A 72,089-nucleotide genomic window follows, 5' to 3' on the forward strand; every position below is an offset into this window, starting at 1 on the left:
GTGGAGGTGACACACTTGAGTATATAATTTGGTTTTGTGTCGAGATGATTAAAATTATATATAATCCGACTATGAATAAAATCTATAATTTGTTTGGACTTTACAACGAGAGAGTAAGTTTTATACATAATTTAGAGATTTACTGACTGAAATTTTTCGAGTTTGTTCTTTGTGTAAAGTTGCTCTAAAACATCGTTTTACTCATTTGTTAGAATTTTTGCTTTGGGTAAAGTGACATAGCATTGGGCTCTGTTTAGTTTGCGATAGTAAAGCGTCATCAGAACTTGGTTTTGTATGCCTATCTAAGCATGATTAAAGAACAGATAAATACATAAACTTTGAAATGTTTTTTTATAATGCAAAATAAGGCTTTTTATTTTTATATCGAAGTACCTGACGAATATGAAGGAAAACATGTCAAAATGATATCATATGATCTTGTTGGTATACATTTCCGGTTACTGTAAATTCTTAACCATACCGGCGGACCTTCAATTTCCAAATTTCGATCTCTCAAAGTTTTATCAAGGTCCCTTGAACTTCGAGTTATCGAGAGTCACCTGTATATATTTTGTACATGTATCATATAAAATAAGTAGAAATTACTTTTGCTCCCTATAATTCAATTTTAATTATGAAAATGGATTTGATATACATCTAAGTTAATTGATAAACAGTCATAAAGACAAGAAGAATTTTTTATGAAAAGGAAGCAATATTGTTGTAGCAGCACAATGAAAATGGAGATCAGGTCTATATCATTTTGGTGTCAAATGTTAATTGCAAACCAACTCAGCTAATGCATCTTTCCACTGGCAAACAACTATTTGGCTGCCACATTCCTCCCCTTTGAAGTCTTCAAACCTTGGCGATAATGCCAGTCAGTATCCTCGGGGTTTGTAGACTCTGACCACCATAATGCCATTTGTAATTGATGAGAATCAGTCAGGTCAAGGAATGACACGGAATGGAACTCACATTGATCATAATGTGTAACAGGATGAAATATGATGGACCAGACCTGGATTCGAACCCAGTCTCCCTGAATTTATATACAGGTGCAAACTGCCCATTGGGCTTCTGTGTGGAGTCATTTAAATTCGTGCAGGCAATTTTTGTGGGTTGCCAAGATTTTACAGTGCCGTTGGGATATGATTAGTGGATATGGTTTTCATACATTGAAACATCGAATAAATTTTGAATTTTGTTGTGGTTTGAAATTCATAGGATAGGGGTCCCCACGAAATACACAAAAACTCAGCCCCCAAGAAATTTAATGATTCCAGTGTTTGGATACTGATGATTGAAACCCAACTTGCTGCCATAAATGTGATGGAGCAAATAATCACTCTACAAGTATAATGGACTCAGACACACCTGCTATACATGTAGAGGTCAATATAACAGATATCGACTCAGACTCATCTACATGTAGAGGTCAATAATCAGATATCGACTCAGACTCCCCATCTACATGTAGATGTCAATAATCAAATATCAATTCAGACTCCCCTTCTACATGTAGATGTCAATAATCAGATATCGACTCAGACTCACCTTCTACATGTAGAGGTCAATGATCAGATATCGACTCAGACTCGATCACCTTCTACATGTAGAGGTCAATGATCAGATATCGACTCAGACTCGATCACCTTCTACATGTACATGTAAGATATCAACTAGAAATATGTCTACAGGACATGAAACCTCCACCCGGTGTGACCCTTTCTTTCTTTCTTTTTGAAAAATTTTGCAAATCAAAACTTTATAGCTTTGTAACAGAAGGGGAGAAAATGCAACAAACCAGACCATGATTTGAACCCAGGTCCCCTGAATCTCTAGTCAGGTGCTCTACCAACTGAGTTATTTGACCATTGGCGATCAAATCCGGCTGACCATTACAACTTTTCAATGGAAAGAAAAAGATCTATGCTGCACACACCTTATCAATAGAAGTTTAACTACATGCAGTGCTTTCTCAATAGAGAACCTTTAAACCACTCTTCTCTGTTGTTATTTATTCTAAAAGTTTTAACATTTTTTTTATAAGTCATATCACACAAATAACAAAGAAGGCCCTTCAAATACTCTCCTAAAGTTATCAATCAATGCAATATTTCTATGGAAAAGTGAAGTGTCCACGTCTTTAATTTAAAAATGTCACCTTTTTACAAAATGTTTTACTTTTAAACTTTTTGACTCAAGTATTACCCATTCATTTCACTCCGAATATTATTCAATTACCAAATTTCTAAAAAAGAATGGCTAAATATTGCCTAGATACATGTACCTGTAATAGATAGAAAGGTTATCGTTACTCAAACTTACTTCTAACAAAAGAAAGAAAAACAATTTATATACTCATATGCAATGCAGATCCTCATTTACATACACGGATATCACAAACAGACATGACACACACTATATGCCCCGTCCACAGTCAGATTGGGGAAAAACAATTCTTCATTAATTAATTGCTTTGAAACTGAGCTAACCGTCAAATACAGAAAAGTGAGGTCAAGATCAAAGGAAATACCAAGGTAAAAAAATACTGATGCAGTTGAATAGATGTCACACCAATATGTATCAACATATATAAGGTCTGATAAAAATATCTTGAATAGTTTCTTTGAAATTGAGCTGAATGCAAAGTGTGACGGAAGGATGAACTTGGACAAAGACAGAGGACGGACATGACAAACACTATATGTCCCGTTCATGGCGGGACGTAAAGATATCGATTCAGACTTACCTTTCAAGACCTCTTTGAGGTACTCTATGAGGGTTACCTCTGTTGTCTGTATGTCTGTCAGAGATTGCTTTAGATCATCCATCTGTCTGTCTGTGGTCTGCTCCTCTGACATGATGGATTTAACAGTACGACATAAAACTGTCAATGACACGACATCAAACTGTCATCTAGACTAATCTGTAGACACCTGTCAAACAAGTAATTAAATTAATGCTGTATAGAAAGAAACAAGTGAAATGCATATAATGATCGAAACTAATACAACGGATTGCCACATTACTTAGACAAAAATCCCACAGAGGGAACATGTTTTGAAAAGCTATATTATTCACATACATTAATTCCTTTTAGAAAAGTGGAATGGCAGAGCCTGCATGTACAGACACATCCATATGTCCATATGGATGTAAGGTAACTATAATATTATAATAATGATAATGCCTGTACTCCATTTCTCTAAAGATAATGCATGTATAGCTCTGAATATATTAAATTTTCTTTTCTTTAGAATAAATAGGTATTGCTGTGCGAGTTTCAGTTCGTTTATGATGGTCTTACAGAGCTGACAATTTTGCTGAATTCCTCTGTCGCCTTGATTATTAACTGTCATGTGACAGGAAAAGTCCACATCAGATATTCAATTCTGCGTAACAAATGAATCCTTTAGAAGAAGGTATTATTATATCGTATGCAATAATAATTTAACATAAAATAAGAAAATATACCACTACATGACAACCCCAGACTGCATTCGATGTGGTACCCGCGTACCCGTTCGGATAGCAAAAGATAAACAAAACTCGGTGGGTTTTTCCTTTTACGTTCCGCTCCCTGTTTCCTACTTGCGTTTCAACTACTACTTGCCGTAATTTATTATTTCCAAGAGGTAATTAATTCTTAATGTTGTTTTTGATGGTTTATAAGGGAATGTGTGTAAAGTAATTAGTATGCTGAGTCTCTGCTGGGGATGAACCTCAGGAAATCGGGCACAAACTCGTGTAAAAGATAAACCCGCTAGCAAAGCTAGAAGGAAGGCCATACATGTATTATGTACATGTAAATATTTGTATTTGTATGTTTAACACTAACACATTGTATCCTTGCGGGAAGATAGGCGTCACCGACTATTTCAGATTTTAAACGCCTGTAGGACACTGAAGTTGTGAGGACAATCGTGATTTCACTCACCAGAAAGTTCCCGGTTTCTAACAATTACAAGGGTATCATATGCATAATTTCTGTGGATACAAGGGGATTATTCATATTTGGTTTTTCCTATCTCCAAGACTGAATATAAACAACCCCTGGTTTCCACAGATAATGAGATTACGTGTATGCTGGGAATCAAACCTCTGACCCGACAGCTGAGTGCTATACTGACCTAATATATTCTAATATGTCTTACGGTGTGACCGTGTTTGAGAGCGAAGCAAAAAGTATTGGCATTAGTATCTAGATCCGTAACAGGACAAAAAATATCCCGAAATAATATGTTTTATGGCGTGAGCGTGTTTGAGGGCGAAGCAAAAAAGTTTTAGCATTAGTATCTATATCCAAAACAGAACAAAAAACAACCCGAAGTTAGACAGAGCTGTATCAAAGCATCCTAATTTTGGACATTTGATCCGCCTATATATTGAACGCGGGAAATATAACGCGATCGATGTAAACAGTACATTGTGACGTCATATTCAGTGTCGTTATTTAGCAAATTTACAAACATATTGCGTTTGAACCACAACAAAAAAACATGGCGTTAATCGTGGAGTGATAATATATGATTAAGAAAATAAGATTTACATGCTTTTACGGATTTTATGTAACATCTCAGAACGACGTGAACTAGGGTAGACGAGATTCAAAATGGAGGAATACATGTCCACGCGCTAATATTCGAATCGACGCCATTGGTACCAAACTTTTCAAGTTCCATAGGTATGGTTTAGATTTTCATTGGTTTTCTATATTTTCCTTTTAAACATGTACATACGTGTTACCTATAGGGAGAGCTCCGCTCTCACGGCCCTTTGGGCCGTGAGAGGGCTTCAGCCTCTATTAGCACCTAACGTGTGAGGACAGAGCTCAATCAAAGTATTCTAAATTTAGACATTTTTGATCCGCCTATATTCATTGAATGCATGAAACTCAATGCAACTGATGTAAACAGTGCATTGTGACATCATATCCAGCGTCGGTGTTTAGCAAATTCACAAACATAGGAGACATGGTACAATCGCGTTAATTGAGGAGTGATTATATATCACCAAGAAAATAAGATTTACATGTTTTTACGGATTTTATGTAATATCTCAGAATGACATGAACTTGGGTACACAAGATTCAAAATGGAGAAGTACATGTCCACACGCTAATATTCAAATTGACACCATTGGGACCAAACTTTTTAAGTTCCATGGGTATGGTTTAGTTTTTCATTGGTTTTCTATATTTTCCTTTTAAACATGTATATACGTGTTACCTATAGAAAGAGCTCCGCTCTCACGGCCCAAAGGGCGAAGGGCCGTGAGAGGGCTTCACCCTCTATTACGTGTATTCTGGGAATCAAACCTCTGGCTCTACTGACCTAATATCTTGTAATTGTTATGTAATTCAGGAATTGCATGAAATCCGTAACTGTCAAAAAATTACAGGAAATCCTTAATTGCACTTATTTCCTATAATGTATTATGGTGTGATCATGTTTGAGGGCAAAGCCAAAATATTGCCATTTAATTACAGGACAAAAAATATCCCCAAATTAGCACCTAATGTGTTAATTAGGACAGAGTTCTATCAAAGCAGCCTAACACCTTGTTACACGACTTCAACAGACATCTGATCAACCTATTCATTGCACGTGGAAAGCATAATGCAGTTGATGTAAACAATGCATTATGACATCATATTCAGTGTCAATGTAGCAAATTTACGAACATAGGAGACATGGTACACTAATCAAGAAGTGATTATATGAGTTACATGCTTTAATCAGATTTTATGTAACATCTCAGAATAACGTGAGCTTGTGTAGATAAGATTCAAAATGGAGAAATAAATGTCCGTGCATTTACATTCGAATCTATGCCACATTGACCAAAATTTTCAAGTTCCATAGGTATGGTTTAAATTTTCATTAGTTTTCCATATTTTTGTTTTAAACATAACTGTATATACATGTAATTGATTGATTGATTGTATACTGTTTAACATCCCTCTTGAGAATATTTCACTCATATGGAGATGTCACCATTGCCGGTGGAGGGCTGCAAAATTTAGGCCTAATGCTTGGTGCTTACGGTCTTTGAGCAGGGAGGGATCTTTATACCGTGCCACGCCTACTGTGACACGGGACATTGTTTTTTGCAGTCTCATCTGAAGGACCACCCCATTTAGTTGCCTCTTACGACAACCAAGGGGTACTGAGGACTTATTCTAACTCGGATCATAACAGGACCTTATATACGTATTACCTATAGGGAAGGTTCAAAATAAAAGTAGAAAATTATTGAAAGTATTAGGGGATAAACTCTTCAATCATATAAGGGGTCGTGATTGTATTTTCATTGTAGTATTACGGTATTTGATTTATTTCAGGTAATGACGTAACACCTCTGATGACAGACACAACTTGCTGAAGTCATGGCAAAAACTTTAAGGAATCTGAAAACGTTGAGACGAATTTTACCCTGGGAACATGAATTTTCATTGTGTCACTCCAGAAGCAAGCATCTGTCAGCCACTCTTGGACAGAGGATATGTTGTCGAGTAATGTGTACCAAAACGGACTCGAAGGAGAAAGGGTATATCTACGTAGACAACAAAATGTCAACAGAGGCCATTGAAAACTCAGCATGGGTCAGTTTCATTGATAAATGTTGTATTCAATCCTTTTTTTTCCTTTTAAAGTAGGATGGTGTATAGCTGAAATTTAACTATGTTTAAAAAGAGAAATGCTTTCTTTCAGAGTTGCCGTCTTGCTAACGAAAATGGTATGTAGTTTTAAATTTGACGTTAAACAAAATTCTCTATATGTAGAAAAGTTCAGGCAGCTACCATTAGTGTTGCCAAACAGATTTTGACATCGCTTATATAGACATTTAGAATCTCAGAAGCATTTGCTTCAATACCTTTTGAATGATTAGCAATGCTGTTAACTGTAGAAGTTTGAGTTCCATATCTGTCCTGGCCTTGAAAATCCCAATATCTTGTGTATATGATGCCTTCATGCAGTGCACTAGCTGAACATCATATCAATACTTGTCTGAATTAAGAACAAAATAAAATATTTGACATTCGATGTGATTACATATAACAACATTTTTCTATCCATTCATCTAATCATTTTGAACATCAATATAATTTACATCCTATAGAATATGTGCATGGTGTGTGTATTGAAGTCTTAGTTGTGAACAACTAATACATTTGTCATATAGTTGTCTAAACTGCATTTGCATAGTTTAAAAAATGCATATGTTAGTTACAAGATGCATGCATGCAAGATAAGCAAGGTATTGTAAGAGGTCAATTCTGAACTTCATGCACCCCTAAGTTTAGTTTATGCTGTTCTTACCTGACAATTTAGGTACTGTATAGTGTTTTTTTTCCACTGGGTGATGAATTTGGCTGATAGCTTTCCACTAAGATTACACTCGCCAAATATGCACCCAAATGTGACTTCAGAATTTGCAAGAGAGATAACTCTTCTTTGTTCGCCAAAATTCATTCCACTAAAATTATTAGCATACCTTTGAGCAATCAAATCGCCAAATTTAGACCCATGAAAAAAACCCACTATACGGTATTTTATGTAGATGTTGTCTTTCTTTCTTTTAGGATACCTGTCCTGGTGCCGGAATGCGTGCCTGACAGTTTATATATTTTATGTAGGTTGCCTTTCTTTTCTTTAGGATACCTGTCCTGGTGCCGGAATGCGTACCTGATGACAGGTGTTGGGGTGGGAATGTTGTACAAAGGACAGACCGCTGTAGCTGAATTAGCAGGATATTGTAAGTTATGTAATTATTCATATATTCATACAGTAGGTACAGTTGCTACAGCTGACAAACCCATTGCATGATAATATGTCTGTAAGAATGGACATGTCTAGAATATTTATAATGGGCAGACAGATGTACATTTACACATGGAAGACAGGAAGTGAAGTAAAACCTCATTTTGAGGCAGAATACCCAAATGCTCTTGGGTTAAAATTCTCAAGGCTTTGAGTTTTAATCTAGAATTTAAAAGATTTAATACAAAAACACTTTTTTTCCCAATTGAACTGTTTGAGTGGTGAGATTGCACGTTATTTTTCTGAGTTGGGGTGGGATGACATATGATTATCTCCTGCAAAAGAAGTTGGGGGGGGGGGGGGGGGGGTCTGTCATTTCATAGGCATAATTTGTCCAGGGTAAGATTGCACTGATGCACAAATTTGATTAAAATTTTGTGTGTTATATGAATAATGAAGTTGTGCACCTGCTATTTAGATTGAGGTTTGTTTTAATATTCAAGGAAATTAATTTGGAATTTTTTTTCCATTTTGAGGGAGTGTGTGTGTTAAATTGTCATTGTGCAGAGTGTATCTTAAAAACTGTTTATTCTTCTATGAGCACAGTTAAGTCACTATTTCCCACCATCCAATGTGCCCTGCTGGGGGTGGGTGGTATTAGTTCCTTAAGGACAGTTTTAGTCTCTGAGTTTTGGAGGTGGGATTACACAACAATGTTTCTGAGTTTTGAGGGTGAGTGAGATTGGGATGACACAATTTTTCTGAGTTGGCTGAGTGAGTTGGAGGGGGGGGGGGGGGGGGGTAGGGGAGGGGACATAAATTTTGTCATGAGTTTAGGAAGTGGGATGACACAAATTTTTGTTTGGGGATGGGTGGGATGACATACACCCTCACACCTTGAACTGCCTATGTTCATCAGTTTTTAAATGACATGCAGCCATGTTTTGACACAAATGTTCTGCATGAAATGAAAATAACTGCTCTATTTTTGACCTGATGTGTTTTATTTCCAATGATTCTAAAAAATAAAATCATGGAAATACACTTTCTGACATTAACTCAACAGACTATTATTACATCTTCAAAGGATATCAATCCATTACATGTTTTTTCCCTGTGTTTTAAACAGCAGCCATGTTCTTGGCAGGAGTTAATGTTCTTTGGGGGACATATGTGTTCGTTTACAACCTACTGTACCTTAAGGACCGCGTCGGGATGACGGGAGGTTTCGTGGCGCTACAAACTCTCTCAGCCATTGCTCACGCCATTCTCTACGCCATGATTCTGATTGTCTTCTCTGCTGAAAGTGACAAATATTTTCAACAGCATTCAAAGGAAATCAGAAGTGACTAGGGGAACAAACTCTACCACTCTATATTGCCATGTCATGTGTAAAACGCTGTGTAATATGCTCTATTTTAAGGAACGTAAGTTTTGTGCATGATTTATTGACCTGTAAGGAGAAACCCTAATATACTGGATATGTTAGTTTTTAGAGCTATGTGTATAATTTTATGAATTTATTATCAACTTAATATCATGTTCTTTATTTCATCTAATAGTGCAATAAACTTTGAAGGAATGAAATTCATTTCAAATGTTTATTTAGTTTTTTGGTTTCATGATGCATTACAAGTGAAAGGCCATAAAAAGATTTGTTTCTTTTATGAAATCAATGAATATTTACTCTGTCTTTAAAGCTTTTAAATCTAAAGTTTTAAATTTACTTGCATTTTCACATAAATTATTTCTAACACTTGACATCATTCGAGTACATGACATAAAAAAATGAGACACAATTTGTAAATTTTACTCAAATTTATTAAAACTATCTAGCCAGATTTTTGCAATATATTTCAATTAACTTGAGTCAATGCAGATGAATACCCTTCCAATTTTTTTCAAATATAGTATGAAGCATCTTTGGTACCAGGGGGCGTTAATTTTAAATTGGAGGACCCCTGCACCCCTAGGACAATAAGGGGGACAACAACTGTCAAATATTGACATATTTTTTAAAACAATCTTCTTCACAATCACACATCTTTATGAAAAACTAAATGCATAATTATGTAGAGCAGGAAGGCTTCTTACGAAATTGTAAATTCCATAATCCCTGGACTATCTAGGTTCTGACTCTGGGACAGGGCCAAACTTGGCATATAGTGTTTATGTGTAACACTTTAGATCATATATAACATCTTTAATGTTATTGGTACTAAATTGAAACTAAATAGATATATCAGAAAAAGCATGTTGCCCTTTACCAATATTGTGAATTTCCTTACCTTATGGCAGGGGTTTTGAGATGGGAACAGGTCCAAAATGGTCATAGTAATGGTGTTACGTTGTACAATATGTAATTGTGTAATTTGTATAGTTTGAATTTTTTCTTCTTTACTTGTGCTGATGTTGGCTAGGAGCTGAATGCATTTCGCAAGCTAGAGCATGACAGTCTCTACCAAACTGTAAATTTCAGGAAAAGGGTTCTGACTCTAGGGTGGGTTCAAAATAGTCATGTATAGTGCTAATATATGTATGTATAATATATAAAGTCTTTCATCAGTGCAGACACTTTCAGTGGTATTTGTGTTGTACGAGCACATCTTGTTTTATGCTACTACTGAATATTAGACTTTAGCTTAGATCATGTATGCAGAATAGGAAAATCATTATAGATTTCATAGCCCTTGGGACCAGCAATACCTTTAACTAAATAATATTCAGGTGATCAATACTACCTGTGGGCTTCTTGTGTTGTTTTTTCTCTCTCATGCAACTTTGGACAAATTAAATGTACTGGAATAATATTTGTTATATTCATTTGAAGTTTGTATACTGACAATGGTAGGAACTCTTCTCTTTATTGATTTTGATGGATAAGTTTGGGCAGCAACAGGACTCTCATGCACAGCACACTCAGTTTTGAAGTAAACAAAATGTCACTCTTTGGAAAACAAATTGGGCTCTTTATGATTCTTCCTTGTTCTTTCCCCTCGGAGGGTGTTGCTGAACAAGGGAAACAATCTCATCAATATGCAATGAATCGTGTATATCAATTGAAGCTTTTGTTTTATTCCTGAAGAAATACTGTGTAACTTAGAAACCCAAGTCTTACAGATTTAAAAAAAACCCACCAAACAACTGTTGAATGCAGTAGAATTTTAATAATGGAATGGATTAGCTCAACCACTTGTTACCACTAGTAGTAACCACATGTTAGTTGACTTTAAATCTTTCTTTGACCAGAAGTGATTAATGTGAAATAAATCGTCTGTTCTTGAGACTTCCAGTAATGATTTTAACCCCCCCCCCCTCCCACAGCGTAGTTAGTTTATGTTCTCCAATCTCTATCATTATTCCACCATCACCACACCTCCACAGTGTAATGAACAGTGATCAATCTCATAACTCCTATAAGCAATACAAAATAGAAAGTTGGGCAAATATGGACCCCTGGGTATACTAGATGTGGGATCAGGTGCCTAGGAAGAGTAAGCATCCCCTTTTGACCGGTCACCCCCGCGGAGAGCTCTATATCTTTATCAGTTAAACGGAGTAATCCGTAGTCAAAATCAGTGTGACAAGAACGGCCTAACAATTGGTATGAAAAATGTCAGAAAACATTTAACCCAATGATAGGTTGTATTGGCAAAATAGATTATTATAACGACCATAGAATTTGCAAAATGCTGACTTAAAACGAGACTGTTGAAACCCCTGTAAAATCAACTTGTTTGTCAGTAGCCTGCCTCGATTTAAAAACTGATCATACGGAGAACAAGCTCTTGCATATTGATTCAGTTGAGAGATATAAACACCATGTGAAGGTATGGAATATTGCTACATAAATATGGAAAGTTGAAGGAGGAGAGGCTGAAATCATCCGTTTATCATAAAGTTGAGTTGTTAACTTACAAGTTTTGACTTATTTTCTTCTCTCCCTGTGGAGAATATGGCCGTGAACAATTCCTATCCATTCCGTCCTTCGTTCTACCACCCTACTTGCTTTCGTCAGGTCTTCAATCCAATTTTATTTCTCTTTCTCTGCGGTTCTCCTTCATGTTCTTTACGACCTAATGATTTGCGAAATACTGACTTTAAACGAGACTGTTGAACTCCTTGGAATATCGACTCGTTTGTCAGTAGCCTGCCTCGATTTAGAAATTGATGTATTTGAGTGACCAGTCAGTTGTCTGGAGTGACCAGTCAGTTGTTTGGATTGACCAGTCAGTTGTTTGGATTGACCAGTCACTTGTCCGGAGTAAACAATCAATCTTCACATTGACATGTTTTCTATCCAAGAGTAAACCGTTTACTATTCAATGGTTGAGTAGTGAATAATATTCAATGACTTTAAACAAGCTGTTAAGAAGTGAATAATCAAAGTATTCAATGACTAAATGTAGCAGTGTGTTTTAACTTGTATATATTATATGATACCGTATTTTAATAAACATGAATAGTGCATATGGAATTAAAAGCACATTTTATGATTTAAGTCAAATTCCCAGATCCACCCCTTTATTTACTTAGTGTAATAGGTGAGTGAAAAGGTTCACAGGTCTTGCTATTTCATTGGCTATAGAACTGAGTTTTATTCAGTTAGAATCTAGAGAGTTTTTGGTCAGGTTGGTCGTGGCTTGCTTTTTTGTTATCTTTGTGCTGATTTGGCATTTTGGTTTTGACAAAGACATTATTAAACCTTCAAATCCAGACCTGACAATTAGAAGCATCCAGGCAGCATTTTGATGTTTGCATGCATTGGGCCTTGTCCCATAGATAGGGCCATTCTTTTTATAATGGACATTTTGTAATCAACATTATGTGATCATCGTCATCATCCTTATTCGTTTTACCATGCAATAAATGATTGCATTGTGAACCCTAAGCCAGGAGTTGGTTATTTCTACATTACAAACCACCACCCCTGCAACATAAACACAATGGAAGACATCTACTGAAAAGTGTTAATGCGTCAGAAACGTTTTCTGTAATGATAAAAAAAAATCAATTCTGTATGGATAATTCTGTATATTTATTTAAGATTCCCGAGTGATTAAAAATAATTGACTTGTTCATGATTGTAACAGACTTCAATGACATCACTGGATAACACTGCAGGTCATAGATTAGTTCTAGATACATTTGTGCAAATTGTTAAATCTATCTAATCGATGAAATGATCGCACTTATAAACCGACTGTGATCCTAATCCTTTTAATTAGAGAGAGAGAGAAGGTCACTTGAAGTTCACAGGAGTAAATATACGTTTTCAACAGCTTTGCCTTTGATATATTTCCAAAGTTTGATAGAAGTCATTTCCTCATGAATGCGCTGCAGTGTCGCACAGCGCGTGTGTAAATCTCGCTAAACTTAGTTCGTGTAATCTTCTAACAGAAATGAAAGTAGAGTGTTAAATATAAGAAATAAATTTCATTTATGAAAATACGCCAGTGCATGAATTGCAATGCTTCATGCTGGCATATTTTCATGACGTTCGCCGTCGCTAAGCATTGCCGTTCATACCCTCATGCATTTTTAAAACTGAAATTATTTCTTTTAAAAACATCGACGGTGAATTTTGTGTATTTTAGCGGTTAAAAGTATTTTCAATCAGTCGATATTTCCTTGTGATCTAACTGTTCCACTTCATTAGAATTAACCGAAATTTAACCCATATCGCATTAATTGATAAAAAGTTTAAAGGGAATGTTGAGGTTTGTCCAGATAGCATTTCCACTCAATGCAAAGCCATTAATTAATTTTCATCAGTTGTACAAATAAGCACGGTTACTTCAATTTGTATAAGAAATAATATTTGATTATATCTCTATGCCGTAACAATAAAAAGTGTGAATTTAAGTTAATTGTGTTCTCAGGAAATGTCTGTACTAAATCAAAACGCTTAGCTTGTCGGGGTCAATTAATAGAAGACGTAAGCGTCACAAGCGCTTCAATGTTCCGCCCCAAGAACACGTAATCATGGTGTAGTTGTTGACAGCGTGTGGCGTGGAGAGGATTTCAATTCATTCAACAGTAAATCTGATATTGTGATATCTACCGCAGAATGACTTCTATGAAGGTTCACATGCGTCCACTGGATTTGTCCTTGAGGATCTTTGGACTGTCACATTTTGCTCAGACTAGCAGAGTGACGCCTGTTACTGAGAACATTCCCCCGGAGAAGCAGAGCACCAGACGACACGTTTTACCCAGGATCTTGAGAGTCTACTGTATCTGCATCTGCTGCCTGTTGGTTGTGAATGTTTTACGATACATTCCAAGTTTCTGGGTAGGGTATGACTTTGTTCCGAACATCACGGCGCTGAGGATTGTTTTTCTTCTGTGGTTTACCCAGAACGCCGTCACCGCCATCGTCCTGTTTGTTTTCTTCGATAAAAACGAACACTTTGAACGGTACGCAGAGCAGTATAATCGTGTCATTAATGACAGTATCTCTAAACAACTGAAAACCAATCCTGGCTGTAACAAAACTAAAAGATGTATGATAAGAGTTCTAGTGATAGGCTGGGTCGCCGTCATCTTCAACACAGTTTCGGTTGTCCTCCTTAACTTCATCGATATTTCCCCGGTTATTCCGGTATTGTTGTGCAATCCGTTTCCTTACAATTCCATAATAATGAGAATACTGGGGTGTCTGATACATTTCTTATCATCGGGAGTCTGGGCACTTCCGGTTGTGCTCCATTACAGTTTGACGTCGGCGTTACAGCTCCGATTTGAAGAACTCTACCGCGTTATGGAGACCACAGCGTTAGACCAATGTGAAGATAGGTTCGACATCCTGAAGAATGTTCGCCAGAAGCATTTACAGCTGTGTGAAATGGTTAATACAGTAGACCAAAGTTTGAGTTTCTACATTGGTAACGTGTTTACCGTGAGCATGGGCATTTCCTGTTTCGCGACATATGTAGTCATAAACGACATAGATTTCGCCTCCAACGTATCAGAGGCTGTGCTTTTTATATTCTGGATAGCCTCCTCCTTCTTCCAATTGTTTTTCATCTCCAAAAACTCGGCTACATTGAACGAAAAGGCAGGTTAAAACTACAGCTTCCCTCCGCTTTTTCTTTCTTTCTCTTTCCTTCTTTTAGATGCTTATGCTGTTTTATTTCTGTTTTAGGCGCACGATCTATCTTCAGTAGTATTCAATATTAATTTAGACGGCGCCACCATGCAGAACATTGCACAGGTGAGTACACGCTACTTGAGAGTAAAAAGAAAATACAAAATAATTAATGTCAACTTTAAATTGTCAAGGCAATCAAGAATCGAATAGATTATTTTCTTCGGGGTTGTTAATCTGGTTTATTTTCTTCAGCAACGATTCCATAAATATAAACTATTGAATGATGTACTATTTAAGATAGATAATCCAACGATCGTTTTCAATAATGAACATATACTGTTTCTATGTACAGTGTACATGTACATGTATTACCATCTTTCTCGAACTCAATATGTATTTCTATTTCTGGAAGTGCATTAAATCGAACATATCTGGTACCAGATATAGTGCTTTGATGTCACTTTTGCAGATGCAAGGTAATGCACTCTTAACAGTATACATTCCGTGTTTGTTCAACTCTTTGTTTTGTATTGCTTATATAGGAGTGATGAGATTGATCAATAATCGGTATCTTCACCTTTCATGATTGCATGGACTTTTTCTGCGCAATCTAATTTCACTTGTAAAACTCGGCTTTCTCATCATTTAACTGAGTTGACTTAGAGTCGTGACAAAACGTTCAGCTCCCATTTAAATTTTGTTGTTACTGCACCATATATAGCAACCACCACCCATTTTTTTTTTAAAATTACCCAAATCAATAAAAATCAGGTGTAATTACCAATTTTGAGTATGCTGATTTCAAATCTGGATTCCTTTTACTCCAATTTCTTATAGAAAATGAGATATAGTGTCTCAAACACCCCTACCGTCAGGTTGCCAAAAACGGAAAATGTTTCATTTCGCATCAAAAAGTGACCCAACTTTATTTCTTGAAACACCATTACCCAAAACAATAAAAAGCAGGTGTAATTACCAATTTTGAGTATGCTGAATCCAATTATGGATTCCTTTTACTCCACTTCCTTACAGAAAATGAGGAATAGGGCCTTGAACACCCCTACCGTCAGGTTGTCAAAAATTGAAAATGTTCCATTTCACATTAAAAAGTGACCTGAAAGTTATTTCTTGAAATAAGGCATACAACAGAAAAGGAAAACAATTAATACTAAATTGTTCCATGAACATTCTTAGTTGTTTTGGAAAGAATATATCTCACCTCTGGACTTCACAGATACAGGAAAGGAAGAGGAATACGGAGCGGATCAACGATCTTAAATTTAATCAGATTGGGCTATAGCCTAATGAACTGATGAACAGGAGCAAAAGTACAATTAATAGGAAAACTGATTTATTAAACAACAGCAAGTCTTTTCCGAGAACTTCTGGGGGGGGGGGGGGGGGGGGCCTGAGTTGCATCATTATCAGAATTTACCGAAACAGTGGACTCTCTGGCCAGTCTGGGGGCTGAGCTAGTTGCGTCAGAACTGACAGAAGCAGAACTATCTGGCCAGTCGGGGGGCTGAGTGGTATCAGAATGTATTATTTATTTATTTTTATTTTTTCAAAATTCAGAAATTTAAAAACTGCATGATCAGATTTTTTTGTAACACTAATAATTAATGTCCCTTTATTGCGATGACTCTACAAGTACAAACCATGATATTTAAAAAAAAAAAAGGAAATGAAATGATAGATAAATAAATAAATAAGATATTTGTAAGTTACTTTATTTATCTGTAAGTAAGTCACTTATTAAGTGTAACTTGTGGCAGTGCAACTTGCAAGTGAAAATTGCATCATCTGTAGCTTATGACCCCTTTTGCCTTGCCTTGTAATTAATATTGTTGAAAATTTGGCAAATAGCATTTTTAACCCCCCAGTCCATACCCCACTTTTCTTTAAACGTTAAAAATCCAGCTAATTCAGTGAGGAAGAAATGTCACTACCATATTTCGAATTTCCTCTAGACTATATCAAATTAAATACCGCACTGCTATCAGTCACAGATTGACACTGGTAGGGGAATGGGGACCTGGTCTGCGAGTATGATGGAAAAGATTCTGATGAAAATAAACATTCACTCATCATTCAGAAATGTATAAACATTGTATTATTGTATACCACCGGTACGTTGTGAGTACGTTAATAATGGGAGTTATCTTTCCTTGGATATCTAAATCAATCAAATACTATATGAACACGGGCAATTATCGTCCATGTTTGACCTCAGTATAATTTATTCATGCATAAAATGTATTAATATGTCACTCTTTGTTGCGTATTTCACCGTTAAGTAAATGTTTACATATACTCGCTCTGCTTAATCGCTTCAATCTCAAAGGGATTTTCTGGAATATGCCTAGTCACGTGAGATACGCTAAATATAGCTATTTTAGATCCGAACGATCAACTTCGCATCATTCGTAGGCTCTAGGTTTATCCATACTAGCCCGTAAAAAATAGGGTGGAACCTCGTCCCACTTTTCCTGTAGAAATAAAAATGGAACATGACGCGCCACCTAGCGAGCGTGGTTGTTGCTACCATATACATGTAACCGCGCGTCATATTTCATTTATTTTGTCTTTAAAATTATTCGTTGGATGACATTGAATGCGTCTTAGAATTAGATTATAAGGATTGGAAGTAATTCCTATTCATTATATAGGACATAGAGTAAGACAAGATCACTTTACACCTTTTCATAGAAAGCCGTCAACGTAATTCATATCGAATAAAATGAGTACAAGTTACTTTCATTTCTTTCTTTCATGTTGTTTGCCAACACAACTTTTCTTTAGGTCAAATGCTGTCTGAAGTGTTTGTTGGGCCATTCTTGGCACACTGATTTTGACTACGGATTACTACGTTTACCTGATCAATATATAGGTCTCTCTGCGGATGTGATCGATTGACAGGGAATACTTACTTCTCCTAGATTCCTGATCCCACCTCTGGTGTGTCCACGGGTCCATGTTTACCTAACTCCCTATTTTGTATTCCTTATAGGAATTATGAGATCGATCACTGATCGTTATTTTCACCTTTTCTTAAATAAAAGCCCAAATACCTTCAATACCATCTGTAGAAAAATATTAAAATAGATACTATTCAAGTATGATAGGATATTTGTAGTGCGTAATGTGTTAACGGGGTGTACGCAGCCAGTGTATACTTTTATGTATAAATTAAGTATGAGATATCAAATAATGTCTCTTTCATTTTAAGTTTGTTTGACATAATTGATTGTGAAGTGAGTAAAATTGGGGAATAAAATTATTACTATTATGAGGTCTTGTTTACAATGGATGATTGAATAGTTTGAGGTTTTTTCCCGAATGCATTGGTTGCAGATAACCCATTGTATCCAAATGGATTTTTTTTTAATTGACGCCATGAATGCCTACATTCCTTTACCTAATCATGTATGGTTGAAGGAAAAGTAATGACATCACCACCACACATATAGTCAATACCTATTTATTTCTGAATTATGAAACAATTGGTATAATATCGTTTTTCAATATTGTTTTAATAGTCTCGATTATCCAGAAGTTTGTGCATACTCTATATTTAACAAAATCCCAGTTAAATGGAGCTGATATATTAAACAAAAAATCAAAGAGGTCATTGAAAGAAAATGTGTTTGCAGCAGTGTTTGATAAAACAATGTGAGTTCCTTGTATGAACTCAAATAAACGATAATTTAGCAGGATTAATTGAAAATATTGTATTTTAAATCGGCGTCATCACAACTTGCATAATAGTTACACAATGTAGCTAAATGTTTAATGAAAAAGTTGATATGCAACATGTAGGTCTGGTGTTAACATGATTCCTAGCATTCATGAGTGCAAATACGAAACTACATGTGTAAGTGGTCAGTTGCTGAAGAAATCCATGTAAAAACATGCATGACCCAACAAAACGTCTGTGTCTGAGAGGGGTTCGAAGGTGGATGGCACCATATGAAAGGTAGAATTTTAAGAAGGGCAGACCGGGTTCTTGATTGTACACAGTGTATGAATCCCCTCGCTCGGTACTGTGATGGTGTGTGGGTGGTGCAGATTAGCCCAAATGAGAGAAAATCAAAGCGAGATAGGGGTAGCTGCTCAGAGCGTGTTTCGTGCACGAGCACCAGTATGTTTATATTACATGAAAGGCGTCAAACAGCATTTGGCCATAGAATTTGCGAAATGCTGACTTTAAACGAGACTGGTGAAACTCCCGTAACGTCAACCATGTAATGTATATATAATCTAGGGTCATGATTTACTAGCTATACCAGTAAGAAATACAAGAGTTGACTTAAAAAGGGAAATATAATTTTTCATTAGTCTGTCATTATCTGACTTTGATGTATACCCCCTACCTACATGTTTCGGAAACAAAAATAATTGTCGCCAGCCTGCTGCCTAATTCTTTACCCTGGAAATAGAAAGCAGTGGCGGATTTAAGGGGGGCGCCGCCGGCGCCCCCCCCCCCCCTAAAATTTTCAAACTTAAGGTAAATCGTGGTATCCTGTTTAGAAAAATGTACTAAACAATGTAAGAAGCAATAATATCTTCCACTCTCTGAGAAATAAATGACAAAATCTATTGATTTCTTGAATTACTTTATTGGGAGAACTTAATTTTTTCCAAAAACCCTTAAAATTTGCGTCATTTTATTAATTTCACCTCATAAAAAATGATAGAAAATAGTACAAAAGACTAAATAGGAGATATATTTCAAGCCCTATAAAATCTGCAAAATCCAGGAGCTTCCGGGGGCTTCGCCCCCTGGTCCCCCACCAGGGCTTCGCCCCCAGACTCCCTGTCTCATAAAGTGGCGTCCCCCATAACCACAATTCCTGGATCCGCCCCTGGAAAGTTAAGTTGATATTGAAATACTTATCGTTTTAGCACCACAGTCGGTAGCAGCTTGAAATCACCTGTATATACAGATATATTTATCATTGGGTCAAATTCAGTCTGACGTGTTTCATACCGATTGTTGAGCCGTTCTTGGCACACAAATTTTGACTACGGATTACTCTGTTTACCTGATCAAGATATAGGGCTCACGGCGGGTGTGACCGGTCGACAGGGGATGTTTACTCCTCCTAGGCACTTGATCCTATTTCTGGTATATCCAGCGATCCGTGTTTGTCCAACTCTTTATTTTGTATTCCTTATAGGAGTCATGAGGTTGATCACTGTTCGTTATATTCATCTTTCATTGAACAATGTGTAATTCTGTAATGTTATCTGCGTGTTTGAAAAGCCTAAATGCTCCGCTCTTCAGCGGCAAAATCTTGGTACGAGTTATGGAGATGCATTACGGTGACATCTTGCATAAGTCACGCGAGTCGAGCAAAAGAAAATTGGAGGTAAATAATGTAGCCCAAACTTTGGATTTTGAACAAATTCTCTCGTAAGCATGTGTTTTACGTGTATTAGTGTTCGCTGCGCTATCTATTGATATGACCCTTTTGTAAGTATTGTATGTATTAGTGTTCGCTTTTTGTAAGTTATATATGAGTATTATTTGACTGTAGGTCAACCTTCTAGTGACCAAACTTCATGGTCCGCCCATTGGTCTCTCTGTGTTGGGCATCATCACTATCACCAAGGAGATGATCCTGACGGTAAGTCCCAAATGGAACGTTAGTGATCAATAATTATTTGTGCTGAGAAAACATAATTTGTTAAAGTGTCATTTTCCTTCGAAATATAAATAGATATATGCGTGTAGAGATTTTTTCTTCTTTTATCAATTTTTAGCACGTGATACTGACAGATAATGTAATATTAGTTATATCAAATGTATGTCAGATATTTAATTGCGAAAGTGCAAGAGTCAATAATAGCTTTAGGTGTATGTGCATAATTTCTTGGGTAACGATAATATTGCATTTTGATATTCAAGACAAATCATCCCTAATCTCAATTGTTGACTTGGGGGTCTCGTGGATTCTCTTTGTGAAATTCTTTTAACACTACCTCAGCGCATTTTCATTCTCATTTTGTTTCGATGGTGGTTGACGAAGAATAACAAAACGTACGATGCTCGTATAAACATCAACGTAAAGTAATAAGTGCGTTATCCTTATTATGAATAGAATTCTACTATCACTGTGCTATTCATAGCATGTAAAGGAACCGTGGATACTGATACTTTGTAACAGACTACACATATTTCAGAAGCATTCGAGGTTGTTTTTTGTTATGAAAAATACACATTTGCCTAGCAATTCCAAATAATCAAAGGTACATATGTCCTAGTAGCTAAGTATTCTGTTACTAGCTTGAAAATACGGATGTATATTTAATTAATGTGATAAGATTTAGAAATTAATTTCAAAATGAAAACCTATCTCCCTCGTGCATAGCTCTGATCCTAAGACGAATTTGATTCCAGTCTTTGGCACTCTCTTTTTCTTTTTAGTTCTTACAAGTTTATTGTTATTTCGGATTTCCAATATTTCGGCTTGAGAATCACCGAAGACATTATTTGTCGAAATGCGCATCTGGTGCATCAATTGGTACCGCATAAGTTTTACATGTTCCAATTCTTATTTTAGATTCCAATAAAGGTGTCAATACTACTGTACTACTGTACATAGTCCATGAAAAACTACGGTTGTAAAGATATAAATGTAAATATTTTGAAAATACAGATGTCTTTTGTAAACACTTTCTAAAACGAGCCGGGTGCTCACCATGTGACTGCCTTATTAGCATATCACTTGCTATTTTTTCAGCTATTCCAAATCTGGATTATATCTCCCTCATGCATAGCTCTGATCCTTGGACGAATTTGGCTCCAGTTTTTGGCACTCTAGTTTTCCTTTTAGCTCTTACAAGTTTATTTTTATTTCGGATTTCCAAAATTTCGGCTTGAGCATCACTGAAGAGACATTATTTGTCGAAATGCGCATCTGGTGCATCAAAAATTGGTACCGTATAAGTTTTACATATCAAAGTACTCTTTAGTGTTTTATACACGATATAGTAGGATACGTCCTTAAACCTGTATTTATAGTCGATGAACGTATACGTTTTCTTTTAGACAACATGTGAAGAAATGAATACATCTTACTAATATTGGCAACCGAAGATATCTGAGAGTTAAATTAGTCAATAATGAACTTAAAATTTGACTTATACTTTTCATTTGAGGTGAAATTAAATAGTTTCATAAGTTACGATTATATATCTCTCATGACAGATATCGTTAACCGTGATAGTTTTGAAATAATCAGAAACAAAATGTCTTGATTATCAGTATGTATGTATCTTTACGTGAAAGTAAATCAAGTATTGTTATTTGATTATATTTGTGTTACGTTCTTGCTACTTCAAATTGCAGTTTATCGACTTCTTGTGATTGATCTGATGTCATTGATATTTTTGATTACAGCTAATCGGTGTCTTTCTGACGTACTTCTTTTTATTGTTCCAGTTTCGGATCTAGTCGAATCTAGGTAACTGTACTTTTTTCAGATTTTCATTTTAATTATAAGTGATAAAACGCTAGAACCCTAATGCTCTAAAATTTCATTGTTATTTCGGATTTCAAACATTTCGGTTGAGCATCACTGAAGAGACATTGTTTGTCGAAATGTGCATCTGGTGCATCAAAATTGGTACCGTATAAGTTTTACATAAGCAAAAAAAAAAACAAAAAAAAACCAACCATACCATGCGGATTTGGCAATTAATATGTAGTAACTTTATTGTCATTTATGCTTGTAAGCGTATGGTGTTTATATTTCTCAATGATTCGATACGCAAGAGCTTGTTCTGCGTATGTTAAGTTTTTACATCGAGGCAAGCTGTTAACAAACATGTTCATGGTGAAGTCTCGTTTAAAGTCAGCAGTTCGCAAATTTCATTGTCGTTATAACAATCAAGTTTGCCTATACAACCTATCATTCGGTCAAATGCTGTCTGACTTGTTTCATACCGATATTTAGGCCATTCTTGGCACACTAATTTTGACTATGGATAACTCCGTTTGCCTGATCAAGATATAGTGCTCACAGCGGGTGTGACCGGTCGACAGGGGATGCTTACTTCGCTTAGACACCTGACACCACCACCTCTGGTGTGTCCAGGGGTTCGTGTTTGCCCAATTCTCTATTTTGTTTTGCTTATAGGAGTTGTGAGATGGATCACTGTTCGCTATCTTCCCCTTTCATGTAGAAAAAGAAGTGAATTCATTAGAACTTCATATCTTTACTCTTTTCAAAATTTATCAAAGGTGTAAGATAAATGTTAAAATGCTTTTTAAAACACATAAAATAAAAAAGTGTGTACCATCTATCCGTCTGTGTTTAGTAAACCAAAAGTGATAAAAGAATTAGATATGTTCCATCAGAAATATGGATCGGTTCCAGCTGACAAAGCTAGTAACAACATTGTCTTTGTTTGTAAGGCTCATTATTACAACTCTATTTTAAACGAACTTTGCTTTAATTCCACATTTGGAAATCCTACTTATACTCCACGTTACCTGTTAAAAGGCAAAATTCTTCAACAATCACTATTCAGTGTAAAACACATTTAATATCCCAGTCAACATACGGTAGATATGAACGGTCTACAGGGGATACTTACTCCTCCTAGGCACCTGATCCCACTTCTGGTATGTCCATGGGTCTATGTTTGCTCAACTCTCTATTTTATATTCCTTATAGGAGTTATGAGTTTGATCACTGTCCGTTATCATCACCTTTCATAAGGGAATGGGTTTATGCAAGGTGAAGATAAGGAACAGTGATCAATCTCATAACTCCTATAAGCAATACAAAATATATAGTTGGGCAAACGCGGACCCCTGGATACACCAGAGGTGGGATCAGGTGCCTAGGAGGAGTAAGCATCCCCTGTTGACCGGTCACACCCGCCGTGAGCCCTATATCCTGATCAGGTAAACGGAGCTATCCGCAGTCAAAACCAATGTTAGGTAAAGCTGACATGCACAGTTAGTGATAAAGCATACATGTACTAGTAGTGAGTGCAGACACATAAAGTATAGATGTATATGAAAAATCTCATCAGCTCAATTTTTTCCACTGAAACACACATCTTCATAACTATTAAAGGAATATTTAGTATATGATTATATAATATGGCGTTGTTGGTATAATCATACATTGACTTGAATATATTAGAATTGGCCGTGGTTGAAATAGATGAATGAAGGACATTTTTTCTGATAACTGACAGTCTATCATCATTAAAACAAAACTCGCCATGTTACTTCTGCAAAATATGTGCTGTTTCGGGTGAAAAAAAAAAATCGTTCTCTTTCTCTCCCTCTCTATTACCTGTTTCAGCACTTCAATGTACATATCCATGTAAAAACAATATGCCATATATTTTCATTCTGTTTTATTCATTGTTATTGTTCATGTAATATATGTGAGCAAGTATTGCATCCATCAACAAATTCACGCTTTCTATCATTTATAAACACTCCTAAACACTTGTGAAATAGTTAAACATAGAGAAAACATAAATGAGCGAAGGAAACAGATTCTGTCTATAAACGATTTTTGTTTCTCATTTCTTGTTCCTACAAATCATTCAATGTAATACATGGATACATTTTATCTCAGGAAATATCACTTTCCATTGGATCAATCATTTCATTAAGTGTATTCTACAATGTCTTATTTTTTACTAGTGCCTTTGCTCTTTTGCTTTCAGAACTAGAGATGATTCTATGTAAGAATCAGTGAACTACGTCCAAGGGAATCACAGGAGTTTGTCCAGGCATTGTCCAGTGTGTCATGGAACTATATTGTATTTTTTAATTAAGAAATAAGAGAACCACTCATTTCTTGTTTTAATTTAATATTACCTGTTATACAACATATGCATAGCCATATTTGTAGTTTATATTTTCCAAGATTGAGATAAGACTGTGTATTAGGAACTGCAGTTCATACCTGCTGTGAGTGTTCTATCTTGATCAGGTAAACAGAGTAATCGTAGTCAACCTTAGTATGTAAAGAACGGCCTAACAATTGGTACGAAGCACTTCAGACAGCATTCAACTGAATGACAGATTGTATTTGTGATATATTTTGTAGTAGATCGTTATAACGATTGTGTCATCAAAATGCACGTCACTATGTAGATGTTAATTTGTATGACGACGTTTGGAATATCTCAGAAGTGACTCCGTCACATGATCTTAACAGTCATTTGACCCGATACACTCTGTACATGTACATTCTGAAATCCTATAAAACAAAATCACGTCGCAAACGTCAGATACTATGGCTATGAAATTTAAGGCAATTCAAAAGATGTTTTAGAGCGTGGTCTGATTTACTTGAAAGAATGCTGGGATAGTGAAATATATCATGATTTCATTAAAATGTGGACCACAATATCGACCATCCTTAAATTTGGAGGTATTTTCGCAAACGGCGATCAATTATAACAGAATAACAAAATCAAATGGACGTCAAATAATTAGAACGAAAACACTTGTTTTAGTTTCAATCACAGAATTCCTTGGCATTTCAGTCAATCGGAATTTTATGCGATATATTGTTTCATTTTGTTTCTTTGGTATAAATACATCAAAAAGATGTATCAATGTTCTGCACTACGTAGCATGTATAGATTTTATGAATGTGATTTGTTTACAAGTAAGCATGCATATAATTTATAAACCACTCTGTTTTTGCATCATCCTAGCGAAGGTTATGTTGAATATGATTACAAATTAGTGTGAAAGTATACAGTGTTGAAAATGCCGTCTCGTCTAGTTTCCTGATTCTGCAGAAAAGATTCACCCGAGTTATACCAGCCCCTCTCCAGCTCACGATGAAAAGCGGAGATAACGAATCAATCAATTTTTTTTATCAATCTGCATCCTGCATACCTCCACACTACTTGCATAGTCTGAAGTCAGGATCCAATTAAATACTAGCTTCATGTGTTTTGATACGACAGCAATAAAATGTTCAGGAAATGATCTCAAATATATAAGTATATGCTTCAATTCGTTTGTTTAATTAGGGTTTGAAGTCGAAACGGCGATATTCCATTTATTGCTTTATAAGGACATGTAGATACATTTTGTTGCGGAATATTTAATCCCGACGTATTTTGCAATGAATGATTACGGATCTTTTAAAAACGTATTGCTTCCGAGTTAGTGTTCTCAGTACCGCTAGCTTGTCGTAAGAGGCAACTAAATAGGGCAGTACTTGGGATGAGATCGGAAAAACTGAGGCCCCGGGCGTGTCACAGCATGTTTTGCAAGATAAAGAACTCTCCCTGCTCAGAGGTCATAAGCGCTGAACAATGGCCTAAAGTTTGCAGACGTTCACTGGCATTGGTGACACCTCCATATGCATGAGTGAAAAATGCTCGGGAGAGACGTTAAGCAACCTATTCAAACATGGATTCTGTTTAGTATAGTAACTAATTCTTTTGTATGTAGCTGTATATTTTGATACTTTTTGGAATTCAAGAAATTGATGAAAGTGAAGTTATCAATGTTAAATTTTCTTGACATTGATAAATCAGCTGCTTTTGGCTTTATCGGTCCAGGTCTTTTGAAAATGTTGTCTAGATATATATGTGCACCGGTAACTCACCTTATTGATACCAGCATCCTAAGTCGTGTGTTTCCAATAGTACTAAACAAACCAAAGTAACACCTATTGATGAAAAAAGTGCCAATGCAGACCCAAATAATTATCGACCAATTTCAATTTTACCACCTAAATCAAAATTGAAAGAAAAACATTTTGCAAAACGTATACGAAACTTTACAACAGTATTTGATCTATCAACACAATACCAATCATGATTTAGCGAACTTCACTCTTGTTAAAGTTCACTTGTAAAACTGACAGAAATTTGGCTAGATGTAATGGGTCATGGTGAACTTATTGGTATTGCATTTCTATATTTCAGTAAAGCATCTGCTTTATTGAATCATAATATTCTTCTACAGATATTAATTCATTACCAATTTGATCAGATGTGTATTAAGTGGTTTAAATCATATCTTGCATAATGTGTACTTGGAGCATAAAAGGCAAAGATAAACAACAGTAATCAATCTCATAACTTCTATAAGCAATACAAAATGTAGAGGTGGGCAAACACGGTCCCCTGGTCACACCATAGGTGGGATCAGGTGCCTAGGAGGAGCAAGTATCCCCTTTTTATAGGTCACACCCGTCGTAAACGAAGTTATGTGTATTCAAAATCTTTGTGCTGAGGCCGGCCTAACATGTGTTTCCGATATCTTACCTGTCACAGCAGGAGTTCTACAAGGTTCTATTTTGGGTCCTCTTTTATTTTTATTATAGACGTCATCAACATTCTTCATTATATAAAGTTAAGTCTTGTATACCGACATATTTCAAGTTCAACTTTACACCCTGTATTTCCTAGAAATATTCTTCTACTATTCCATCCAAACTTTTTAATTACAAACTTTACAGTGCCTATAGCTAGATACTTCATTCACCTACGTGTTCTTGTTCATCTTGTTTTCCCCAACTATAATCCAGCTGGACATGTCATTATTGGTGATATTGGTAAAGTTGAAAATCCTGAAATCAGGGGATGTTTACTCCTCCCAGACACCTGATTCCACCTCTGATACATCCATTGGTCCGTGTTTGCCCAACCCTCTATTTTGTATTCCTTATAGGATTTATGAGATTGATCACTGTTCGTTATCTTCACCTTCTATTCTTATCTCGTGATCAGTCATTAAAAAAATACTTTGTTAAACAACACTCAGATTCTACACATAATTACTCTGAAGTTTATATTAACAGGATGCTGGAATTTACCGTTGACGATATCTTTGTATCTATAATTCGCTGATTGTCAATATATTGTTGAATTAGAGTATGAAAGATGAAGATAACCAACAGTGATCAATCTCATAACTCCTACAAGCAATACAAAATAGATAGTAGGGCAAACACGGACCCCTGGACACACCAGAGGTGGGATCAGGTGCCTAGGAGGACTAAGCATCCCCTGTTGACCGGTAACACCCGCTGTGAGCCTTATATCCTGATCAGGTTAACGGAGTTATCCGCAGTCAAAATCCGTGTGCCAAGAACGGCTTAACAATCGGTATGAAACACGTCAGAAAGCATTTGACCCAATGATAGGTTGTCACAACGAACTATAGTTCGTTTAGCATGTATAGTTTAGTATGCACTTGCTCTCAGCAATTTTTATTTAAGGCATTCAATGTATAAGTGCTATCTGACGTGTTTTATACCGATTGTTAGACCGTTCTTGGCACACTGATTTTGACTACGGATAACTGAGTTTACCTGCTCAGGGTATAGGGCTCACGGCGGGTGTGACCGGTCGACAGGGGATTCTTACTCCTCCTAAGCACATGATCCCACCTCTGATGTGTCCAAGGGTCCGTGTTTACCCAGCTGTCTATTTTGCATTCCTTATAGGAGTTATGAGATTGATCCCTGTTCGTTATCTTCGCCTTTCATAACGATGAATAATTTTGAAGGAATTAAGTCAAATTAATGTCTATTGTTAAATGATGAAGTAAATAAAATTCACATGATTGATAAATGATAAGAAAGTGATCTTTTTGCACTCAATATTTTTTCAAGAGTTATCTGCCCTTTGTAAAAAAAAAACCCTCTAATCTTTAAAAACATAGGCAGTAGATGTTTAATTCCATTTCACATTTTCATGAAGAGAAAGTGTATGTAACTTTCTACCAATTAATTTGTCTGAAAATATAATTTAAAATATTTTATGAAACATGTTCTTCCTAGAGACTTCAATGTAAAGTTCTGGGTGAAATAGATTAAGCAATAAACAAACTTTTGAAAATTCCTATGTGGATTATTTATATTTGATTAACCCTTTAAAGTTATATCATGATTACAAAAATCGCAACATCCATTTATCAGATATGAAATATGGTAGGTATACATTGAATACATTAAAGGACTTATATATCCTCTTGAGTATATCGTTAAGAGTGCAGCTGGTAACTCACATAGACCTGAATTTTTCTTTATAAGTACAACATCAAAAAAGTCTTACATGATCATAAGCTGACGTCATGGAAAACCAAGTTGATGTCACGGAAAAGTACCATGGAGGAAATGAATAGTAACTCGATAACAGTCAACAAATGCACAGTCTAGCCGTAACAATTATATATACTTGTGAACTTCAGGTGTAATTTCACACCAAAGTTGTACTACATTTCGTTATAAAAGCCCTTAACCTAATTAAGATTAAATTGATTGAATATTGTTTAACGTCCCTCTCGAGAATATTTCACTCATATGGAGACGTCAACATTGCTGGTGAAGGGCTGCAAAATTTATGCATATGCTCGGCGCTTATGGCCATCGAGCAGGGAGGGACCTTTATTGTGCTACACCTGCCGTGACACGTAGCCTCGGTTTTTGCGAACTCATCCGAAGGACCGCCCCATTTAATCGTCTCTTACGACAAGTAAGGGGGTACTGATGACCTATTCTAACCCGGGTCCACACGGGATCCTAATCACGAAGATGCCTTCTACTTCCGAGAACTACATGTGTTTATCAATTAAATTAATTGTTCATGAACTAACAGCCATGCGATGGTCATTTGTTTCAGTTAAGTTTGTTTAAATTGGTGGGCGTGTTTTCGTTTTGTACTTGGTATGACTTTCATACATCAAGTTTTTTCTCTCCAATATATAACACGATATTTTAATATTCTTCTCACAGATATATTGCGGTCAATGTTTTAGTGAAAGAATACAACATTATGTAGATCTAAATAGAAACATATAAAAATGTGCGCATCAAAATATATCGAAATTCTATATATTCCCTCTATTTTGTAATTCTATGCAAGTAAATTATCTGTAAAATGCTTTTTCTACTACAAATATGGTTTATGGTGCAAAAAAAGTATAACTGATAAGAGCAAACAGAAATAGTATTTCATTTGTTACATCAACCAAGACGGATATGATTTAAGTAAAGAAATAGAAAAATTCTATTGGTCGGATGTGATTGAAGGGAAAATAGAAAGATTCTATCAGTTGGATATGATCAAGGAAAGAAATAGAAAGATTCTATTGGTCTACGTCGGATGGTATATATGTTTTCCAACAAAACAAATCATACCTAATAAACTATATAAGTAAGGGTCTCGATGACTAGGAATATTACGAAGTGAAATACGCAGACTATCAAGGTAGGTGTTACGTAACACTGCAGACAATGTTACAATGTGTTCAAATATGTTCAAAATGCTCCTTTTCTTTTTGCTATTCATTCACAATAACACTGTTATCAACGATCTTCCTAACGCACGATAGATTGATTTCTTTTATATTGAATACATCATTTATATTTTGAGTTTTTATTATTGGAATGAAATACATTGTTCAATCTATTTCAGACTATGAAGGTATTCATTTTCACGGTGGTCATTGTTTTTGTGCTGGGATGCTTTGGCCAAGGATTAGCAAAGGAAAATATAAGTAAGAAATTCATAACATAACATTCCGATCTCTCTCTCGCGCGCTCTCTCGCGCTCTCGCTCTCTCTCTCTCTCTCTCTCTCTCTCTCTCTCTAAGAATGTATCACTAAAATTGTTTGTTTTAGTTCCAGAAGAGCGGATGTTAAAACCTGCTGAACTGCGACCCATGTTTTTTTGGAGAAGACCCTGTTGCCCAAGACGAAATAACATGTTCATTGATCTCACGAAAGGAATTTCCAGAGGGAGCGTGCAAGGTGTATCTCGACCCATATTTAAATCATCACCGTCGCCAAAAGTAATAATAATAATAATACCATATTTATATAGCACCATTTTCATACACTATGTGCGCTCAAAGGTGCTTTACAATGCATATATACCTTACAACAGAATGTTATACACATAATACATAGAAAATAAATAAAACATTAAAAAGGAATGATATAAAAGGCGTTCTCATATGTAAACAGTCCGTAGCTGTTCCTATCCTGATTATACATATAAAACAGGAAAAACACAAGATACCATAAATATGCTAGATAAGAATAAACATCAGTTTCAGAGCGTATTAAAATAATAATAATGAAATACCCACATGCACACACAGCATATAATGTCTGAGTTATAATACATTAAAACACAGGATTTTTTTGTTTTTCAAAGTGTGGAGTGATGGCTGATCTCAGAGCTAACTTTCAAAGGTTTTCCAATTGCCTGTCTGACTGGCAATATCGTCAGTGTGTTTCATTCCCCATGTGTGGACAGCGCCTGTTGAGAATTGACATGTATTTGGGTAAACAACGAAAGGGTTTCATGTTCAACGTCGGGGATAGCCCAAGCAATGATGGTTGGGGTAAGGAGAGAATGATAAATATGTGTCTGTTGATATTCCTCTTTTTTTCAATAAATATGATTACAGGATTTAAACTTTTATTTTCGGTTTAATTGTCATAATTTCATCAATTAGGTGGCGATTCCGGACATACAAAACATGATGCTGAAATAATGGGATATTATCCGAAGATCTTGGGATACAAATCCGATTTTTGCAAAACTCAGAAATCTGAATGGTCAAACACTCTTCTGGCACCAGGCGTTAAACGAGTCACGATGTTTGCGGGCAACAAGTACGTCAGGATCAAGAATGATCAGGGATTTGAGATGAAAGAATGCCACAAATGCGGCTTTGCTCTCAATGGACAGGACCCCAACGATAGCGCCAACACTTTGTACATGGCTTTCAACAACATGATAAAGGGAACTCACCGAAAAGGGTATGGAGTGTGTTACGTCAGAATCCGCTGGGAATGTCCGGATTGCTAAGAGTCTATTACTATAATGGAGAATGTCTTCACTGAAGAGAAAGGAAGCTCTGTAACTACGCTTCTATATTTTGTTTTTAAATAAAATTCCTGTAATGATGATTCTGTTCTATCTGTATCATTTCACGAAATATCCACTTGTATTCCTGTAGATGGAGTTGAACACACAATTAAAAAAAACTAGAAATAATTTTAATCGTTTAATAGAGCAAAGAAGTTTTATTTTTTCGCTTTTTTTAATTTCCAACATTTACCATGTTCCTGGCTTACCTCCCTGTTTAATCATGGAAGACAATTGGCACTAGATCAATAAATAGACTAGGGGACATTTTGTCCCCAAGGATACCTGTCGCTCGATATATGTTCCTTTTTTTAGTTAGAGTTATGAGATTAATCACTGTTCGTTATCTTCACCTTCTATCAGAGAGAAATATTTCATGTATGAAGATGACTTCTCTATTTTCAAAGCACGAACATAGTGTATGTAACAAACGTGGAGATAGTAGCTCGTCTACTACATTTATTCTTCAACATGTGAATCAGAGACTTAAGGTGAACTCACTTAGATGAAAGGTGAAGATAACGAACACTGACCAATATCATAACTCCTATAAGGAATACAAAATAAAGAGTTGAGAAATCTCGGACCCCTGGATATACCAAAGGTAGGATAAGGATTCAAGAGGATTAAGAATCCCCTGTTGACCGGTCGCACCCGCCGTGAGCCATATGTCTTGATCAGGTAAACGAAGTAATCTTTAGTGAAAATCAGTGTAACAGGAACGTTCTAACAATCGGTATAAAACACATCAGACAGCATTTGAGACATATAGATATACGAATTTGAGCGAAAAAAAATGAAATTGAATGAAAGAGCAGAGAGAGGAAGACATGAGAGAGAAATAAGAAAGGCAATTTGAGTCAGAGACGTTAACATTGCAGGACGGATCTTAAATTTATCTGTCTGAGCTGAATTTGATGTCGCTAAAATATAACATTAGTTCCACAATTTCAAAACAAAATGGGAGATAATTTTTTTCCACGATTTGAGAAAGTTGCAGAAAATTTTAAATGGCCATGGCATGTTTGATTAACTTCGTTACAACGTGTATTGACTTGCACAACGGCTGATGTAAACTCAGTGCTAGTCATAGCAGAGATTTCCGATGATCACACGGTTAAGTCCACGATCTTAAAAACTTATGAAATAATACCGGAAGTGTACAGACGAAAGTTCAGAAAGTACACTCTGAAGTTGAAATAACGAATATACTGGAGATTCTAATTGACAATATCTTCTTAGTCTTTGGTGTTCAGGTCTTTCAGCAGTCTGCTGGAATTCCCATTGGCACGAATTATGCTCCTTTGTTAGCCGACCCATTTTATATTGTTATGAAGTAGAGTTTGTTCAAAAGGTACTACATGAGGAAAAAAAATTCTCGCTGTGCCCTTCAACTCGAGACAATTGCATATTGACGTTTTTTTTTAACAACAATAATCATTTACATTCATATGTCAATTCCATATATCCTTGTGATTTTGAAACAAAGACAACACAGAGTTGTCCACATCTGCTTCGTAGTTGAATATTTTATAGAAAATAAATATTAATGGCAAAGTAACAACTCAGATTTAAGACATTCTCCATTAGAACTTCCCATATTTATGTAGCAATATTCCATTATCACCTGAATATGGTGTTTATATTTCTCAACTGATTCGATACGCAAGAGCTTGTTCTGCGTATGGTCAGTTTTTAAATCGAGGCAAGCTACTGAGAAACAAGTTGATCTTACAGGGGTATCAACAGTCTCGTTTAAAATCAGCATATATCAAATTCTATTTTGCCAATACAGCCTGTCATTGGGTCAAATGCTGTCTGACTTGCTTGATACCATTTGCTAGAACGTTCTTGACTAACTGAATTTGGATTATTCCGTTCACCTGATCGAGATATAGAGTTCACAGCAGGTGCGACCAGTCGACAGATGATGATTATACCCCCTCGGCACTTGATTCCACCTCTGTCAGGTTTATGTTTTTATCCAGTTCTCTATTTTGTATTCCTTAAAGGAGTTATGAGATTGACGACCGTTCGTTATCTTCACCTTATCATTGGTTAACCTGACAGGCATAAATTTAATCGAAAAATGTGGTCAGGTATATAAAGATTCGTGGTGCATCAGCAAAATATTATGAAATTACATGTATAGGTATCAATGCTAAAACTTCATTTCAGGCAAACAATATGCTTCACATATTGACACGAATTCACGAATAGCTATAGTTATTTTTATACTCATCTGACTTATACTTAACACAGTACAGTTTTCTTTCATTCAGTAAGGAAAATATACGTTTCTAACAAAACTCAATTATAAGTTGCTTTACGTTTCTATAGGAATAAACTATATTCAAATAATCTCATCAGTCATCTGACCCGATACATGTACATTCTGAAATCCTATAAAACAAAATCGTGTTGCAAACGTTAGAGTAGACTTGCTGAAGTCTATGCGACGTTTTTATTATTTTACCATTTCCTCCAAATGTTACTGTGTTTTAGAAATCCAAATATCATACTTAAATGTCACCAAACATAGATTTTTGGCATCAAGATAGCACTGATTTAGCCTAGAGACTTGAGCAAGTCAGATACCATGGCATTGAAATTTATGGCAATTTAAAAGATAAAGCGTGGTTTAATTTACTTGCAAAACACTGGGACAGTAAAACTATGATGATATGATTGATTGATTGATTGAATATTGTTTAACGTTCCTCTCGAGAATATTTCACTCATATGGAGACGTCAGCACTGCCGGTGAAGGGCTGCACAATTTAAGCCTATGCTCGGAGCTTATGGCCATTGAGCGGGGAGGGATCTTTATCCTGCCACACCTGCTGTGACACGGGACCTCGCGTTTTGCGGTCTCATCCGAAGGACCACCCCATTTGGTCGCCTCTTACGACAAGCAAGGGGTACTGAGGACCAATTCTAACCCGGGACCCACGGGATTGATGATATGATTATCGTTAAAATTCGGATAACAAGATCGACTTTCCTTGAATTTAGAGGTATTTTCGCGATCAATCATAACAGGATAACAACGACATCAAATAATTCAAACAATAATCGGAAGTTCCCAAAAGCGCAATTTTTAGTTTTCAATATAATTATAGAAAATTTAATAATCGGAATTTCAATCAATCAGAATTTCATGCGGATTCTTTCTTTCAGTGTTATAAATACAGCAAAAGATGTATCAATGTTCTGCACTACATAGCACGTATAGATACTATCGAGGTGATTTGTTTACAAGTAAGCAAACATAATTTATAAAGCAGTATGGTTTTGCCTCGTCCGAGCGAGGTTCATTTTGAATATGGTTACAAATTAGTGTGGAAATAGTTTGGGAAATGTCGTCTCATCCAGCTTGTTAATTCCGCAAAAATGAAAGATTCACCCGAGTTATACCAGCCCCTCTCCAGCTCACGATGAAAAGTGGAGATAACGAATCAATCAATTTTTTTTATCAATCTGCATCCTGCATACCTCCACACTATTTGCATATCCAAATGCCAGGATCCAATTAAATACTAGCTTCATGTTTTTTTTTCCTGATAACGACAGCAATAAAATGTTCAGGAAATGATCTCAAAGATATAAGTATATGTTTCAATTCGTTTGTTTAATTAGGGTTTGAAGTCGAAGCGGCTACATTCCATTTATTTTTTTTATAAGTACATGTAGATACATTTTGTTGCGAAATATTTAATCCCGACGTATTTTACAGTAATGATTACAGAACTTTTAAAAAGATATTATGTATCCAAATATGAATTCAATTTAATGTTGCAATTAATTATTATGCATCTATTTTGTATTGCTAATAGGAGTTATGAGATGGATCACTGTTCGTTATCTTCACCTTTGATGTATATATAACAGTATTTTGATATGTTGTAGTACGCTAATAAAAAAGGCCAATTCGGTTATATACGACCTTTTGCAATACATGTACACTGTATATATTTCTGTGACTTGCCACGCCATTATTGAGAGGAACAAGTCATAATTGAAATACAATAAATGTATAAAGTTTCTTTTCTTTTTTTCGGAGTAAAATTAAAAACTAAAACAAATACTAAACATTTTATCGAAATATTTCGACCATGTTGCCCGTCTTGTTCTGTCGTATTTATATTTATCACATGTTTACTCCTTTATCCAGGGGATATCACCCATTACATAAATTATAATTATTACACTATGTTTTCCTACGCTGCTTGTGATGTCACAAAAATCGTCAATTTTATGTAGTTTGTTTACAAAATGTGAGGGAGCAAAATTCCAAACATTAATGAGAGGAACAAGTCACAATTCAAATACAATATATATATATATATATATATATATATATATATATATATATATATATATATAAAGTTTCTTTTTTTTTTAGTAAAATTAAAAAATAATACAAATACTAAACATTTTATCGAAATATTTCGACCGTGTTGCCCGTCTTGTTCTGTCGTATCTATATTTATCACATGTTTACTCCTTTATCCAGTGGATATCACCCATTACATAAATTATAATTATTACACTATGTTTTCCTACGCTGCTTGTGATGTCACCAAAAATCGTCAATTTTATGTAGTTTGTTGTCAAAATGTGAGGAAGCAAAATTCCAAACAACACAGTAACGTAAATGAATAACCGGAGGGGGGTTAACTTGATAAAAAGAATCTCCTATGGTTTATGATTTGATTTGATTTATATCCAACTCGCTGTGTGTTTCCATTCCACAACTCATTGAATATAAATCATATCAAACCATAAACCATGAGAGATCCCTTATACATGTATCTATCATATCAATACTGATCCCATTGGTGGAAACACATTACACATCTATTACTGATCCCTATCCAGTTAAAAAAAAATTCTGTCAATTCAAATTTTTAAACGGTTTTGCAGGGACTATATTTTGTGGCGGAAGGATTTATTAATCAAAAAATTATAAATCTTTGTGATATTACAGTTTCTGGTTCATCCAATATATCTTCTATTTTTATACTCCTATACGCGTATTTCAGTTTTATAATTTATGATACAAGTAGTAGAGACTTGGAACTAGATCAAATGTTGTAATTTATTAATTTGGTTGATAAATGTTTTCAAATAGAACACGGATTCTTGAAAAAAGTTTAAATTAATTTACTCGTAATTTAGTATAAAAATTCAATATTCAATTGACAATGTATCAAGGTCTTCATTTTCATATTTAGCCCATGTTAGCCCATATTTCATTCGCAGTTTTCTGGAATTGTTTGAGTTTTTCTGTACCCGTCCAGATGCCACAATATCATCCATATTACGTACATGAAATAGGGTACTTTTTGCAGATTTTTTGAAAATAATTTGCTCACCCTACGTCCACACAAGCGTAGGTTTGTCCAAGTTCCGATCCAATAGCGGTTCCTTCAGTCTGCATGTAGTGTTTGCTATTGAAACTAAAAAACAGTATCCAAAATGTTTAATATACTTTCCGTTTCTTCCTTTTCATGACGTTCTTGTAATGCTATTTCAATTATATACCGCGAGCTTCTATCCTTGGTATATTGGGATAAAGTGCTTTCACGTCCATACAAAATAGAATAGAGAAATCTTGTAATCGTTGCTTTACACTTGACTTTTTTTTTTAAAAATCTGTTGTATTCTTACATAACAAGGAATCTATCTGCATTCTCAAGTTACGACTCAGCGTACTTGGCTATCTTTCCTGTTGGATGTTGTCGACCATTTGCTATAGTTATAGAATAACGCCTTTGTAAGAGTAGATTGTTTTGTTTATTTCGTGAGACAAATGTCCAGACTTTCTGCGTCCGATATCATCGGTCGTGCAGATACATCTAGCTAAATCATATGGAATACCATTTCTGGTATGCTTAGGGTGGCACGAATAAAATGATTTGTTTGATATACGTTATTTTGTAGAAAACCATCGGTTATAAACTTATAATGTTAGTTCCTTTTTCATTACCATAACGTCAAGAAATGATAATTCATTTCTACCCGATTCCATTGTACATTTCAATGTCAGGCTCAGTTTTAAGAATACTGAATTTTTTTATTAATTGTCCTTCACCTTTAATAATAATAATAATTGGTTTTATATAGCGCTTTTTTCAGCGTATGCTGCTCAAAGCACTTTACAATGCATTATTACCCCGGCAGACCTTATATCAATCGAGAACTTTCTCAGCCTCCTAGGAAGCATACAGTGCAAACTGCCATTACAAGCGCTAGAGCACTAACATTCTAACAATATCTTTCACTGTCTATAGCCAGGTACCCCTTTTACACTTGGGTGGAGTGAGGAAATATATGTAAAGTGCCTTTCCCAAGGACACAACGTCGGCCCTGCCGCGGCCAGGACTCGAACCCATGACCTTTCGGTCGAGAGTCTGACAGCCTAACCGACTTATGTCCCCTACGATAAAGCAGTCGTCTACATAGCGTTTCCATGATGTTTTAAGTAAAGGCTATAAGCCAAAAACTGTCCATTACGTGAGAGAAAGAACTCATCGAAGTCGGTAGGGACGAGATCAGTTCTTTTTCTCACAAAAGGACAGTTTTGGGGCTTATATCTTACTTTTAAAACATTTTTGTTACGCAATCCTGTGTCTTTTTTGGCTTGTATGTAGACGGAAGTTCAGTTGTAGTGACAAAATTACCTGCAGGTGTCCAATAAGTTGACAATTGCTGTCCACTAATTTTTTTTATAAAGGACAGGTACTGTCCGTTCTTAAAAATGATCGACAGTAATTGTCAACTTATTGGATAATGCCAGGTAAACCCAATAACTTATTAGACATTTATAGGTAGGCTAAAACTAAGAGAAAAACAATACATTTGTTAAAGAGATACAAATTTGATTCTAAATTCCATAAAAGTAAGAATCAATTCAGATATAAGAAAAATCACTGAAACACTTAATACGATATATCCCCTTCGTAGAATAATCTCCTCCAACTTTAAGATTCCCAATTTTTTAAATTCCATTAGCCATTATCATATCGCATCAAAACTAAATTTGAAAGACAAATTTGAAAAAAAAGAAGACAGATTTCAATGCTGTATTTGAATTTCGCTGAATCCAGAGGTACATTCCGAAACTTCTTCATAACTTTTTTTTATATTTTCTTTATTAGCATATCCTAATTCTGAATTATTATTTTCGCTTTCATAAATAATTTTATTTCATTTCACGCGATGGTCGTATTGGGGTCTTTTGGCTGGCGTTAATTATTTCCTCATCCAAATATTCGAAAACTCAATGCTTTTCATATCAAAATCTGACTACGAACTTTCTCATCCTCCATACCCTGAATTTATTTTAAGGAAAAAATGGGCATTTTGGTACCCAATTGTAAAATTCTCAAATTCTCATTTTTCAAAAAACAAATGAAGAATCAGGTACGGAAACAATTTTTACTTTACTGGTCAAAACGATGTGAAGAGGGTCAGAAATCAGGAAAACTCACAACATATTTTTCGTATAAAGAAAACTTTACTATGGAAAGTTATATATTTTCAGAATCCCTAGAATTAAGAAAAACTCTATGTAGATTTCGAATTAGTGCACATGACCTTCGAATTGAAAGAGGAAGATATGAATTTACAAAAACCAATTCTGGCCAGAAGATTTCTTTAAAAAGAAACAAAAGAATTTGCGAATTATGTAACCTTAATTGTGCAGAAGATGAATTTCATTTCCTTACTGATTGTCCATTCTATGTTGAAGAGAGAAATATGTTTTTAATGGTATATACAAGCTCAACAAAATTTTTATCTATCTAACAAATAAGGACAAATTTACTTGGTTGATGATTAATATTAATGAAGACAAACCAGTAATTGTCAAATTGAGTGAATATTTAGTGCAAACTCTCAGAAAAAGAAGTGATGCTTTAAAACTGCAAAAATCATTATAGTTTATTATTCATATGTTGGTATAATACTGATACTGTCTATTCACTTTGTGTATACACATGATTAGCAATTCATATATGTATGTACTTGTTTCCCCAACATGCTGCATCCACATGCAGTTTGCAGTCTATGTAACCTGTAGTTAATGTTGTAAACTTTCTTTCTTTTTTGAATTTCCTTCTTTATAAACTGTCCTACTGTTATGCCCTCTGGGCCCAAAATTGGAATAAACTTATCTTATCTATAACACTCATTATGATAGTGTTCGCGGTACTTTCATCAAAATCCTTAAATTTTGATTGTGCAATGAAAATGATCTCCCCATCAGAGGAAGACATGTTGATATGGCTCAGTACTATAGAGTGAGTGAATATAAAACCTGCAGTACAAGACTACTTATCTGACACGGTCCATCAAGTGAACACAAGAAACAGACTTCTACGTAAGACTGGTTATATTGTCAGACTATTAAAAATAGCTTAATTCATAATTATCATTGTCAATGGGGTTACCTGAGCCTGTCAATTCTTAAAACATAAGATGTAATGTTTTTAAAGGTTTCAATGTCTTGTCCGAATTTTGCCTTCACAATAGAATAAAAGTTTCTTCTAAAATCCTAAAACAAGTGTTGCATGACTCTGCACAACTTTGGTTCTCATAACCTTGCCTAGCTTTTATCTATGAACCATTTCATTAAAATGTAAAACTTATACGGTACCAATTTTGATGCACCAGATGCGCATTTCGACAAATAATGTCTCTTCAATGATGCTCAACCGAAATTTTTGAAATCCGAAATAATATACTTGTTAGAGCTATATTAGGGGAAAACAGAGTGCCAAAAAAGTGGAGCCAAATTCGTCCAAGGATAAGAGCTATGCAGGAGGGAGATAATCCTTAATTTTGAAATGAATTTCTATATTTTATCACAGCAATTAAATATACATCCGTATTTTCAAGCTAGTAACGAAGTACTTAGCTACTGGGCTGTAGAGACCCTCGGGGACTATCAGTCCACCAGCAGAGGCCTCGACTCAGGGGTCATCGATATGCATAACATTGTTTCCTACAAATTATTGGAAGTATATCATTCCAATATTTTAAGGCGGCTAACCCTAGAGCATGTGGAATGTTGGTCGCATGCGATGAAATTAAAATATATTCTGTGTCGACGTTCGGCCATAAGTTTCTGTCCGTATTTATCGATAATTGTTGACACACGTGGACTGCCAGAAAACCTGCCTCTTCGTTGATTCTCAAATGTACACACAGTTTGCTGTCTACTAACACATAGACAGTTGAAGTGGACTGAACAATGTAGGGGTTAAAATGTTTTATGGCAGTCGCGATAGAGGGGGCATTAATATTACACGACAACCACACGTGTTTATTCCTTCCAAGCTTTGTTCTGAAGAATTAGGCTAACGGTATCGTTATGTCTCTGCTGATATCAAAAGTAGCAACAAGATCACCCCTCCTTAAAACGCTATCAGTGACAATCCACAACTGGTCTTGAGGACGCGGAAGTGCGATGACTTTGTGGTCAAAACTTGCTGTGATTGCTTGAAAGAAGCATTTACCAAAACGGAGGTGTTCACATACACAACGTTAACGTTTTATCTCCTCGAGTGTACGAATAACACCCATTGTCTCAGGCCTAGATCTACACTAACTTGTGCATAATGCACCCATATGTTCTTCATCGTCTTCATTCAACTATAGTCCAGTTGGACATATCATTATTGGTGATGTTGATATACAGTTAATTCTCGAACTATCGCCACTCAATTCATCGCCTATTTCGTTATAACACCGCATTTTTCTAAGAACGATTTTCCTATTACTTAAAATTTTCGTTAAAACGCCAAATTCGCTATCGCCATTTGCAACGGTCTTTTTATTACGAAAGTCTATATCAAAGTGTTAATTATCTCGATAAACCCCATGGCTGCATGTGATCAGTGATGCAGAAATTGGTCGTTATCGATCTGCGGCGTACATCTGGACAGGAGGTACCCAGTATTAAATAAACAAGATACTTACTTAATATGAACTGTAGTGTTCTTGTTTTCACCTTATTGGAAAATATTTCAGTTTAGCTATGACTTCGCCACGAAAGAGGTTTCTGTTGAATTTTTAAGAAAATAAGCAAACTTTCACATACCACGGAAACCATCCGAAATGTACACAACAGGAAATTTCCAATTATTCTACTGTTTTATGGGAAAAGTTCATAAAAAGGAAGAAAATGAGTGATATTTTGGCTGCAAAATATTTGGCTTTGAAACACTCGTTGATCTTCGTCCAGTTAATGACGGATCAGCTACCAGGAAACAGCCTCGCAATACGCTAAATACCGACACTGGACAAGGTGTACTTAGATAACTTGAAACATACTGTGTATATGTGTCTTGTTTGTGTCTTGTTTTGAAATGAAGCCTTATTATTGATCAAACTATTTTAATAATGTTAGAGAAATTTGGAAATACTTTTACATTACGTATGTACATAAAGGAAAGATAACTCTTACATATACAAGAAAAGTAACTATTTCTCCCCAACGCCATAAATTCAAAGAACAAAAGGTGGCAGTTTATCTCGAGTTTTCCTATAGTTGAAAATGAGGACCTCAAAGCACTTATTTCAAAAGGTCTCTAGTTCAAAGGACCTCGGTCTTTCAAGCCGTGACAAAACTTTATAAGAACTTTATATGTATAATAAATTGTGTCGAAGATTACGTCAAACGATGGGCTGAATATTATAAAGAATATCACAATCATGTGTTAGACACATAAAAAAAGTGCGTATCATCTATCCTTCTGTGTTTAGTAAACCAGAATTCCATGTAGATAGGTCACATGAGGAAGGTATTTTGGTCCCAGGTGACAAAGCTTGTAACAGCATGATTGTCTTTGTTTGTAAGGCTGATCACTACAACTGTATTATAAACGAATTTTTTTTAGTAATCCTACTATACTCTAACTGCCCTCTCAAAAGGTAAAATTCTTCAAAACGATGCTTTAGTTTTAAACACAGTTAATATCACAGTGAATGGGATGAATGAGTGAATTACCGTACCTACACTGGATTCCTAACCTTCACAAAACCCTTAAGAACATTGTAATATTAATATTGCTGAATCCAATCAATATTCTACCAAGCCTCCATCTTTGCACCCCACGAAAATATTAACAGCTGTGAAGGGGAAAATATGCCAGACGTGGTGTAAATCAAATGGGAATTCTATATTTTGAACGAATTTGAAATCGCAATATTTTTCTCAATCAAAAATAGCAAAGCGTGTAAATTGTTAACACTTTGCGCGACCATATCTCACGATACATTAACGACAAGACTTTTTAACATCATAGACAGTTGCTTCGTCAACTAAAATAGAGAAAGGAAATATTCATATCTCGTGTTTAATCATTCAAAAATTATTTTTTACTCTGAAGTTCATACCAAAAAGATGCTGGAGTTTCTCATTGACGATATCGTCAATGTCTTTTGTCATCAGATTCTCCAAATACATATATTCCGTTAATTATTTCAGTGAAAGAACAACACATTGCATAGATGAAAGGCGAAGATAACGAACAGTGATCAATCTCATAACTCCTATAAGCAATACAAAATATATATAAATGCAAACACAGTAAATGTGAACGCCTGTGGGCATTAGAATATATCGAAATTTTAAATCTACCCTCTACTTCGTAATACCATGCGAGTAACCTATCGGTCAAGTGCTTTTTCTCCTACAAATATTGTTTATGATGAAAACATTATGACTGATAAAAGTAAGCAGAAAAAATTTCATTTGCTACATCAACGAAGACGTGGATCGCGGATATGATTCAAGGAAAGAAATAGAAAATTCTATTAGTCAGGTGTGAATTTTTTTTAGAAAGATTCTATCAGTTGGATATGATCAAGGAAAGAAATAGAAAGATTCTATTGGTCTACGCCGGATGGTAAATATGTTTTCCAGCAAAACAAATCATACCTAATAAACTATATAAACAAGGGTCTCAATGACTAGGAATATTGCGGAGTGAAATACGCAGACTATCAAGGTAGGTGTTACGTAACACTGCAGATAATGTTACAATGTGTTCAAATATGTTCAAAATGTTCCTTTTCTTGTTTCCTATTCATTCACAATAATGATCTTCCTAACGCTTGATAGATTGATTTATTTTATATTGAATACATCATTTATATTTTGAGTTTTTATTGTTGCAATGATACACATTGTCCAATCTATATCAGATTTGCAAATTATGAAGATATTCATTTCCACGGTGGTTATCGCTTTTGTGCTGAATTGTCTCGACCAAGGATTAGGAAAGGAAAATAAAAGTAAGAACTTCATACTATTAAATATATTATTCGAATCTCTCTGAAAATGCATCAGTAAAATTGTGTTTTAGTTCCAGAAGAGCGGAAGTTAAAACCTCAACTGCCGCCAATTTTAATGGGGAAAAAGCCATGCTGCCCAAGACGAAATAACATGTTAATCGATCTCACGAAGAGGATTTCCAGAGGGAGTGTGCAGGGTGTATCTCAACTCAAATTTAAATCACCAACGTCAGCAAAAGTAAAGTGCGGAGTAATGGCTGATCTCAGGGTTAACTTTCAAAGGTTTTCCAATTGCCTGTCTGATTGGACACATTGTCAGTGTGTTTCATTCCCGATGTGTGGGCAGCGCCTGTTGAGAATTGACATGTTTTTGGGTAAACAACGTAAAGGTTACATGTTCAACGTCGGAGATAGTCCAAGCAATGATGGTTGGGGTAAGGAGATGTTCATAGATACATGTGTATATCAGTTAATGCTGCTCTTTTTTGGTACAGAATTTAAACTTTTATATTCGGTTTAATCGTCATAATTCTATCAATTAGGTGGCGATTCTGGACATACGAAACATGATGCTGAAATAATGGGATACTACCCGAGGATCTTGGGATACAAATCCGATTTTTGCAAAAGTCAGAGAACTCAATGGTCAAACACTCTTCTGGCACCAGGCGTTAAACGAGTCACGATGTTTGCGGGCAACAATTACGTCAGGATCAAGAATGACCAGGGATTTGAGATGAAAGAATGCCATGAATGCGGCTTTGCTCTCAATGGACAGGACCCCAACGATAGCGCCAACACTTTGTACATGGCATTCAACAACATGATAAAGGGAACTCACCGAAATGGGTATGGAGTGTGTTACGTCAGAATCCGCTGGGAATGTCCGGATTGCTAAGTCTATCACTGTAACGGATGATCTCGTCAATGAAGATAAAGGAAGCTCTGTAACTACGCTTCTATATTTTGTTTTGTAATAAAGTTCCTGTATTGATGACTCCGTTCTTTCTATATGATTTTACGAACTAGCTACATGTACTTAAGTAGATGGATATAGAAGCTCGAGAAGAAAATTAACAACAAAAGTCAAGCAACCCCCTAACAATCAATTTTAAGTATCTAATCTCGCCAAAAAGTTTTTATTTAACTTCCTACCTTTACCTTTTCTGTTCCCTGTCTACCTCCCTATTTAATGAAGGGAACAAATGTTGAACGAAAACGAACAGTGATCAATCTCATAACTTCCACGAGGAATACAAAATAAAGAGTTGGGCAACACGGACACCTGGGCATGCCAGATGTGGAATCAGGTACCTAGGAGGAGTAAGCATTCCCTGTCGACCGGTCACACCAGCCATAAGACATATGTCTTGATCAGGTAAACGGAGTAATCTGTAGTCAAAATGAGTGTCCCAAGAATGACCTAACAATCGGTGTGAAACACGTCATAAAACATTTGACCCATTGTTATCTTGGGAAACTAGATCATTCTAGCAACCATAAAATTTGCGAAATGCTTGACTTTAAACGAGACTGTTGAAAGCCATATCACATCAACTTTGTCAGTAGCATGTTAAAACCCTGACTGTCATTATGTGAATAAATGTTGTGTAACCTTACAAAAATAATTATAATAAAAAATACTTTGTCAGTAGCCTGTCTCAACTTAATAACTGATCATACGTTGAAAACGTCTTCCATATTCAGATGATAATGGAATATTGCTACACAAAATATGGGAAGATGACGATGTCTAGGTATGAACAAAGGCCTAGGTATGAACATCCTAAAACACAGTCATTAACTTTTCCGTTTAAAGAGTGGCTCACATGACGTAAATGTTTATTGGAGAGTTCCTATAGAATTCCTATAGTATGTTTTGCTATATTATAGTGTTATGAGATTGATCACTGTTCGTTAGCTTCGCCTTTCATATTAGCGATATTTAGAAACTGTCCATATAAGGCTGAAGAGTATGAGTACAATCACAAAATGAATTTATCTTTAGAAATGCTTAGAATGCCGGGTTTTCAAGGATGCTCTGAATCTCATTTTGTATGTATGATATTTGAAGACGTAGTAGTTCGTATATTCTTTTCGATTGTGAACGGAAGGGTCCAAGATTTGTATGAGAGATATAGAGAGAAAGGGAAGAAGCGAAATATAAAATGTAAAGTATAATTAATGTGTTCAATTGTTTGACTCTGTCACTTAATTTATGTTCAAATCATATCGAAGAACATCATATGAAGGCATGTTTATTCATCCAATCGTTAGCACTCTTCAAAACATTCAAAAGGCTAAAGTATATTACTTGTCTATTACATATCTATCAAACTCTGCAAGAACGATGTAAAGCAGAAGGCACGTGTACATGTGTATATCTATAATGTTTGTATACCGCTGATTGATATTACACAACTTTCACATTATACACGTAATTAATATCATCAACATTAATCAACAGAAGCACAGTTGAACAACCTAAATAGATTAGTATTTGTTTCTGTAAATACTGCACAGTTCTTCGGGTAATTTGACACCAGGAGTTAACTTCAGTGGGTTTTAACCTGAGCTCCCATGTATGTATCCGCCAATATTTCGTCTTCGAAATTTTCTAGATAGTCGTCTGCAGCTCGGAGGATCTGACGTATGTTGTATAACGTTAACATCTTAATCTCTGTGGATACAGTCCGAGAATTGGCGAGATTTTGCATGGGAAGTACAGTGTAAGATGGCAAACCAAACGACATGGCGACCTTGTCCCGCATCTCCAAAACACTTCTACTGTGAAAAACTTTAGATAAGTCTTCCTTTACAGTGACCATCGTGTCGAGTTTGGTGAGGAGGATCAACTGAGGAATTTCTAAAAAAAAAAAAAAAAAAAATTGAAAAAAACAACAAAAAGCAAACAAACCAAAAAAACACACCATAAAATCATAAGAATAAAGCTTTCATTAACAAGAGAGTAACGGAAGCGGTACAATTTTACACGCAGGACTCCATATTCCCTTACAGAAACATTTCATTTGTGTTGTTAAATGTAAACAGCATCATATCAAACAGATATATTGATTTTTCCCAATTTATTGTATATTCAACTTCACCTTTAGTTTTCATGAGCATTATAAAACAGCCATCATTATTCTAACGTGCACGCTTGGCACGGTATGCACGAGTTCTTCGCCGATTAAAGAGATTTAGCACACAGGCACTTGTTTCATACATGGGCCCCCTCCTGGCATAATCATGTTATTCGCTCCGCGGAACGAATCAGCATGTATTCTACGTACTTACATGTAATTCAGAGATTATAGCATTTATTCCGTAAATGTGAATGAATGATTTTTGCTTAAATTATAAACGGAATGAATAGCATGATTATAAAATATCAATAGTTAACACGTATAAACCAAGCATGTCAAACTGATTTGCCCTACGGAGCGAATAACATGATTATGCCCCCCTCCTTAGTAAGTATTATTAAGGAGGGGGTCCATGTATGAAACAAGTGCCTGTGGTTTAGCAACTGTGGACGTGGCTGTCAGGAGCGGATCCAGGAATTGCGGTTACGGGGGACGCCACTTTATGAGGCAGTGAGTCCAGGGCGAAGCCCTGGGAGGAAGGGGGAAGCCCCCGGAAGCTCCGGGATTTTACAGATTTTATAGGGCTTGAGATATGTCTCCTATTTGGTCATTTGTACTATTGTCTATCATTTTTAAGAAGGTGAAATTGATCAAATGACGCAATTTTTTAAGGTTTTTGGAACAAATTAAGTTCTTCCGATAAAGTAATGCAAGAAAGCAAAAGATTTTGTCATTTATTTCTCCGGGAGTGGAAGAAATTATTGCTTCTTTTATCGTTTAGTACATTTTTCAAAACAAGATACCACGATTTACCTTAAATTTGAAAATTTTAGGGGAGGGGGGCGCAGCCTTAAATCTGCCACTGACTGTAACTTACTTCTTCCATTCATTAGTTCCTGGAGTTCTTTCACTTGTTTTTCGACATTCTGAGACATGGTTATCTCGGGTGGGTTGGACCCGTCCACCACGAATAGCACACAGTGTACGCGGTCACCAATACTGGGGTCTTTCCTGAACTTGGAATTGTCTTTATTGATAGGTGTACCTTGATTAAACTGCGGAAAAATCATAAAAACTTAATTACTGAGGTAAAGACAGAGACGAACGGTGTGCATAGGACTAGTGTGAAAAATAAGGCGTCACGTCAGTCACTAGGAATATCCAAATCTGTGTCGTATTTACAAAATTCTTTGGTGCTTTTTCAAACATTTATTATTAGACTTGTCATATACTAGTAATATACAGATGTAAATATTTTTTGTATAATGATATTTTCAATATATTTTTAGTTTTCATTCAGAAGACTGATTGCTTATTCAAGTGTAACTTTTATAATAGGTATCCACATAATGCACTCAGTTCCTTCATCCAATACTTATATCAATAATGTTACAAACCACGTATCCGTCCATTACGTGACCGTCCAGAATGGCCTCCACATCACGTGAGTTAATGCTCTGGTCCTCTTCTAAACCGCGGCAATCTATCATTCTAAATCGCAGATGTCGGAATGTTCTTCTTCCCTTCACTTTGTAAACGTCGAGCTGAAAGATGATGAAGATTTCTTCTCTTACTTTCAAGAAATGAAAGTCGCTTTTTGTGCGAGTTCCATCGAAAATAGAGATCATTTTATAACTATCAGACATATCGAAAGGAATTTTCCTGTCAATAGTTACGTATAAACGAGGAATATCATTCACCTTACTGCTATTCATTTCCTTCACTGAATTTTTTTTTCATGTATCACATTTATCAAAGTGATCAAGCGCAGATCTATAAAACTTGCAAGGGAGGGTTAATTGAAGTTTTAGTAACTTTTCCACCCCAAAAAGTGGTTATGGAGGAGCCCAACATGACATAAACTGACAATTTTTTCGGAAAAAAAAATGTTCAAAGGGGGATGGGTTGCAATCACCTTAACTCACCCTACAGACCCGCTACAGGTGTTGCATAGTGCAATATCACCTATATATATAAGGATCAAAAGCGAGAACGATTTAAAATATTAAGTATCAAAACCTAAAATATGCACAATAATTATATTTAAACGAATTCCGGTGTAATGAAAATTGAATTCATATACATGTACGACAAAAATGCGATATTTTTCATTTGAATAATTTTGACTATTCGAATACAAACTGATTTTGTTAAACTGGATGTAGCACAACCGGCACGTGATCTAATCGATAGTCTCCCTTTGATCACAGATTCAACGGTATTGAAGAAGCTGGATTTTCCGGAGGAGATGCGCCCCATCAGCAATACATTGACGAATGGAATTTTCTCCGGACTACCCTCGAGTTCTGCCAAGGGCGTGTATTCTTCAATTTCTGTCTGCAATCGTTCCAGTGACTACAACAGGAAATTTAAATTTGAAGATCACACCCGTAGCCACGGGGGGGGGGGGGGGGGGGGGGGGGGGGGGGGGGTTCGTGGGGTTCGTACGACCCCCCCCCTTGAAAACTACTAAGCACTATTAAAGTCGGCATTTTGTTTGAATTGTGACTATTAAAGTCGGGATTTTTTATGAAAATCATGAAAATTCATAGTAAAAAAGGCATGATTCCAAAATTCAAATTAAGTGCCAGGAAATTGCTAGATTGCAGGATTTTGCACCAAATACCCCAGAGCTTCTGGGGGCCTTGAGCGGCCCCCAGACCCCCTGCCGTAGTGGCACCTCGCGGTGCGAGGTGATAGACTCGCGTTGCGAGTCTATGTACCCCCCCCCCTTGAAAAATCCTGCCTACGGGCCTGAAGATGGTAAAAAAAAAAAAAAAAAAAAAAAAAACAACAACAACAACAACAACAAAAACAAACAAACAAAGAAAGGAAAAAGAAACAATATTTTGAGTATGCGTACGTACGTACTGCTAATCAGGATTATTTTGTTCCCAAACTGTTGATGTATTGATAGCGATGTTTTGTTATATACAATTTTGTATCATGTATGTAACGTAATCTACATAATGAACAGTGAAGATAATGAACAATGATCAATCTCACATAAATCCTAAAAAGAATACAAGATTGGGAGTAGGGAAAACGTTGATATACCAGAGGTGAGATCAGGTGCCTAAGAGGAGTATGCATCCTCTTCTGATTTCATCCCAGATGAAAGGAATAGGTCGATTTGACGAATTTAACTCTTGAGGCAGACGTAGTTAGATATTCACAAAAGAAAAAACCACGTGGTGTGCTAATAAGATAGTCACGTGGTCTCCACTTGGCTTGTTTCAGAATGAAGGTGTCAAAACAAGGGTCGTGCTTTAAAATTATCTTTATTCATATTTCTACAATAGTTTGTTTTTGTGCGCACATTTAATATTTTTATTTTATTCTATGTATAATATTCCGTAGTATTGATATATGTATCTATATTTAAATTAGATACAAAACAATCAGCACAATACATATACCTTCAGGAAACTTATTTCATGTCATTTAAAGTACAGCTTGTGTGTTCAAAACTTCCTTTTCATGTCATTAGGCTTTTATAAAAGTGAATAGGTAGTTGTGTATTGTTTTTAACTTTCATTTCCAATAAAAAGTTTGTCTTACCTTTCGATAAGTAGGTCAAATGGATGGGTCGCTAAGGGGTAACATAATATCTAATCCAGGCATTTTGTATACCGTGTAGATGGTGTTTTGCCTGGCAAATACTTTTGACCGATTTTTGTGAATATTTGCAAAGATTCGCCAAAATAAAAATCGCTAAATTTAAATCAGAATACATATGCATGTACAGTGTATAAATAAAAAGTTGAGTTCACCAAAATTTTATCCACTCAAATTGATGATACACCTTGTAGAAACATATCCGCCAAATTTTTGTCTCACCCCAAAAACACCGGCTACACAGTAGTTTTATCATATTTGATGACGGATAATTGGACTCCCCAAACTTCGACTTAAGGTGAGAAAATATTAAGTTAAATAATATTTAGATATTCCATAGTTAACTGACACAAGACGTCTATATCGTGTTCAGTTTATGTTATGGATATTTTTTTTTTCTTGCAGGAGACTTTTCGTGATAACTGTGTTTTCGTCCTGGGCTTCGTACTGCGATAAAAATGCCACTACAAACCAATATAGACATAGTTGATGGATTGATTTTATATTGTTTAACGTCCCTCCCGAGAATTGTTCACTCATAAGGAGACGTCACCATTGACGTTGGAGACCTGTACAATAAAATCCTATGCTCGGCGCTTACGGCCTTTGAGCAGGGACACGGGACGCAGTCGAAGCTTAACTAGAGTGTATGATGAATGATACATGCAAATAATCACCGTCTCGTTCCATTCATAATCGTCCATTTCATGCCATGGTTGAAGAAGCATATCAGGAGAAGTTTCTCTACAAACATAAGGAAAACCTACACAGGATATCGTTGACATACAAGTAAATACATAAATATCAATCAGATTTTTTTCCCTCTTTGATAATACAATATGAAGAGAAAAAAACCAACCCAGAAATGAACTTCAGATTAATATTAGGATCCTTCTGAAAGCTACTTATTAGCACTTCCGGGGTCGCACAATCTTAGTATAAACTTTCTATTGCCATATTATTACTCAATATGATTTTTTTTGCCCTTGGCTAGAACGTTGAAGCTAGACATACCGAGTATTTCGTCAATCTATCTGCAATTAATGTCACGTTTTCACAAGAGAAGAAAAAATTACAGATACCGTCTGTTACTCATGACCGCAAGCATTCATATCTTCTATCAATATTCAAGAAAATTCAACCGTTGTTAACGAAATATATGAAACAGAAACTAAGGCGATTGCATTGATGCATTTCCGGTTAAATCTTTCTTAAAAAACATATATTTTGTCATGCAGGTTTGCTTATCAAAACCTTCAACTCTCATTGACAGCAAAAATGGTGTATACTAGACAAAGGTACAACTCGTGAAGAAAATAAGTTTCTAACTCATGATAATTTAGACAAATTAACCTTACATGTTATAACTTTCTAAACTCGGATATTGACCATGCTCCCTCCCACCTTTAATCTCATCCTTGAATTCGCATTTTCATATCATACTTGTCTAGTCCTTTCCAAGGTATTTCACACAACTATTTTTGAATTCAAAATCTGGCCAAGTAAAACCCACCCCAAACCCAGAATGATCTTTACGAACTTTAGTCCTCGATACCTATCCAACGACAGATCAACATACCAATAGTTTAAAAGTCCGAATGTTGACCGCGTCCAGACCCAGGAGCGGATACAGGAATTGTGGTTACGGGGGGCGCCACTTTATGAGGTAGGGGGTCTGGCATAGGCGTAGCTTGGGTTCGAATATTACCGAGGCAGGAGGTCTGGGGGGCGCAGTCCCCCAGAAGCTATCGACATTTTAACAACGTAAAAGGTGTTTGTTTGTTTTTTTACCGAGGCAGCTGCCTCGGTTGCCTCAATGGAAGCTACGCCACTGTCTGGGGGCCGCCTTGAGGCCCCCAGTGGGTCCAGGGCGAAGCCCTGGGGTCGGGAATGGGGTGGTCCAGGGGGCGAATCTCCCGGAAGCTCCTGGATTTTATAGGACTTTGAAATATGTCTCCTATTTAGTCATTTGTACTATTTTCTATAATTTCTAATAAGGTGAAATTAATAAAATGACGCAAATTTTAAGGTGTTTTTAAATAAAAAATTAAGTTCTCCCAATAAAGTAATTCAAGGAATCAAAAGATTTTGCCATTTATTTCACCGGGAGTGGAAGAAATTATTGCTTTTTTATCGTTTAGTACGATTTACCTTCAATGTGAAAATTTTAAGGGGGGGGGGGGCACCGGCTGTGCCCCCCCCCTTAAATTCACCACTGAGACCCAACACTGCCCCGAGGTGAATACGTTTGGTCTCTTCGTGTCACACATGCATGTAGCCTATGACAATTTTTAACTTTACTGACAATCTGCGATCAATCCCGCTTTATATGGGATTGACACGGTCAAACATCCCGGGGAGGTGGCTTTTCAATATTTAATGCCCTGTGAGAAATACGCGCGTACCATACGAAAATTTCGAAGACCGAAGTCACAACATTGAAAAAAAAAATATCAAGTTTAATTTACGAGTTGTAGGACCTGAATGTTTGGAGTCGTTCCTGAGGAAGTTCGTTCACAAAATCGTTAAGAAATTGGATTGTAGTGAAGAAAAAAAACCGAACTATTATAAAGTAATTTGAAACGAAAGACAAAAAAAAAAAAAAAAAAAAAAATGAATTGAATATCATGCATATCTTTTTCATTGAAAAACAAAGACCCTATAATGAGAAGAAAACTAAAAAGTACTCTGTCTGGAAAAGTCCTAAGAATAGCAGATACTTTCGGATACCATCTTACTTTTTGTCCTCCATAGTTAGATCCTCCTTTGCTAGAAGTGTACGTATACAGTCTTCACTTTCTTTTATTTCCCCTCGCTTCTGATGAATATTACCAGGTAATAACGATAGAATATATATTCTGACGTCAGATAACACACGTAAGTTATCTGATACAGTCACACCTTGGGTTCAAAGTAACTCGAGATTAGAGAAAAAATTAGTAAATCGAAACCTTTCCTTTACGCAGAAGAACGATGTTGTGTTGGTTTTCCTTGATGAACCGAGTTTCGTATTTTGTTTAAATAAAAAAAAATACCCAAAGTTTCGCACGACAGAACTCCATAATTAATCATGCTATAGATATTGTGTTTGTCACACCAGCAAGCTTAATCTATGTCTATGTTAACGTTTGGAAAATTTTATAGTAACTTCACCATGTAAAAATTAAATCACATTATATAGATAATGGAAATGACGAAAAATGCGCGATCTTTGCAAAGTGGCAAGGACACCAATGAAAACATGCATGCATGAGTGGAAAACGTAGTAACAGTGTTAAAGTAAATTGAGATGTGATGGTTTGCAGTCAATACTAATATTACGAACAGTGTTGAAATAAACCGAGAGCTGTTGGTTTGCAGTCAATGCCAATATTTCGTACAGTGAATGTGCTTGCTTGGTTTGTTTGAATTATGTTCACCAGAGACGTCACGTAAAGCACAATGGAGTTGCGTTTGAGTTTGTTCAACTCTTTCGTTCCTGGGTTGTTGTTTTTTTTATTATTATATCCCTGTGAAATTTAGTGTTTATTGTATTAATTCACGACATAATCCGAAGGTTAAAGAAATAAGCGAGGAGCCCCGTGCTCTGATTGAGGTAACTATTGATTCTGTCAATCAAATATCTAATTTTTAATTATACAAAGAAAACTCAAATCTCTTCACTTTATTATTAAAAGTTGTACAAAATCTTGTAAAAGATAAAAAATTTGTGTAACGCATCCTCTGGTGAAAAAATATTCTCTATGGTGTATTTCCCAAACTTTGAAGAAAAAATTCAAACACATTGAAAATTATGGCATGAATGAATATCCATTGAACAGAAATTAAAAACGAAATATCTTATCAAAATCTGTTCGATTCCAGAATAAATTTGCACAATGTAAAAAGTAATTATATAGTTTGCATTATATGACTATTTTCGCTGCCACATAATTACAAAGTGAAAAAGGTGAAGAAAATGAACAGTGACCAATCTCATTAATCCTATAAAGAACACAAAATCAAGAGTAGTTCAAACACGACATCGGACATACTATAAGTGGGATCAGGGGACTAGGAGGAGAAAGCATCCCCTGATGAGTATGGATGGCGATAGTGGTGATTCTTTTCTAGCCTTGCAGTGAAATTGTGGAATTTCATGGATAATTATCACAACAATCCAGAATTTAATTGGTCTCCACGAATTTGAATGATTCAACGACGTTCAGGTGGGCTTGCTGGGGTTCATGTATTGATTTGAACATCACGTGATAATCCATATTTTTGCTTTGCCATTCTCATAGATTATACCAATAAACCAAATGGCAGTTTAGTTAGCCCACGGACTGAGTATGTGAACAAAAAGGCAAACATCAATAGCCGATCCATGAAAAATTCTGCCAACATCAACAAGTTTCTAATCTTTCAAAAAAGATCCTAAGAAACTAATATCGCTATACTATTCATTTTCTTAGTTTGCTCTTGAAAAAGAGATATTTCTTTTTTTACAAAACCACTTTAGAAAGACTGCTTTGTAAAAGGATGTTTTAGAAAGGAAAGGAAATCCTTAGATACTCTCTGAAAATCCGATATATCACCGTCTCGTTCCATTCATAATCGTCCATTTCATGCCATGGTTGAAGAAGCATATCAGGAGAAGTTTCTCTACAAACATAAGGAAAACCTACACAGGATATCGTTGACATACAAGTAAATACATAAATATCAATCAGATTTTTTTCCCTCTTTGATAATACAATATGAAGAGAAAAAAACCAACCCAGAAATGAACTTCAGATTAATATTAGGATCCTTCTGAAAGCTACTTATTAGCACTTCCGGGGTCGCACAATCTTAGTATAAACTTTCTATTGCCATATTATTACTCAATATGATTTTTTTTGCCCTTGGCTAGAACGTTGAAGCTAGACATACCGAGTATTTCGTCAATCTATCTGCAATTAATGTCACGTTTTCACAAGAGAAGAAAAAATTACAGATACCGTCTGTTACTCATGACCGCAAGCATTCATATCTTCTATCAATATTCAAGAAAATTCAACCGTTGTTAACGAAATATATGAAACAGAAACTAAGGCGATTGCATTGATGCATTTCCGGTTAAATCTTTCTTAAAAAACATATATTTTGTCATGCAGGTTTGCTTATCAAAACCTTCAACTCTCATTGACAGCAAAAATGGTGTATACTAGACAAAGGTACAACTCGTGAAGAAAATAAGTTTCTAACTCATGATAATTTAGACAAATTAACCTTACATGTTATAACTTTCTAAACTCGGATATTGACCATGCTCCCTCCCACCTTTAATCTCATCCTTGAATTCGCATTTTCATATCATACTTGTCTAGTCCTTTCCAAGGTATTTCACACAACTATTTTTGAATTCAAAATCTGGCCAAGTAAAACCCACCCCAAACCCAGAATGATCTTTACGAACTTTAGTCCTCGATACCTATCCAACGACAGATCAACATACCAATAGTTTAAAAGTCCGAATGTTGACCGCGTCCAGACCCAGGAGCGGATACAGGAATTGTGGTTACGGGGGGCGCCACTTTATGAGGTAGGGGGTCTGGCATAGGCGTAGCTTGGGTTCGAATATTACCGAGGCAGGAGGTCTGGGGGGCGCAGTCCCCCAGAAGCTATCGACATTTTAACAACGTAAAAGGTGTTTGTTTGTTTTTTTACCGAGGCAGCTGCCTCGGTTGCCTCAATGGAAGCTACGCCACTGTCTGGGGGCCGCCTTGAGGCCCCCAGTGGGTCCAGGGCGAAGCCCTGGGGTCGGGAATGGGGTGGTCCAGGGGGCGAATCTCCCGGAAGCTCCTGGATTTTATAGGACTTTGAAATATGTCTCCTATTTAGTCATTTGTACTATTTTCTATAATTTCTAATAAGGTGAAATTAATAAAATGACGCAAATTTTAAGGTGTTTTTAAATAAAAAATTAAGTTCTCCCAATAAAGTAATTCAAGGAATCAAAAGATTTTGCCATTTATTTCACCGGGAGTGGAAGAAATTATTGCTTTTTTATCGTTTAGTACGATTTACCTTCAATGTGAAAATTTTAAGGGGGGGGGGGGGGCACCGGCTGTGCCCCCCCCCCCTTAAATTCACCACTGAGACCCAACACTGCCCCGAGGTGAATACGTTTGGTCTCTTCGTGTCACACATGCATGTAGCCTATGACAATTTTTAACTTTACTGACAATCTGCGATCAATCCCGCTTTATATGGGATTGACACGGTCAAACATCCCGGGGAGGTGGCTTTTCAATATTTAATGCCCTGTGAGAAATACGCGCGTACCATACGAAAATTTCGAAGACCGAAGTCACAACATTGAAAAAAAAAATATCAAGTTTAATTTACGAGTTGTAGGACCTGAATGTTTGGAGTCGTTCCTGAGGAAGTTCGTTCACAAAATCGTTAAGAAATTGGATTGTAGTGAAGAAAAAAAACCGAACTATTATAAAGTAATTTGAAACGAAAGACAAAAAAAAAAAAAAAAAAAAAAATGAATTGAATATCATGCATATCTTTTTCATTGAAAAACAAAGACCCTATAATGAGAAGAAAACTAAAAAGTACTCTGTCTGGAAAAGTCCTAAGAATAGCAGATACTTTCGGATACCATCTTACTTTTTGTCCTCCATAGTTAGATCCTCCTTTGCTAGAAGTGTACGTATACAGTCTTCACTTTCTTTTATTTCCCCTCGCTTCTGATGAATATTACCAGGTAATAACGATAGAATATATATTCTGACGTCAGATAACACACGTAAGTTATCTGATACAGTCACACCTTGGGTTCAAAGTAACTCGAGATTAGAGAAAAAATTAGTAAATCGAAACCTTTCCTTTACGCAGAAGAACGATGTTGTGTTGGTTTTCCTTGATGAACCGAGTTTCGTATTTTGTTTAAATAAAAAAAAATACCCAAAGTTTCGCACGACAGAACTCCATAATTAATCATGCTATAGATATTGTGTTTGTCACACCAGCAAGCTTAATCTATGTCTATGTTAACGTTTGGAAAATTTTATAGTAACTTCACCATGTAAAAATTAAATCACATTATATAGATAATGGAAATGACGAAAAATGCGCGATCTTTGCAAAGTGGCAAGGACACCAATGAAAACATGCATGCATGAGTGGAAAACGTAGTAACAGTGTTAAAGTAAATTGAGATGTGATGGTTTGCAGTCAATACTAATATTACGAACAGTGTTGAAATAAACCGAGAGCTGTTGGTTTGCAGTCAATGCCAATATTTCGTACAGTGAATGTGCTTGCTTGGTTTGTTTGAATTATGTTCACCAGAGACGTCACGTAAAGCACAATGGAGTTGCGTTTGAGTTTGTTCAACTCTTTCGTTCCTGGGTTGTTGTTTTTTTTATTATTATATCCCTGTGAAATTTAGTGTTTATTGTATTAATTCACGACATAATCCGAAGGTTAAAGAAATAAGCGAGGAGCCCCGTGCTCTGATTGAGGTAACTATTGATTCTGTCAATCAAATATCTAATTTTTAATTATACAAAGAAAACTCAAATCTCTTCACTTTATTATTAAAAGTTGTACAAAATCTTGTAAAAGATAAAAAATTTGTGTAACGCATCCTCTGGTGAAAAAATATTCTCTATGGTGTATTTCCCAAACTTTGAAGAAAAAATTCAAACACATTGAAAATTATGGCATGAATGAATATCCATTGAACAGAAATTAAAAACGAAATATCTTATCAAAATCTGTTCGATTCCAGAATAAATTTGCACAATGTAAAAAGTAATTATATAGTTTGCATTATATGACTATTTTCGCTGCCACATAATTACAAAGTGAAAAAGGTGAAGAAAATGAACAGTGACCAATCTCATTAATCCTATAAAGAACACAAAATCAAGAGTAGTTCAAACACGACATCGGACATACTATAAGTGGGATCAGGGGACTAGGAGGAGAAAGCATCCCCTGATGAGTATGGATGGCGATAGTGGTGATTCTTTTCTAGCCTTGCAGTGAAATTGTGGAATTTCATGGATAATTATCACAACAATCCAGAATTTAATTGGTCTCCACGAATTTGAATGATTCAACGACGTTCAGGTGGGCTTGCTGGGGTTCATGTATTGATTTGAACATCACGTGATAATCCATATTTTTGCTTTGCCATTCTCATAGATTATACCAATAAACCAAATGGCAGTTTAGTTAGCCCACGGACTGAGTATGTGAACAAAAAGGCAAACATCAATAGCCGATCCATGAAAAATTCTGCCAACATCAACAAGTTTCTAATCTTTCAAAAAAGATCCTAAGAAACTAATATCGCTATACTATTCATTTTCTTAGTTTGCTCTTGAAAAAGAGATATTTCTTTTTTTACAAAACCACTTTAGAAAGACTGCTTTGTAAAAGGATGTTTTAGAAAGGAAAGGAAATCCTTAGATACTCTCTGAAAATCCGATATAATTAGTCATAAGCTACACGGCATACATGAGAAGATAGTTCATGATAACTGAGTCCAAAATATCAAACACTAAACAAGTAAACTAGTGCATATACACCGGAATGTAATCTAATATCATTGATCGATATGAATATACATCAGATAAACAGGTTTCACAATCAGTAAATTATTGATTAAGATTAGTCCTATGATTTTCATACTTGTTTACGATTTAGATGGACCGGGGAAAATGTTCTGACTCAAAAACCTGGGACAAGTTTAATAAAAACTACACGTACATTTACAAAATTTTCAATACATTTTCTCATGTTATTTAACTAAAACTAACGTGTACACTTTATCTAGATTTTTTGCCAATTCAATGACATTTTCAATAATCTTTTTTAAAAACTAATTATTAATACATATTATTGTGTATTTGATGTATACTTTTATGAGATCCTTTGATTTTTTTTACCATAATTAAATCAATCTCACAATTTAACAGGCTATGTAGAATACATTGAAAGCTCTCTATCACACGAGTAAACACGTTATCCGCTATTCGGTTGTGTTGTATGTTTGGGAAACATCATTCATTGTACGTGGTTTTTAAAGACACATTCTATGCAGCGGTGATCGTAATACTAAATAGGTATATGATAATCCTTTCAACAGCTTAAAGCGCACTTCAGCAATTCCCATTTAAGAGATTAACAACACCGAAAATAGAAATCTCGTTATGTATTCTGTAAAAATCTTCCAAAAATGTGATACTATAGAGCAGTAAAGAATTGTATTTATTCAAGAGGGGATATTCATTTGCATTTTCAGATTTAAATAATCCTTTAGGAAATGATAAATCGAAATAAATTTACAGTAAGAGAACAGTAGAGTTTATTAAAAACATCGGGTGGGATAAAAACATGTTATCGGCAATAAGGTAAATGTTATCGGAAAATTCGGGTTTTCATTATTTACGTTATCGGGAATAAGGTTTCCATCGTGTTACGAAATACCTTATACAGCAATAACTAGACGTTAAATTGGTGTTTTAGTGATAGAAAATTTGTGAAACTCGCGTTGTTAAGTGACCGGAACGAATTAATAGAGACTTATAATTAGATCGGTAAAGTTAGCTACTAGTAACCAGCTACTAGTAACTGGCTACTTAAAAAGAGAAAAGTTGGCTACTAGTAGCCAGCTACTTGAACTAGGAAAAGTTAGATACTAGTAGACAGCTACTAAAAGTAAGAAAAGTTGGCTACTCGTAGCCAACTACTACAAAATATAAAAGTTATAATTACTGATAGCTAGCTACCAGATAAAGGTTAATGAGTTTGAAAATCATTATCTATCAGATTTATTTCTAAAGAGGACGAGGAGTCGTATGATATTTCATGCTCAATTATCCCCAATTACATAAGGTTGCAATGCAAAATACGAATAAACTTTTTCAACTGAGTGATTACTTTAAAAATGATACGGATTGATTTCAGACCTTCATTCATTTGATATACCATCCATTTTGAGATATCTGCTACTTTTACAATTTGATTCGAGTTACCCTGAAATTTCAACATTTGTGTGAATACCGTAAGGAACTTTGTGTTTGTATTAGATATCTGACGAATTTACGACTATACATACGGCAAGAAGTGATAGAGGGTGTTTTGATACGCCACGAATTTTCAGATATCGCTCTTAAGGAAATCAGTTACTTATACATTTTGATTATCGGTACAATGGAATTTCAAGATGTGTGTGAATACCTTAAGGAACTCTGTGTTTATATTATATATTTAACTAACTTACAACGATACGTAAGGCGAGTAGTGATATTGGGTATCGTAATATGTCATGAATTTTCAGATATCACTCTATGTTTGTATTAGATATTTTATTAATTTACCAATATTCATGTGAAGAGGAGTGGTATTAGATATCTCCATAAGCCATCAATTTTCAGATATCACCATTAAGAAAATCAGCTACTTATACCTTTTGTAAACACTCAGTTGAAAAAGTTTATTCGTATTTTGCATTGCAACGTTATGTAATTGGGAATAATTGAGCATGGAATTCCATACGACTCCTCGTCCTCTTTAGAAATAAATCTGATAGATTATTAGATTATTGATGGAATTCTGATAGAAAACGTAAATGTTTGGAATTTTTAAAATAGGTGTGATGGAGTTTTTGAAAAATCCCCATTGGGTGTTAGAAAAAATGCAATTTGACTAATGGCTATTCCATTTAAAAATGCACCATGTATTCTAACTTTTAAAAAAAAAAGGGGGGGGGGGTAATATGAACGTTTTGTTTATACTTTTGAAACTTGAAACTTTTTTAGTTCACATAAAGCATAATAATACAAAAAAGATAAGATCAACAACAACAACAACAATGTTGAACTTAATGAAGGAAACACAACGTATCATAATATAGATATATGAACAGTACTAATATGATAAACTTGGCAAGTCCTATCATAGTATCTTTGTCTTTACAGTTCATTAATTCACTATAGCTAATAGTATTTCGACAATCAGTTAAGCATTTTGGCAAGAATGTACACCTTTCATGAAGAAAATAAGTACAGCTGAACAGATAATGGAATTCATTGCCTAATTCTAGTTTGTTACAAAGAGAACATAATCGTTCAGACAGTCTATCAATACTCGAAACCTGCCAGATTCAATTGACAATTTATGGCTACTGCATCTATTTTTAAAAAGCGACAGAAATTATACAGTAAATCTTGTGGTAGTGTAGTTAAATAAGTTTCAAAACCAAAAGTTGCCTTGTACATCCTATAATTAGAACACTTGGATGAGTTATAATTTAATCTTTCCAAGTCTCAACAAGAGTCATAGCTCGTGAAACTTGTTCAAAGCGCGATAACTCTGACAAGCTGGTGTAACCCTTGTAGTCATTGAATCCGAATTATATATTTTTGTTTCAGATACCATGGATAATTTCACGTGCTACTACTGTAGCTTCTTGACATACCATTTCGAATAATAGAAGAACATTGTTTAGTTTATTTATTTAGGAATAGGCACATATACAATATGAATACAAGACAATATCACAGAGGAACACGTAGTTAAAACAAAAGTTCATAAGATAAAAGGGTAAACTTTAACAGCTATTTGACTTTAAGAGCACAGTGAATAAATTAATGTATATGCCTATGTCAAGGATAACACATAATAATAAAATAAATCTATGTTTTATGTTTCATGCATGTTTTCATGTATTTGTCTGTTTTCCCTTTGATTAGTGTATTCTGAGTACACCATGCACATGTACTTTCAACTATTTGGTTGCCAAGGAAATCAATCAATCAATCAATTTTTGTGAAATGGGCCCCTGCAGATGTTTAGAAAATACTGGTTTATATAAAAAATGCAAGCATATACTGAAAATTTTACATGTTTATGAAAATTATTTGAGAAGTTAGATTCCGAAATTTGACTTGAGGTTAAGTACAGACTTGAGTCTATTTTCAGTTTATTGACTTGAGGTTAAGTACAGACTTGAGTCTTTTTTTGTTTATTGTCTTAAGGTGAGCTACAGACTTGAGTCTATTTTTTCAGTTTATTGTCTTGGGGTTAGGTAGACTTGAGTTTATTTTCAGTTTATTGACTTGAGGTTAGGCACATACTTGAGTCTATTTTCAGTTTATTGTCTTGTGGTTAGGTGCAGACTTGAGTCTATTGCAATTATTTTGATACTCAGAGTAGTACAAATGAGTCCCAATATTTAAAAAATGTCTTGGGATGCACACCTCCCCCCAACGTGAGGGGACACCCCCTCCCCCGCCTTCAGCGCTTCGTGCTTTGGTCAAACCTTCATCTTTCTGGCCCACATATTGAAATAGTCCTAGCTACGCCCCTGGTATGTTAGCTAATTTTTATGTTTTGTTTTTTTTTAATATACCGAAGCTTTCCATTTAGTGCCCATCCATTAAAACATCAAACCAGTTTCGAACTTAATGAAAGCTATTTTCAAACCATGAACCTAAACTCAATCTAGGTTTTGATCAATATATTCGCCTTTTTCCTTGTTTATTTTACCAAATATAAGCTGTTATTACTGTGAATTTTAGCTAATTATCAAGCTTTCATATAAGTTGATGGGTTACCCCACCCTGGGGCATTTTTGTAGATGACTGCAATTGATGTGAAAATAACAAATGTCAAAGCTACAGATGAGAAAATTACAAAGGTCAATACGATTTATAAGGAGGTATGCTACACCAGAGAAATTTAATATGGATGAAAAGTGGAAGATATGTACAATATCTTGAAATCTGAAACTTCTAAATTTACTTTATTTAGCCAAAACATGCAGTTTTGATAGAAAGCAATCTGAAAAAAATAATAATAAAACCCCTGATGGAATCGAACCCGCGATCTACAGTTGTGCATTCGACGCGCTAACATACGGACCTACTCAGTCTGGCGATAATATTTCAAATGAAGAGAAAGACATTGCTACTATTTATATTTTCATCCATGTATTAAAAGGAAATCAACCATTATGACTATGTAGAGTACCTCCTTGGATGCGAACAGTTATGAAAAATCGTCGTTAAAGATACTAAACAACTTCTTGAATTGATGCATGAATTATTTTTCGTATTCATCGTTTGCTCGACATTCTCTCCGTTCTCGCTCAGCGTTCGTTCAGCATTCACTCGGCGTTCGTTCAGTGTTCACTCGGCGTTTGTTCAGTGTTCACTCGGCGTTCGTTCAGCGTTCACTCGGCGTTCGTTCAGTGTTCACTCAGCGTTCGTTCAGTGTTCACTCGGCGTTCGTTGAGCGTTCGATATGGGCGCGGAATTATTCTATTCTAATCGATGAATAATAAAAAAAATAATTGATAGAAAACTAATTAATGAACAGAGCATTATACAAAACTTATGCAATGAAGTATCCAACAGTGAGTAGAATGTACTAAAGTAAACATTTATTGTATCTATCTATCTATCTATCTATCTATCTATCTATCTATCTATCTATCTATCTATCTATCTATCTATCTGTCTGTCTGTCTATCTATCTATCTATCTATCTATCTGTCTGTCTGTCTATCTATCTATCTATCTATCTATCTATCTATCTATCTATCTATCTATCTATCTATCTATCTATCTGTCTATCTATCTATCTATCTGTCTATCTATCTATTTATCTATCTATATATCTATTTATCTATCTATCTATCTATCTATCTATCTATCTATCTATCTATCTATCTATCTATTTATCTATCTATCTATCTATCTATCTATCTGTCTGTCTGTCTATCTATCTATCTATCTATCTATCTATCTATCTATCTATCTATCTGTCTATTTATCTATCTATCTATCTATCTATCTATCTATCTATCTATCTATCTATCTATCTATCTATCTATCTGTCTGTCTATCTATCTATCTATCTGTCTATCTATCTGTCTATCTATCTATCTATCTATCTATCTATCTATCTATCTATCTATCTATCTGTCTATCTATCTGTCTGTCTGTCTGTCTGTCTGTCTGTCTATCTATCTATCTATCTATCTATCTATCTATCTATCTATCTATCTATCTATCTATCTATCTATCTATCTGTCTATCTATCTATCTATCTATCTGTCTATCTATCTATCTATTTATCTATCTATCTATCTATCTATCTGTCTGTCTGTCTATCTATCTATCTATCTATCTATCTATCTATCTATCTATCTATCTATCTATCTATCTGTCTGTCTGTCTGTCTATCTATCTATCTGTCTATCTATCTATCTATCTATTTGTCTGTCTGTCTGTCCCTCCCTCCCTCTCTCTCTCTCTCTGTCTCTCTCTCTCTCTATCTAAGTTTTGATAATTTTTGAATGAATAGAATATGCCTATTCGTTTCTTGAATCAGCCTTATGGAAATTTCCAACAGATGTCAGGAGTGCTGAATACTGAATATAGAATTACTGTGTATCTATCTGTAATTACTCCAGAATTACAGTCATCTTGAATTGAATTACTGGAGGCGAAACTCAATTTTACTTGTACCAAGCAACAGATTTTGATATTATGAGAAAATGATTTATTTTCCTCAACATCCGTCTTTTTGATATACAACAAGAACAAACTGTAGCTTATTTCTGGCCAGTTAAATGAATGATACATTCCATTTGTTAAAAATATTGTTGCACATTTCTTTTTAACAGATCATTACTAGAGTTCACATACATTCCCTGACTGTATACCTGCTTTCTAATTCAAAACTATCGTGCATGATTCGGTTATTGCTTTCTTTAATTAATTCAGTTACATCCCCAAACTATTTCCAATGATTACATCTTAGTATGATTATTAAAGTAATGAATTAATTGAATTATTGCTCTCTCGTTGAAATAATGATACTTTCTTCTTATTGGGTGGAATAATTTAGCAATTCCTTTTTCAATTGTTGATTTATATCAAATGATACAATATGATATAATTAAACTAAAAAAGCTAAATATATCATTAATTGAATTATAATAAAAGGTATTTTTATATCAATGCATAATATGTATTTTTTGTTGAAAAAAAAATGTTATTTTCGATTACAGAGCCCAATAATTCAATTATATCATTCATGATTTACAAACCTTAATTACTAGTATAATTCATGATGTCTGTAATTCAAATTAAAGAGCAATGACTTAAGTTTCAGTAAAACTTCCTATTAAGGAACTCGGGTATTAGGAATTCTCTGTCATTATATAAAAAAAAATCAATTACCATGAAAACCTTGCACTATCTAATTTTCTATATGAATATAAATAATTTATGTGGAAGTCGAAGTGGCTTCCTAATAATCAAGTTTTTATTCACTGTACATACTATCAATAACATAATTAAAATGTACGCAATTATTCAAATACTGCTCTTAGACTCATTTGCATTAAAGATATCGTTCATTTAATTCATTTGCGTAACAATTCAAACACGTATTTAATCTTTCCTCTAGGTGCAATGTCATTTGTGCAGGCCTATTAGGATTTTTCACGCTTACGCATCTCTCTCTCGACCCTTTCTGGGAGGAAGAAAAGGTCCAAACTCCACTTTGAAAAATTATGGATCCGTCTCTAAATGTTGGTAAAAACTACTCAGTGGATCACGTGATTTGTAAACCCGCGACAATCTTTCTTTCACTGTTTTGAAGTTGGGCGAGCGACACTGACTGAGAATTGGAGTGCAGTTCATTTTGTATTGATCATCAAAGAGTCTTCGCAGCAATCGAACAGTACTATATTTATATTGATAATCTTCACAGCATTAGAACGATCTTCCGTTTATCCACTACTTGTATTCCGAGAACAGATCTAACGAAATTCAAGATGGAGACGGCATCTAGGGTATGCATTATTTAACTTATTTCATTTGTAGTTTTTACCTCACCTGAACTGAGTGAGCTTTTCTGGTGATAGTGGTCGTCTTTTTTGGGCCTGTCCGTCCATCTGTAAACTGTTCACATTCATTTTCGACTTCTCCAGAACCACGGGGGTAATTTCTGCCAAACTTGCCACAAAGCATTCTTGGGTAAAGAGGATTCAATTTGGTGCAGATTAACCTCTGCGGCCTTTTCGAAGTGGAGATAATGAAGAATTAGTAAAACTTTGGTGGCATCTTTTAAAAATCTTTTTGAAAAACTAGGCCACTTTTAACCAAACTTGGCACAAATCATCCTTGAAATTCATTCAAATGAAGCATCATGTCGTCTTTAAGGTGGAGATAACCATGAAAAGGCAAAACAAGGTGTGGTCATTTAGATATTAAGCAAAGAACCACTTGGCCACAAAAGCTTCCTGACATAATACATATTCAAGTTCGCAAAAATCAAGGACCCTGGGGGTGGGTTGAGGCCTAACTTCCTGACATACATGTAGTGCAGATTCAAGTTTGTTAAAAATCAAGGCCCGTGGAGGTAATATGAGATCACATTATGAGTTTAAAGTTGTATATGCAAACATATAGGAAAACTCTTTTCAAAGACCACTGGACCAGAAGATTTACTTGAAAGTTTCCTGACATAGTACAGATTCAAATTTGTTAAAATTATGGCCCCGGGGGTATGGGGAGGTCACAATATAGATGAAAGTTTTACATGCAAATATATAGGGATTATCGTCTCAAGAACCACTGTGCCAAAACAGTTTGAACTTTACAGCTTTCTGAAATTCAAGTTTGTATGCCCCACCATGAATATGGCCGGGGCATATAGTGTTTGTCATATCCGTCTTCCGTCACACTTAGCATTTGGCTCAGTTTCAAAGAAATCATTCAAAATATTTTTATCAAACACTATATGCGGATACATATTAGTGACATCTATTCAATTACATCAATATTCTTTGATCTTGATATTTTCTTTGACCTTGACCCCACTTTTTCCTATTTGGTGTTTAACTTAGTTTCAAGGCAACTATTGACAATATTTCTATGAGAACTCTTACACTTATACATATTTGTGGTAACTATTTAACTATGGTATTATTTTTTTTTACCTCGACCTTTCCTGTGACCTTGTCCTGTGGGGATCCGGGTTAAAATACGTCTTCATTACCCCTTGCTTGTCGTAAGAGGCGACTAAATGGGGTGGTCCTTCGGATGAGACCGCAAAACCGAGGTCCCGTGTCACAGCAGGTGTGGCACGATAAAGATCCCTCCCTGCTCAAAGGTCGTAAGCGCCGAGCATTTTTCATTGTGAATAGGGCAGAATATCGGGTCATAAGAAGGTACCGATATATTTCTGTTTTTAAATATTACATTACAAATGTCACATAATCCTTTTTTTTTCTTCAAATTTTAGCGCCTGGGTGTAGGATGGGTCCACATTAGGAGATACACGTTTTATATGGGGACATACAGGAAATTAATTAAAACAAATTTTCTTCTTCTGCAAATGTTGAATAAGAGCTGCGTTTTAAATTTTTAATTTTCTTTGATGTATAAAATATTTACAGGTTGCTGAATTTGGTCAATGTTGGACAATATTTTACACAGACAAACTCTTGGTTTGTCTATCTACTTCCTTTCACAGCTAGGACCTCTGATTCATACGATGCAAAGAAAGTATATTGCAGCCTGATGGTGGTTGATACAACCTCAAGCAAAATTCTGCGAATCATGGCTTCATGGGAAGGTAGTATGGCGTATCTGTGTATATAGTAATTATATCGTCTTTCCCAGACATGGGAAGGCAGTAATTCTGTTCTCTCCCTGACCTGGAAAGACAGTAAATCGTTTGTCTCTCCCCGACATGGGAAGGCAGTAATTCTAATGTCGCTCCCTTACTTGGGAAAGTAGTATGGTGTATTTATGTTTATATAGTAATTATTTTGTCTCTCCCCGACATGGGAAGACAGTAATTCTGTTGTCTCTCCCTGACACGAAAAGGCATTAATTTTGTTGTCTCTCCCTGACATGGGAAGACAGTATTTATATCGTCTCTCCCTGACGTGGAAAAACAGTAATTCTGTTGTCTCTCCCTGACATGAGAATGCATTAATTTTGTTGTCTCTCCCTGACATGGGAAGACAGTAATTATATTGTCTCTCCCTGACGTGGGAAGACAGTAATTCTGTTGTCTCTCCCTGACGTGGGAAGACAGTAATTCTGTTGTCTCTCCCTGACACGGGAAGACAGTAATTCTGTTGTCTCTCCCTGACATGGGAAGAGAGTATGATGTATTTATGTGTATATAATATTTTTGTTATTGTAGATAGAAACTTTGAACCTCTCCCTGGCATGCTTCCATAGACACCACCATGAAGCAGATTCTTTCCTAGAGGTCACGTGAGCATCCCTTGTGGCAGCATTTACAGTCTCCTAAACGTCACGCGAGCAACAGGATTTACAGCCTCCTTGTGTGTTCGTTTTCCGGTCTTTCTGACTTCCAGAAGGACATAGAGTATGTACATGTTTTCAGATTCATTGATTGAGAGGTAATTGATGCTGTGTTTCAAACTCAAAATTAGATCTTCACTGTGACAGCTTGTGACCAAAAGTTGTATGATAAATGGAAAATATCTTATGAAATATCTCTTGAACTTCTTAAGCTGGGACTTCCATATTTTGAATATAGATTCTTCGACCTGATTATACTTTGGTGTTGACGTTCAACAACAGCAGGGCCCTGTGACTTAGGTGAGACGTGTCCATCGGGTGACAATATCGAAGCATGTGGAAGATGATAGTTGGAAAATGGTGACATCACATGGATAACGGTAATGGAATTGAACCATTACATAAGATAGCATTGTAAATTAAGGGGTCCGAGTACAGCAATTGAAATAGGAAAGATAGGATAGTAATTGAAATGGGGAAAATAGGACAGTAAACAAAATAAGGTAATTGGAATAGGAAAGATAGGACATAAACAAAATAAGGAAAAATAGGACTGTAAATAATATAGGAAAAATAGGACAGTAAATGAAATAGGGAAAATCGGATACTAATTGAAATAGGAAAGACAGGAAAGTAATCGAATTAGAAAAAATCGACAGAAAACGAAATAAGGAAAATAGCACAGTAAATAAAATAGGAGAATAGGAGAGTAATCGAAATAAGAAAGATAGGACAGTAAACAAAGTAGGGAAAATAGAATAGTAAACTAAGACAGTAAATGAAATAGAAAAGATAGGACAGAAAATGAATTACGAAGAAATTGGACAGTCATTGAAATAGAGAAAATAGGACATAAATTAAAATAGCAAAAATAGGACAGTAAATGAAAGAGTAATAATAGGACAGTCAATGAAATGGGGAAAAATAGGACAGAAATTGAAAACGGAAAAATAAGACAGTAAAAGAAATAGGGAAAATAGGACAATACGTGAAATAAATAAAATAGGACAGCAATTCAAGTAGGAAAGATCGGACAGTAGTTGAAGTACGTAAGATTATACAAAAGCATTAGGGAAAATAGGACAGCAATTGGAATAAGAAAATTCGGACAGTAAACTAAATGGGGAAAATTTGATAGTAACTGAAATAGGAAAGATGGGCAGCAATTGAAGTAGGAAAAATAGCACAGTAAATGAAATAGGACAAAAAGGACAGTGTACGAAATAAGAAAATAGGACAGTAATTGTAGTAGAAAAGATAGGCCAATAAACGAAATAGGGAAAATAGGTCAGTAAGTAGAATGGGAAAGATAGGACAGTAATTGAAATAGGAAAAATAAGAGAGCTATTGAAGTATGGAAGATGGGATGATAAACGAAATAGGGAAAATAGGACAATAATTGAAATAGGAGAAATGGACGGTAATTGACGTAAGAAAGGTAGGACAGTAAATGAAATATGACAGTAAATCAAATAAAAAAAATAGGACAGCAATTAAAATAGGAAAAATAGAATGGTAAATGAAATACGAAAAATAGAAGAAATCAAATTAGAGGAAGAATACAGTACAGTAAATGATATAATACAGTTAATGAAATAGTATGTTAAATGAAAGATCCCGTGGGGATCCGGGTTAGAATAGATCCTCAGTACCCCTTGGTTGTCGTAAGAGGCGACTAAATGGGGCTATAGCATAGTTAAAGAATTAGTACAGTAGATAAATAATACAGGGATAAGGGGGTGTACTTAGGAACAGGAGAGTGATATGTGATTTGTACAATGAAAATTGTACTGGATACTAGACTTAAAAACGGTGTGTGAAAACAGTTATTTTGAGTTCCAGAATTTAAGTCTGTTTTTTTTTTTTGGAGAAATTTCAAACTATGAATGTATTGCCTTTGTGTTGTAATAAACTAAATAAAGTAGCATAGTTCATGAGATATCATGTTACATCAACCAGTACAGTAATTATATTGTTTATATAATGTTACATTACATCAAATAGTACAGTAAATAAATGATATAGTTCTTAAGATATTATGTTACATCATATAGTACAATAAATAAAGTAGTATTGTTTAGAATGTGTTACGTTACATAAAAAACTACAGTAAATAAAGTAGTATAGTTCATAAGATATCACGTTATTGTACGTAGTATAGTAATTCTAGAAGGTTAGTTCATAGCATATTACGTTATATCAAATGATAGAGTAATTAAATTAGTAAAGATCTGAAAATTTTACGTCACCTAGTATAGTTTAGAAAATATTATGTTACCTCAAGTAGTGTAGTAAACAAGTATAGTTCATGAGATATTACATTTGACTTACATTATGTCAAATAGTAGAGTAAATAAAATAGAAGAGTTTAGAAAATATTACAGTGTATGTTACCTCAAGCACTTTTGTAAATAAAGTAGTATATTTTATTAAATATTAAGTAATATCAAATAGCACAGTATATAAAGTAGTATAGTTCTTATGGTATTACGTTATATCAATGAATGATAATAATAGTAAATAAAATAGTATAGTATTTTTAAAAATACTAAATTACATGAAATAGTACAGTAAATAAAATAGTAAAGTTCATAAGATATTACGCTATATTATATAATACAGTAAATAAAATATCATAGTCCATTACATCAAATAGTACAATGAATGAAATAGTATAGTTCATAAAATCTTAGTTACATGAGAGGTGAAGATAACGAACAGTGATCGATCTCATAACTCCTACAAGCAATGCAAAATAGACAGCTGGACAAACACAGACCCCTGGACACACCAGAAGCGGGATCAGGCGCGCAGGAGGAGTAAGCATTCCCTGTCGACCGGTCATACATCAAATAGTAAAGTAAATAAAGTAGTATAGTTCATGTAATATTAATTTACATGCAATAGTCAAGTAAATAGAATAGCAAAGTTCATGAAATTTTTTGACACATTCTATGGTATAGGAAATAAAATAGTA

At 35.2% G+C, this 72,089-nt stretch overlaps 6 protein-coding genes across 12 annotated transcripts in view; 4 read left to right on the top strand and 2 right to left on the bottom strand.

Moving 5' to 3' along the window:
* The window catches only part of LOC125652596 (uncharacterized), a 21,901-nt gene extending 18,288 nt beyond the window's left edge, over positions 1 to 3,613 (bottom strand). For 2 of the 4 annotated variants that reach the window (XM_048881922.2, XM_056165785.1), the window contains exons 1-2: positions 3,481 to 3,613; positions 2,756 to 2,942 (exon numbers count right to left, since the gene is read on the bottom strand). In XM_048881922.2, the coding sequence (XP_048737879.1) occupies positions 2,756 to 2,867 (112 nt within the window). In that variant the 5' untranslated portion in view covers positions 2,868 to 2,942; positions 3,481 to 3,613. Of the gene's footprint in view, positions 1 to 2,755; positions 2,943 to 3,313; positions 3,399 to 3,480 lie in introns of all 4 variants that reach the window. The other 2 variants (XM_056165786.1, XM_056165787.1) reach the window with 2 other exon arrangements.
* LOC125652598 (transmembrane protein 160-like) lies at positions 3,575 to 10,579 on the top strand. Of its 2 annotated transcripts, none has more exons than XM_048881928.2 (5): positions 3,575 to 3,641; positions 6,350 to 6,610; positions 6,720 to 6,744; positions 7,666 to 7,764; positions 8,899 to 10,579. In XM_048881928.2, the coding sequence occupies exons 2-5, from the start codon at positions 6,395 to 6,397 to the stop codon at positions 9,120 to 9,122; spliced, it is 564 nt and encodes a 187-aa protein (XP_048737885.2). In that variant the 5' UTR covers positions 3,575 to 3,641; positions 6,350 to 6,394; the 3' UTR covers positions 9,123 to 10,579. The 2 variants fall into 2 exon arrangements, with proteins under 2 accessions (XP_048737885.2, XP_048737886.2); XM_048881929.2 differs by lacking the exon at positions 3,575 to 3,641 and adding an exon at positions 3,676 to 3,798.
* A 3,143-nt stretch (positions 10,580 to 13,722) lies between these two features.
* Positions 13,723 to 25,275, top strand: LOC130054844 (uncharacterized). Its single transcript, XM_056165788.1, has 5 exons — positions 13,723 to 14,829; positions 14,917 to 14,985; positions 20,403 to 20,492; positions 22,268 to 22,331; positions 24,562 to 25,275. The coding sequence occupies exons 1-4, from the start codon at positions 13,840 to 13,842 to the stop codon at positions 22,319 to 22,321; spliced, it is 1,203 nt and encodes a 400-aa protein (XP_056021763.1). The 5' UTR covers positions 13,723 to 13,839; the 3' UTR covers positions 22,322 to 22,331; positions 24,562 to 25,275.
* A 4,744-nt stretch (positions 25,276 to 30,019) lies between these two features.
* Positions 30,020 to 31,794, top strand: LOC125652530 (uncharacterized). The gene is made up of 5 exons (XM_048881826.2): positions 30,020 to 30,084; positions 30,292 to 30,373; positions 30,498 to 30,667; positions 31,036 to 31,225; positions 31,340 to 31,794. The coding sequence occupies exons 2-5, from the start codon at positions 30,295 to 30,297 to the stop codon at positions 31,693 to 31,695; spliced, it is 795 nt and encodes a 264-aa protein (XP_048737783.1). The 5' UTR covers positions 30,020 to 30,084; positions 30,292 to 30,294; the 3' UTR covers positions 31,696 to 31,794.
* Positions 31,795 to 43,746: 11,952 nt separating this feature from the next.
* Positions 43,747 to 45,056, top strand: LOC130054845 (uncharacterized). Its single transcript, XM_056165789.1, has 4 exons — positions 43,747 to 43,775; positions 43,972 to 44,061; positions 44,133 to 44,495; positions 44,604 to 45,056. Exons 2-4 carry the CDS (start codon positions 43,983 to 43,985, stop codon positions 44,957 to 44,959), a joined length of 798 nt encoding a protein of 265 aa, XP_056021764.1. The 5' UTR covers positions 43,747 to 43,775; positions 43,972 to 43,982; the 3' UTR covers positions 44,960 to 45,056.
* Positions 45,057 to 46,305: 1,249 nt separating this feature from the next.
* LOC130046328 (interferon-induced protein 44-like) lies at positions 46,306 to 57,515 on the bottom strand. 3 transcript variants are annotated; one of them, XM_056165790.1, is made up of 7 exons: positions 57,408 to 57,515; positions 55,320 to 55,409; positions 51,443 to 51,509; positions 49,290 to 49,502; positions 48,545 to 48,691; positions 48,025 to 48,202; positions 46,306 to 46,927 (listed from the first exon to the last, which is right to left on the bottom strand). In XM_056165790.1, exons 1-7 carry the CDS (start codon positions 57,419 to 57,421, stop codon positions 46,617 to 46,619), a joined length of 1,020 nt encoding a protein of 339 aa, XP_056021765.1. In that variant the 5' UTR covers positions 57,422 to 57,515; the 3' UTR covers positions 46,306 to 46,616. The 3 variants fall into 3 exon arrangements, with proteins under 3 accessions (XP_056021765.1, XP_056021766.1, XP_048733021.2); XM_056165791.1 differs by lacking the exon at positions 49,290 to 49,502; XM_048877064.2 differs by lacking the exons at positions 55,320 to 55,409; positions 57,408 to 57,515 and adding an exon at positions 53,504 to 53,649.
* Between the last annotated feature and the right edge of the window lie 14,574 nt (positions 57,516 to 72,089).

This window comes from Ostrea edulis, chromosome 5 (genome assembly GCF_947568905.1).
Source record: "Ostrea edulis chromosome 5, xbOstEdul1.1, whole genome shotgun sequence".
NCBI lineage: Eukaryota > Metazoa > Mollusca > Bivalvia > Ostreida > Ostreidae > Ostrea > Ostrea edulis.

Bases quoted from the DNA above. Each gene is read 5' to 3' on its own strand.
- LOC130054844 (XM_056165788.1), top strand. From the start codon at position 13,840: ATGACTTCTATGAAGGTTCACATGCGTCCACTGGATTTGTCCTTGAGG. The intron at 14,830-14,916 runs GCAGGTTAAAAC...TTTCTGTTTTAG, and splicing joins CGGCTACATTGAACGAAAAG to GCGCACGATCTATCTTCAGT. The intron at 20,493-22,267 runs GTAAGTCCCAAA...TTTTGATTACAG, and splicing joins CCAAGGAGATGATCCTGACG to CTAATCGGTGTCTTTCTGAC.
- LOC130054845 (XM_056165789.1), top strand. From the start codon at position 43,983: ATGAAGATATTCATTTCCACGGTGGTTATCGCTTTTGTGCTGAATTGT. The intron at 44,062-44,132 runs GTAAGAACTTCA...ATTGTGTTTTAG, and splicing joins ATTAGGAAAGGAAAATAAAA to TTCCAGAAGAGCGGAAGTTA. The intron at 44,496-44,603 runs GTAAGGAGATGT...TCTATCAATTAG, and splicing joins TCCAAGCAATGATGGTTGGG to GTGGCGATTCTGGACATACG.
- LOC125652598 (XM_048881928.2), top strand. From the start codon at position 6,395: ATGGCAAAAACTTTAAGGAATCTGAAAACGTTGAGACGAATTTTACCC. The intron at 6,745-7,665 runs GTATGTAGTTTT...TCTTTTCTTTAG, and splicing joins CCGTCTTGCTAACGAAAATG to GATACCTGTCCTGGTGCCGG. The intron at 7,765-8,898 runs GTAAGTTATGTA...TGTTTTAAACAG, and splicing joins AGCTGAATTAGCAGGATATT to CAGCCATGTTCTTGGCAGGA.
- LOC130046328 (XM_056165790.1), bottom strand. The intron at 48,692-49,289 runs GTTTGTATTCGA...ATCATCTTTCAG, and splicing joins CATCCAGTTTAACAAAATCA to CTCGACGTTTACAAAGTGAA. The intron at 46,928-48,024 runs GTAAGTTACAGT...TTTTTTTTTTAG, and splicing joins GGAACTAATGAATGGAAGAA to AAATTCCTCAGTTGATCCTC.
- LOC125652530 (XM_048881826.2), top strand. From the start codon at position 30,295: ATGAAGGTATTCATTTTCACGGTGGTCATTGTTTTTGTGCTGGGATGC. The intron at 30,374-30,497 runs GTAAGAAATTCA...TGTTTGTTTTAG, and splicing joins ATTAGCAAAGGAAAATATAA to TTCCAGAAGAGCGGATGTTA. The intron at 30,668-31,035 runs GTAATAATAATA...TGTTTTTCAAAG, and splicing joins AATCATCACCGTCGCCAAAA to TGTGGAGTGATGGCTGATCT.